The 72089-nt window shown below is 43.2% G+C and overlaps 7 long non-coding RNA genes across 7 annotated transcripts; 3 read left to right on the plus strand and 4 right to left on the minus strand.

The window, feature by feature from the left end:
* Window positions 1-432: 432 nt before the first annotated feature.
* Window positions 433-25654, plus strand: LOC310694421. The gene is made up of 3 exons (XR_014519685.1): window positions 433-579; window positions 13188-13367; window positions 25239-25654. It is a non-coding gene; the product is annotated as an uncharacterized lncRNA (long non-coding RNA).
* LOC310694340 lies at window positions 7159-10347 on the minus strand. Its single transcript, XR_014519600.1, has 2 exons — window positions 9915-10347; window positions 7159-7767 (listed from the first exon to the last, which is right to left on the minus strand). It is a non-coding gene; the product is annotated as an uncharacterized lncRNA (long non-coding RNA).
* Window positions 16527-18849, minus strand: LOC310694372. Its single transcript, XR_014519632.1, has 2 exons — window positions 18805-18849; window positions 16527-17652 (listed from the first exon to the last, which is right to left on the minus strand). It is a non-coding gene; the product is annotated as an uncharacterized lncRNA (long non-coding RNA).
* LOC310694365 lies at window positions 20773-22850 on the plus strand. The gene is made up of 2 exons (XR_014519625.1): window positions 20773-20817; window positions 21770-22850. It is a non-coding gene; the product is annotated as an uncharacterized lncRNA (long non-coding RNA).
* Window positions 25655-25665: 11 nt separating the features above from the next.
* On the plus strand, window positions 25666-28135 carry LOC310694357. Its single transcript, XR_014519617.1, has 2 exons — window positions 25666-25804; window positions 27150-28135. It is a non-coding gene; the product is annotated as an uncharacterized lncRNA (long non-coding RNA).
* Window positions 28136-40706: 12571 nt separating this feature from the next.
* Window positions 40707-42643, minus strand: LOC310694350. Its single transcript, XR_014519610.1, has 2 exons — window positions 42402-42643; window positions 40707-41409 (listed from the first exon to the last, which is right to left on the minus strand). It is a non-coding gene; the product is annotated as an uncharacterized lncRNA (long non-coding RNA).
* Window positions 42644-48029: 5386 nt separating this feature from the next.
* LOC310694341 lies at window positions 48030-49959 on the minus strand. Its single transcript, XR_014519601.1, has 2 exons — window positions 49699-49959; window positions 48030-48624 (listed from the first exon to the last, which is right to left on the minus strand). It is a non-coding gene; the product is annotated as an uncharacterized lncRNA (long non-coding RNA).
* Window positions 49960-72089: the final 22130 nt, after the last annotated feature.

Below are 72089 nucleotides of genomic sequence, written 5' to 3' on the forward strand. Positions count from 1 at the left end.
GCAAAATGGAGCAAGCAAGTCCAATTGTTTTGTTTTGTTTGACAAAGTTCCCTTGAAAGTCCTTGGATTCTTACCCCAAACATGAATCTCCATCATGTAGTTTTGCTGCAGTCAAAACAAAACACACTGGAATATTACACAGGGAAAGAGAAAGGAAGGCTAATGGGGAATGCATCCCTGGGGATGAAGGAAGAAAGCCCACTTCTTCCGAAGCCTGGTGTGTTCAAGGTTTACTCTCAGCAATCTTTAGATCTGGGACAGGATGTGCCAGAGCAAGGGAGCAGGGAACAGCCTTTGCTAAGGCTGCTGCTAAGGCGGAAGGCAAGTGGGGGCAGCCCAGCCCAGCCTATGATGCTGATTGTTGATTGCAGTATAATAGTTACTTATTAAATTATATTGCGTGCATGTGGTTGCACCAGCCTAGCTGGCACCACTGTCGATAGGAGGCTGCTGTTTGGAAGGTATGAATACAGCTCTCTGCTTTCCTGCCTCCATACTTCTCCAACTGCACACAAAAAATGTTTATCAGTTTCTGCACTATAGAATGCTTTGACGGATCTCCAGTGAGTGCCAGTGGTGGTGAGTTGGTTAGATTGCTGGATTGTGACCTTGGGAGAGTAGAGTTTGAATCCCCACTTAACCATGAAGGTTAATGGGTGACCTTGGGCCAGTCCCTGTCTTTCACCCTAACTTAGCTCATGGGGTTGTTGTGGGGATTAAATGAGGACAGGGAGAACTTGCAGGCCACCTTGAGCTCTATGAAGAAGAAAAAGGGATCTCAATGCAATAAAAAAAAACATAGAATCAATTTATATCTCACGCAACAGGGGTAACTGTTGGAAGAACATCAAAGGTATTGCCCTCCCACTTTTACAATTGGACTAGCACAGCACTTTATCATTATCATTAACATTTATGTAAAGGTAAAGGACTCCTGGACAGTTAAGTCCAGCCAAAGGCAACTATGGGGCTGTGGTACTCATCTCAATTTCAGGCCAAGGGAGCCAGAGTTTGTCCACAGACAGCTTTCTGGGTCATGTGGCCAGCATGACTAAACCACTTCTGGAGCAACGGAAACCATGACAGAAACCAGAGCGCACAGAAACACTGTTTAACTTCCCGCCGCAGCAGTACCTATTTATCTACTTGCACTGGTGTGCTTTTGAACTGCTAGGTTGGCAGGAGCTGGGACAGAGCAACGGGAGCTCACCCTGTCACAGGGATTCGAACCGCTGACCTTCTGACTGGCAAGTCCAGGAGGCTCAGTGGTTTAGACCACAGTGCCACCCGCTTCCCACATTTATGTACTGCCCTTCATCACAAGATCTCATGGTGGTTCAGAGAATATAATACAGGATAAAAGCACAGGTAGATAATTAAAACAAAAACAACAACGCAATAATCCTCCCTTCCAACAGACACATTTAAAAGGCTGTAGAATATCAGGCAGCCAAAGGTCTGGTTGAAGAGGAACATTTGTGCCTGGCTCCTAAACATATATAATAAAGGCACCAGGTGAATATTCCTGGGGAGAGCATTCCACAAATTGGGAGCCACTAGAGAGAAGACTCATTCTTGTGTTGCCACCCTTTGGACCTTATGTGGAGGAGGCACACAAAGAAGGACCTGAGATGATGAATGCAAAGTCCAGGATGGTTTATATGGGAAGACATAGTCCTTCAGATATTGCTAAGAGCAACTACCTTAAAATTCTGTGCCTGTGAAAGTATGTGGAATGTCCAGGTAATTCCAAAGGAAGATCCTTGAAGAATTTTGATGAGAAAGCGTGGAGATTTGCAAGAGGGTCTCTCCACATGAATAGGGCCGCATTCACACTACACATCATAAAGCGGTGTAATACCATTTTAAACTATGATTCTCATCATCTCTGACCGCTGGTCTTGCTAGCTAGGGAGGATGGGAGTTGTAGTCCAAAAACAGCGGGAGACCCAAGTTGGGAAAACACTGGTTAAGGGAGCTGAGAGTTGTAAGGAGACCCCCTTTCCCCCTCTCAGAGCTACAATTCCCATAGCGGCTTAACAATCCGTCATTCTGGGAATTCCTCTAACAGCAACCTCCTGGTTAGCTGCAGGGTGACAACGTGCCCTGTGTTATACAGAACAACTGTTAAGCAAGAGGCTCTGGTCTGTGTGGTGCTGGTGCACCCCTTACCTTTTATAAAAATCCTATTTGAACTTTCATAAAATTCAGTTTTCAAAACCCTTAGCCTCACTCTCGGATGGTTTCATGGATGGATCTAGGAGAGGGTGGGTAGCTGCCAGGGTGTCACAGGATGAATAAGCCCACCAGGGTGCCACAGAATAGGACTGAAGGGTGGATCAAAATGCCCATGCACAGCTTTTCTTTTCTTTTTTAGAAATAATTTTTACTTGGTTTTACAAGTATAGAATTACCACAAAACAAAATACACATCCATATTTAGAGATTTCTCTGAATCTCTGGACTTCCCACCTTCCCCTCCATGGGTCCTATTGTCAACCTTTTCCAACTGCATATGATTCAGTAATCCATATCTTATATCTCTCCATTTTATCCATTATATTTGCCACATTACAGGTGTTAATTGCAATCCTACCAAAGTTTTCATCTCCTTTCAGTGGTTTCCCAAGTACCATATTTTTCCGTCTATATGACGCCCCCATGTCTAAGAAACCCCCCCCCCTATTTGGTGGGACTAAATTTTAAGAAAATGAGGGGAGATGGCCCAAAGTTGTTGAGCCCCCCGCCAGCTATAGGCAGGAAACACTCCCTAGATTGTTTAACGCTCACTGCGGCATCGGGGGAAGATGCTCTCCTGCCACCCAGATGGCTGGCGGGTGCGCCACTTCTCCCCCCCCCTCCCCATGCCACTATCTTTGTATTGGACGACCTCAGTTTTTTGACATGATTTTTGAGTCAAAAAACCTCGTCTAATACATGGAAAAATACGGTAAATGATAAATTCCCCCAATCTTTATTAAAGTTTTGGTATTCTTGGTTCTTGAGCTTGCCGGTTAGTTCTGCCATTTCAGCATACAGTGGTACCTCAGGTTAAGACTAATTCGTTCCGGAGGTCCGTTCTTAACCTGAAACTGTTCTTAACCTGAAGCACCACTTTAGCTAATGGGGCCTCCCACTGCTGCCACACGATTTCTGTTCTCATCCTGAAGCAAAGTTCTTAACCTGAGGTACTATTTCTGGGTTAGCGGAGTCTGTAACCTGAAGCATCTGTAACCTGAAGCGTCTATAATCCGAGGTACCACTGTACTCCAACAGCTTAGTTTGCCATTCCTCTCTGGTAGGGACTTTGTCTTCTTTCCCTCTCTTGGGCTAGTTTCATCCGTACAGCCCTAATGCAAACTTGTGTCCTTTGCCTTTGGTTTTGCCCTCTCTATTGTTGGGAATTCAAAAGTGTTTACCCTAACCAGCAGCAGTGGTGAGTGGCACCCACTGGGACTGGCGAGGTGGAATGCATGGAACCCAAACAGTAGGTGGCGCCAGAGCCAATGGCAGCCAGGTCCCAACTGCTTGTAACATCGTCTCCGTCTTCTTCCCTGCTGAGTTCTACAAGGGACAAGATGGAGGGCTTATCCACACTAGTTGACCCTAGGTGGCCCTCAGAGTCCCTTGCAACTCCACAATTCTGTGATTCCGTTCTATGATTCTTTCCAGGCATGGTTCGTGATTTAAAGCTCAGTGTCTGAGTGCCTTTCCCTGCTTTCTCCATGAAAACCAGCTCTTTAAAGCTCAACCTGAGCAAATGGCAAACTGTGGAAAAACTGAATTGATGTTGAGCTCTAAAGAATGGGTTTTTGTAGGGAAAGCCTGGGGATTGGGCAGGGATGGATTTATGTATGATGAGGCCCTAGGCTACTAAAGGTAATGGGGCCCTTTATATGTCCACCTGTCCTTTGTCAACAACAAATTGTCGTTGCTGTATGTGTTGAATATATTATATATGGTAATTTATGGACCTAAGAGGTATCTAAAGTAATTGTTGAACTGAAATACAGTTAAGAAGTGTATTAATAGTGAAATACAAGTAAGAAGAAGTATATTATTAGTGAAATAATTATTAAGCTCTAACATGAGTCTGACCAAACTGCGGGAGGCAGTGGAAGACAGGAGTGCCTGGCGTGCTCTGGTCCAGGGGGTCACGGAGAGTCGGACACGACTAAACAACAACAAACTTTAAATGATTTTTTTATTCATAACAAACTTAATAATGCAAACACATTGGCATTTGGCAATAACAAAGGTTCCTTTAGAAACACTTTTTTTCCTTTATTTTTTTGGGGGGCCCCCAAGAGAGTGGGGCCCTAAGCCAAGCTTCCTCAAACTCAGCCCTCCAGATGTTTTTGGCCTACAACTCCCATGATCCCTAGCTAGCAGGACCAGTGGTCAGGGATGATGGGAACTGTAGTCTCAAAACATCTGGAGGGCCGAGGTTGAGGAAGCCCGCCTAAGCTATAGCTTGTTTAGCTTATACATAAATCCAACACTGAGATGGGGGGGGGGGAGCTCAGACACAAAGAGTTGAGGTGTGGCCCTGTGCCTGTAAATAATCACAGAACTGAATCATAGAATTGTGGAATTGGAAGGGACACTCAGAGTCATCTAGTCCCACCCCCCCTGCAAAAGGAGTGCTGGGTGGGGCAAGAAAGGTTAGTGTTGCTAAACCCTAAGACTAAGGAGGAGGAAGCTGGCAGACATTGCCACTCTGTGGACTGGTTTTAAGAAGGCAGACAGAGGTTTGTGGAATTCTGCCTCATTCATCCTGATGAGCCAGTCTCCACTGCAAAGTAGTAGTACCATCTTGAGTCTCCAGATCCAGCCCCCTTTCTGATTTCCAGTTAATCATAGAATTGTGGAGTTGGAAGGGACCCCAAGGGACATCTAGTCAACTAAAGCATCTGTGGCATTTGCCCTCCTATGTGTGTGACATCATACTGGGTTCATAGGGAAAGGGTTAACTAATTGTAATATGACGAACCAATGGGAACACAGGGGGCAGAGTTAACTGTGTATAAGTTTAAGCACAGAGGTTTTTAGTGAGTTAAAGTTGTTGAGAAGACAGTCTCAGTTAGGAGAGACAGAGAAGATAAGTCTGCAGGTTGGGCTAGTCTGGTGTGAAAGAGGGAGATAATTTGTTAAGAGGAGTCAGTCAAACAGTTGAGATAATCAGTCAGAAGGTATTAGGAAGGTATAGGCCGGTAAAGAAACTAAAGTTAAGATACTGACAGGAATATTATCTGAGAAACCATAAACTCGTTAATGTTTGTAAAATAAACTTGGGGTTTATTTGTTTACTTTTAACAGCTGACTGGACTCAGTGTTTTACCAGAGAGTAACTGGTTGGTGGCAGCGGGGAAGTGAGCACAGTGGTGGCACAGGGATCAATAGACCGTTAATCATCCGGAGACCCTGTGTGATCACCACAGCATCCGTGACAGATGGCCAGCCAACCTCTACTTTGAAACCTCCAAGGAAGAAGAGTCCACAACCTCCTGAAGGGAACCATTCCACTGTCAAATGGCTTTTACTGTCAGAAACTTCTTCCTGATGTTTACATGGACTCTCCTTTCTTGTAACATGGAGCCATTGGTTTGAGTCCTACCCTTCAGAGCAGGAGAAAACAAGCTACATGTTCCATCTTGAGATATTTGAAGGTGGCTATCATATCTCCTCTCAGCCTTGTCTTTTTCAGGCTAAACATACCCAGCTTCTTCAGCCATTCCTCACAAGGCCTGGCTTCCAAGCCCTTGATCATCTAGGCTGCCCTCCTCTGCACACAGTTGCAATGATAGAGAAGCCAGTGAATTAATTGCCCAGAAAATCCCTGCATTTCAGGACTAGATTCAGGCTGTGTATCTTTGATAAGAGCCTGTTGATGAAATAAGGAGTTGGCTGGGTGAAATTTCTGTGAATCCTGGAAGGATTTTTATTTTTATGCAGATAGGTCGGGCTACTCTAGTAAACTGGGCATGTGTTTGTGTCTCTGCACCTTTGCTTGTGTAATATGATTTGCTCCCTTTTCTTGACAATAGTTATCACCTGATTTGGGTTTAATGGCAGCTGATGTACTGGCAGAGTTTCGCCTCAAGGGAGATGGAGTGTTGATGTTACAGCCCTATTCTTTTATGAGCTGAAAATGAAAGGATGGCTAGATGGGAGGAGGATTCTTAGACTACCTCCCTCCTGATATGTTCCTCATCAACAATTTTTAAGCTCAAGTGGCAGGAACTTAGAAACATCAGAAGAGCCCTGCTGGATCAGGTTAGTGGACAGTCTCTGGACCAACATCATGTTCCCACAGTGGCCAACCAGGTGCCTCCATGGAAACCCCATCAGCAGGAGCTGAGCACAACACAATGCTCTCCACCCGTGGTTACCAACAGCTGGTATACAGATGTTAACAGCCTCTGACAACAGAGTTACAACAAACAAATCAGAGCTAGTAATATTGTGTTTTCAGGTTGTAAACCACTTTGTGATATGTTATGGACAACTGTGGTTTGTAAATATTTAAATCTATAAAATAAAATATATAGAACCGTACTGGAAATGCTTGTTGAAGGACACCATAAAATCTATTTTCAAAAGTGGTGTATCTATTCTGCTGTTCAACTTGATTATATATATATATATATATATATATATATATATATATATATACCACAGAGCCTAGGGCTTGCCGATCGGAAGGTCGGCGGTTCAAATCCCCACGACAGGGTGAGCTTCCGTTGTTTGGTCCCTGTTCCTGCCAACCTAGCAGTTCGAAAGCACATCAGCACATCAAAGTGCAAGTAGATAAATAGGTACCACTCCGGCGGGAAGGTAAATGGTGTTTCTGTGCGCTGCTCTGGTTCACCAGAAGCGGCTTAGCCATGCTGGCCACATGACCCAGAAGCTGTATGCTGGCTCCCTCAGCCAATAGTGAGGTGAGATAAGCGAGCTTTTGCTTCCTTAAAAATGAGCTGATTGGCTTGATGACTCTATGAAATCCACTTATCATAGAGAATGAGGGACCCAAGGTATCATGAACCCAGATGTGGCTGTAGCTGTGTTGAAACTAAGTTGGTACAGAGCCTGGACAGGAAGCAACAAAGGAAGCCCACACTTCTGTTCAACCATAGAAGGAAGAGAGGAGATAAGTGATTTTGGATGCAATTCAAATTTTAATATGAAAGCAAATAGGAACAACCCGGTGAGAAGTGCAAATACGATGTGAAACGAAGTACTGGATGCACACAATTCTCAACCTGTTGCTAAGATCAAGTTATCAGCAGACAGTAAGAGCAGTATACAAGGATTTTAAATACAACTGCAATAGGCAAAACAGATATAGACATAAGGAAAACATCCATGCATTGTGGATGTTCAACATTTCAGGTGGGAGTTGTGGAAGCCGATCTAGCTCTTCTTGTTTTCTCCATCGTTCTTCCTTGGATCTTTCACTTTGGTCTTGATTTAAAGCCAGCAGTTACCAGTGCTACATGTGTTGCTTGGCAGGGCCTGGGTATAGAACGCGGATGTGTTGGAACCACCACTGGCATACAGAGAAGATCTGCCGCCGCCATATCCGTAAGCACATGGGTTGTACTGCTCGATGCGAAAAGCCTGGTCAGGGCAACAGAGAGCAGGCCCTGGGATGGTCAGGACAAAAGGTGGTGGCCGGATGGTCACTGTTGATGGGGGGCACTGGGCATAGCATTGATTATTCCATCCACCACGGCCAGCAGACATCTTTGAGGTTCAGAGGTGGACCTGAAAGAACATGGAGTCAGCATCATGCAGAGTTCCCAATGGAGAGCACAAGTTTGATATTAACAATAGTTAAGAGCTCAATAAAACGCCAAAAGGCCATCTAGTTCCATACAATGGGATATATATATCCATGGAGTCAATAGAGGGATTTGTTTTTCATTCTCCCCCTTCCATAGTAAATAATAAAAAAAAATTGCTGCCATTCAATGAAGCTGCATTGCAGAAGATTCAGCACAGAGAAAAAGGAAGTTCTCTGTCACACAGCATATTGTTAGGGATTGATCACCAACTTTACAGGCGGTTTATATTCAGGAACATACAAAACTGCCCTATACCAAGTCAGACCGATGTTCCACCCAGCTTGGCTTTGTGCTTATTGATTGCCAGTGGCTCTCCAGGAGTTCAGACGGGGTCTTTCCTACTCAGAGATGCCAGGGACTGAAACAGAGACCTTCTGCAAGCATGGCAGATGGTCTTCCACTAAGCTATAGCCTTTCCCCCCAATCAACTATCAAAGCCTATAAAGCTATCAAAGCCTACAATGGTTGTTTACTAACTCATTTTCTCTATGCTAAAGTCTCAAATACTGTGGTGTTTCCTCATAGGGTAGTGATTCCATGGAGCTGAAGAGTTTAGGGAGTCTTGCTATTGCTGGGTGAGACCATCAGAATAAGAACATGAGAACATAAGAACAAAAGAACATAAGAAGAGTCTGCTGTATCAGGATAATGTCCCATCTGGTCCATCATCCTGTTCTCACAGAGGCCACCCAGATGCCCCCATGGGAAGCCCTCAAGCAGCAACTGAGCACAAACCACTCTTGCCTTCTGTGGTTTCCAGCAACAGATATTCAGAAGCATTACTCCCCCGGACATTTGAAACAGAACATGGCCATGGTGGCTTGTAGTCACTGACAGCCTTATCTGCCATGAATTTTAAAGCCATCCAGATGGGTGGCCAACATTGCTTCTTGTGGGTTAGAATACCATAACCACCTCTAGTTAAAATGGATATCAGCTGATTTTGAAAAGTCATCAACCTGAGACCTTGAAGAACACTGGGCTAAAGGAAGAGCTTCCCCAAGAGATAGCTGTCCAGCTTATGGGAGAGGGGGGAATGCAATGCTAGGGTTACTCAGAGTAGACCCATTGAAGTTAACAAACGTGACAAAGTTAGATTCGTTAATTTTCATGGGTATGTAATAAGCTGGTCTTCATTGAATAAAACCCTCTAACTCTAATGAGGGAGAAACTCTAGGTTCCATTACTGGTACAAGCAGAAGGGTAGTGGAAGGGTTCTTCCACTCTAGAGGTCTTCAAGCATACACTGGGAAGTAATATATTCTGGATTATCAAACTCTGGATTTTCCTCATTGAGCAGAAAGTTGGTCTTGAAAATCTACATGGCTTCCTCCAACTCTACAATTTAGATGAGCCAGTCTTCTGGCTCAATATAAGCAATTCCTATAACCAAATGAGAAAGCACAGAAGGTCCCAGGTCTAAATAGTGGTGGTATCAGTTTAAAGGACCTATCATAGAAAGAATAGGAAATACTGACACCAGGAAACCTGACACATTTTAGGATAGATAGTCCAAGGGCCTGGTAGTTTCCTCTTGGTGGGACTCACAGCTTCATGGTAGAGCTATGTAGAAGGCAACAACTGCTACCACCACTGCTACTGTTACTGCAAAGCTTGTGAGTTCCAGCAAAAAGGAAGTTATAGTCCATTTGGACCATCTATCCCAATGATAAACTTCAATCAAGTATCTCATCTAAGAATGTAAATCAGTGGTGAGGCGTCTGTGGTCCTCTAGAAGTTTCTGGATTGCTGCTCCCATCATCCTTGACCATTATACCTGTTGATGATGTTGGAGTGCTGGAGTCCATAGGTTCCTCACCTTTACTGTAAACCCCAGAGAAGTTTTCCTCACCAAAGTGCTCCAGCCCAGCATAATGCAGCGACACACACACACACAATTCAAGTGCACTTGCTTGAAAACCTCACATAGCAGTGCAATCTACCCTTGAAAATTAGCAACAACTGACATTCACCTCCATAACCTTTGTAAACCTAGAAAATGTGCATCCTAGAAAATTTGTACATTCAGAAAATGTGCCCGCTTTCTCAGAACCCAAGTGGACTTACCTAGTTCTCTAAGAAGCAGGAATGCAGAGAAGTGTTTGGAAGCAGCCTAGAGGATGGGCTTTTTATACTGTATCTCTGGTAGCCTGGAACATACTTAAGACTCCCCCTTTTTAAGGGGTGTATGATGACAAGTTCATAAATTGTCATAGGGAACTCCCCAGATTCCTGTAAAGAGTTGACACCCTTTCCTTAATAATCAGAATACTCACCTCACTGAATACTCACCTCACTGTTGTCATAGGGTTCTCCCAAACTAAGTATCAAAACATTACAAATCTTTCAACATACCGATTGCTGCAGGGAGAGTGTGCCAAATCAGCTTTTCCTCTTCACAAATTTGCTCTCCTAACTGGTACATCACAATAAACAAGTTGTTCTGGGACATAGCTAATGTTACTTGCAATCAGGATGGAGTCACTGCTGGTGCCCTCAAACTGGTAAGGTGCCCACTAAGTTAACCCACCATAAAAGACCCCTGAGACTTTGGGAGTCTGGAAAAAGTGTCAAATAAGGCAACACTGGGATGCGGGTGGCGCTGTGGGTAAAACCTCAGCACCTAGGACTTGCCGATTGTCAGGTCGGCGGTTCGAATCCCCGCGGCCTGCCAACCTAGCAGTTCGAAAGCACCCCCAGGTGCAAGTAGATAAATAGGGACCGCTTACCAGCAGGAAGGTAAACGGCGTTTCTGTGTGCTGCTGGCTTGCCAGAGCAGCTTTGTCATGCTGGCCACATGACCCAGAAGTGTCTCTAGACAGCACTGGCCCCTGGCCTCTTAAGTGAGATGGGCGCAGAACCCTAGAGTCGGACACGACTGGCCCGTACGGGCAGGGGTACCTTTACCTTTACTTTAAGGCAACACTAACGCAGCTTCCTATATTCCAATGTTCCTAATTAAATATTATCTCACCCCCTTATAGACGTAACTGGTCACTCTACTTTGCCAGGAATGGTATCTTGTAGATACCAACTCATCAGGAGGTCTATTTCATGCAATGTTGGGATCAGGCCCTTGGACGCATCGCAATAAGTGATGTCTCTTATTGTCTTATTGGTGCCTGTTAATGCAAAATCTGTCTCCCAACTTCTCTACACTTCAAATGTCTGGTACAATGGCTTATTTCCTAAGTTAGATGGGATCCAGGCAAAGCTTTCTTCTGGTCCTTACTACAGGTCCCAAATTGTGCCCCAAATCCAATCTTATTTCTGGAAACAGGTGAATGCCCACTTTCCACCAAAGCTTGTTGGGCTGCCTTGAAATACTGGCTTAAGATCTCAGTATTTGGCCTGGGAAAGGGATTACTTGTACAGTGGTACCTCGGGTTACATACGCTTCAGGTTACATACGCTTCCGCTAACCCAGAAATATTACCTCGGGTTAAGAACTTTGCTTCAGGATGAGAACAGAAATTGTGTGGTGGCAGCGTGGCAGCAGCAGGAGGCCCCATTAGCTAAAGTGGTGCTTCAGGTTAAGAACAGTTTCAGGTTAAGAACGGATCTCTGGAACGAATTAAGTACTTAACCCAAGGTACCACTGTACATCTAACCAACGAGGAGTTTATCAATTCATGGCTGAAAACTATGGCAAGGAACACTACCTCGGTTGGACTGTCACCATCCCTTTTGTATCAACTGGGCTACGATACCGCCCTTGTATCCCTGAGGCAAAGGCTTTGGGACATCTCACATAGCGACCTGTGATCCAGATCCAGATCCAATGTAATCTATCGCCCGATTGCAGCTGGAATCCAATACGGGCACGACTTTCAGTTAGCTTCATATCTTAGGAATTTGTCCATACCCACCTACTGACATTTATTTACCAAAGCTAGATTAAATGTATTTCCATCAGAACTTCTAAATGGTAGACTGAGAGGCATCCCCTATCAGAATAGGCTTTGTTTGTGTTCTCAGGACGTCGATTGCATGAGCCATATCCTACTGCATTGTGGGCAGTATGAGCAAGCAAGGTATCAACTGATCAAAGCCTTACTAGCAAATCTGAAGCTTTCCATATTAAATACCTTCCGGAGGATAGGTCAAATGGTGGCAAGAAACTGTGGCAAAGTTTCTTACGGAGGTCGCAAGAAACAAAGACCATCACGCTCTAGACATAACAAAATGACTACCTCGGTCTCTTTCGCCTGTTGTTTGGTTGTCTTAACTGTATCTTGTTTTGAAACTGTTTTGTGGGTCTATGGACGGCGCTCTCTCTCTCTCTCTCTCTCTCTCTCTCTCTCTCTCTATATATATATATATATATTGGTGCCTGCTGAAGACCTTCCTTTCCCAACAACCTTTTTATGGATTAAAACAAAGCTCTGATCTGATTCTATAATAAATTTGAAAATGCTTTTAGTAAAACATTTTTATTATCAATTCCTTTGGGATGTTTCTAGCAAGTGATTCAGAAATGATTTTTTCTTTGTATTGATTTCCCTTTCTCAGCTCATTTTAAATGATGCTTTATTGAGCTTATTGCCATTTTGTATGGTGTATTTTTATGGAAACTGTGATCTATAAGGGTTGTATCCCATGCTGCTCTTCCTCAGAGTAGACCCAGTGAAATTGATGGACATAACTAGCTTAGGTCGATGGAATTTAGCTTCTGAGAACCCTGAAATTTAGGGCCTAGATATTAGATCAAGTTGGGGAACCTCTGCCCTCCAGGTGTTACAGCTTCCATCAGCACCAGAAAGCATCACCTAATGGCCAGGAATATAGGACTTGCAGTTCAGCTATATTTGAAGGCCCAAGGGTTCCTCACACCTGTATTAGATAATAGAACATGCAGAGGTGATGCTCTGGGAGGTGCTCCTGGAGGGGTTTATGGTCCATGTTTTCCTCCAGAAGACAAGCAAACACAACCCAGAACTGATTCTGCCCTAGCACCAGGGGAGATATGTACCTTCAGGGGAACTGGAAGTTTGTACCGGGCCATTTAAGGGAAACAGCGGTGAAAAGGTAGGCCAGGAACTGCAGGCTATACTTTGGGTGATTGTTAGTAGACCAATGAATGACTGTGATTCCAAACAGTTTAATAAAAGCCAGATAAATTTGCAAGTGTATGTGTTTGTGGTAAATGCTAGGAGAAACTGCCTAATTGTTGAGATATGTTTGATGGTGGAGCAATCAGCCTCTGGGCAGCCTTTGGTTAGGGATGCTGTACTTGCCAGATCCCTGCATTGAACGAGGTGGTGGTGGACTGGATACTCTTGAGAGTCTCTCTAAAGCACTATAATTGTAAAAGTTAGTTTTCTAGTTTTCCTTTTCTAGACATCAGTACTACGAACCTGGGAACACTGAAGTTTAGTTAAAAGAAGAAGAAGAAAGGCTGTGAGAAAAGACTTCAGATACTGGCCTTGATGTTGCATGATGCATCTTCAGAATGAGTTACTTCACAGGGCTCTGCCTCCCAGCTGAGTGTTTTCCATGTGGCAAGAACTTCAAATTACAGTAAGTAATTGCCTGTTCTGTTTATGAGTTTCTTGCAAACCTCAGAGCAATAGAGCATCCAAGTTACACCCTACAGGTTCTTTTCCTCATAGCACGCCAAAGCCACATTCTTATATGAGATGTAATCTCACATTTCCTGGAATTTGCTCCATTGGGATCAGGAGAATCATTATCAAAATGATCACTGCATTGCTGTCTTTAAACCACCCAAAAACCAGGACTGATGGCTACAAGCTTGCCACATCTGGGTGTTTCCAATGAAACATGCTAATTCTGGTGAGCCATGGTAAACAAGAAAGGCAGAAGGTGCTACTTCAGAGGTAGCCAACAATGTCTTTCTTCTGAGAACCACATTTCCTTAAGGATGATCTGATAGTTTTCTCGTGGCTACCCTGAAATTCTAATTGAATACAGAGCCATAATGTTTTAATACTTGAAGAAATGAAAACCTCAAAGGTATTTATGTATGTGACTACAGCAACAATGATTCTGTACACTCAGTACTTAGCCAGCACTTAGCTGACACTCATGATGCACAGAGCCACAAAGACCATCTATGGCCAATAAATCATTGCATATGCTCCCTATGCTCAACAGACGGTAAAGGGACCCCTGACCATTAGGTCCAGTCACGACCGACTCTGGGGTTGCAGCGCTCATCTCGCTTTATTGGCCGAGGGAGCTGGTGTACAGCTTCTGGGTCATGTGGCCAGCATGACTAAGCCACTTCTGGCAAACCAGAGCAGAGCATGGAAACGCCATTTACCTTCACGCCGGAGCAGTGCCTATTTATCTACTTGCACTTTGACGTGCTTTTGAACTGCTAGGTTGGCAGGAGCAGGGACCGAGGAATGGGAGCTCACCCCATTGCAGGGATTCGAACCGCTGACCTTCTGATCGGCAAGTCCTAGGCTCTGTGGCAACCCACATCCCACAACAGACGGTACCACACTTCTAAAAGATAAAGAAGCTATTGCGCTGCGCTGGAAAGAACATTAACAGCATCTCCTTAACTGCAACTCCCCCACAGCTGCTGAGGTCGTCTCACAAATTCTGCAAAACCAAGTTAGAAATGAGCTTGCAGTATCTCCAAATCTGGGAGAGTTGTGTATAGCTATTAACCAAATGAAAAACAACAAAGCCAGTGGACCTGATGGGATACCTGCTGAAGTCTTAAAAGTGGGCAGAATTGAACTTACACAGCAACTTCACAAGTTCATTGAAAAAATCTGGGAGAGAGAGGAGATCCCAGGAGACTTTAGGGATGCCAAAATTATCAATTTTTTTAAAGGTGATAAAACAGATTGCAGAAACTATTGAGGCATCTCTTTATTAGCTACTACCTGCAAAATTATGGCAAGGATCTTAGCAAACCAGCTCCTAACAATATCTGAGGCTAATCTTCCTGAATCCCAAAATTGTTTGAGACCTTCTAGGGCAGTGGACATGATTTCACCTCCCAAAAGCTTCAAGAAAAATGCAGAGAGCAAAACCAACTCCTGTATATCGTGTTTATTGACCTGACTAAGGCCTTTGACACTGTAAATGGTAATGCCCTGTGGACTGTCCTTCCGAAAATTGACTGCAGCTCCTCCATGATAATATGACAGCAACAATCACAGATAACAATGGCTCTCAAAGTGAACCATTCACAGTGGGATCAGATGTTAAAGAGTGTTATGTTATGTTATCGCCCCAACTCTATTATTTTCATTGTCATGATTCTACATATTGTCGAAGACAAACTCCCCATCAGAGTAGAAATCATATATTTATTTCCTTGACATCTGATGGGAAGGCGTTCTATAAGGAGGGCGCCACTACCGAGAAGGCCCTCTGCCTAGTTTCCTTTAACTTAGCTTCTTGCAGTGAGGGAACCACCAGAAGGCCCTCAGAGCTGGACTTCAGTGTCTGGGCTGAACAATGGAGGTGAAGACGTTCCTTCAGGTGTACTGGGCTGAGGCCATTTAGGGCTTAAAAGGTCAGCACCAACACTTTGAATTGTTCTCAGAAACGTACTGGGACCCAATGTAGGTCTTTCAAGATAGGTATTATGTGGTTTTGCTGGCCGCTCCGAATCCCCAGTCTCGCTGCTGCATTCTGGATGATTTTTAAAATTAAGAAGGGGTCAAGGAATGGTTTTCATAACTTAGATGGACACATGACACCCTACGTTTAATAACACATTATGAATGTTAATGCGCTGCAGAGCAACCAGCAACCAGCAGTAGGGAAACAACATTTTGATGGAGGAAGCAAAGGGAAGAAACACTTTTAATTTACAAGTATGCCCTGTGACATTTTAGAACAATATATCTAATATCGTTCTAAGAATGTTAAACTGGTCAGTCTAGATCGAGCCATGGTCTTAATGGTTTGACATTCACTGTGGTGCACATGCCCGACCTTCAGGGTAAGTTGACAAGGGAATGCTCATACCCAAAATGCTTTGGGAATTTTATCCCAAGGACCTCTAATGTTGCTTTCCTCCCCAGATTAGAGGCCAGATAAAACCCATGAACAAAAAGCCACTTCAAGCAATGGCTCCCCACAGCTTGAAGTAGGTGAAAAAGAGGAACCTCATGCCAGTTACAGGGTTTCTTCCAAATTCCACTTTTGGGGTGTTGAATTGTGACAAATCTACCCTGAACCTAGAGTGGGAGCAAAATTATTCCGACCGTGCTTTCAAACTTTATATTCTTTGTGAACTAACTTCCACTAATGTATTTGATAGTTTTGAAACTTTGTAATACTGTGTTTTTAAGTGTCATACCACCTTCTGATATCTTATATTAAGGTGCAATTTGTAAACATTTAAATCAAGAAAGTGAGATATAGGGAATTATGCTGGGAATGGCATAAAATCTATAAAATGAAGTGATCTGCATTGATGTTATATGTTCTGGTGTTTGAGTCGATCTAGTTTAGGTTCTTTGTTTTTGTTCTCTAAAAAAAGTGAACTGATTTAATCAAAGGTACCTTGAAGGCCATTTCTACTTTCGAATGAGGACCCCAAGGTATCACAAGGGTAGGTGCAGCTGCAACTGTGCTGAAGCTAAGTTGGTCAAGATCAGCTCAGTGCCTCGACAGGAGGTAATGAGAGAACCTTACCTAATTCCACACTTCAATTCAATCATAGAAAAATGAGAGAGGAGATCATTTTTTTTTTTTTGGATGCAAATAGAAGTTTAATATGAACCCAGAGAGGTATGAATAGCCCAAAGAGAAGTGCAAACAGAATGCAGAAAGAAATACATTATGTTTCATAATATTTTGTTTCCATAAATTACAAGGCTGATAGAACATGGTGGAATAAGACTGCAAACCAGATGGCACACAATGCATGTTCAAAAATGGGATAATTGACAAGCAGGGTTCCTTTTTGCTTTTCTTCTTTGCTTTTTTGAAAGGGAGGGATCTTCTTCATACAATTCACCAGGGAATTGAAAAAAGGATCCCGGGGAAGGTGTCATATATATAACCCACTCTGGCTGTCATTCCCAATTCAGAGTAAAAATTCAGAATGGATAATACTCCCTCAGGCCCCATCCCATAATATTGCTTCCTCAGAATGACTTGAATGTGCAATTCCTTGTAGAAATGGCTTGGTGCACCCACAGTTTGAATTCTGGTGCTCAGATCAAGTGACCTGTAGATGGTGAAGCATTATACAAGGATTTTAAATTCAACCACCTTAGGCAAAACAGATATAATGCGGAGAATTAGATTGTAGGCATAATCAGTATGCGATAAGCATAAGGAAAGCTTGCATGCATCTTATTTCAAGAAGGGCTCCGATGCCACAGGTCACGCCTTGTGCCAGTTGTGATGTTGAATATTTCAGGAGGGAGTGGTGGGAACTGGTCCACCTCTCCTGTTTTTCTCTTGCTTTATTTTGGTTGCCGTCCTTCTTCCGTACATATCCTTCTTTGGCCTTGATTTAGAACTTGCAGGTACTGTAGCTGCTATTGTGGCATGAGCTGCTTGCATTGTGGCTGGAGCTAGTGTGGCTGCTATTGTGGCATGAGCTGCTTGGCAGGGCATGGCAGCCACCACTGGCATGCCGAGAAGATCTGCCCAGAGGTTGTGCCAGAGGTTTAACACATGGGTTGTGCTGATCAATGACAAGAGGCTGCTCGGGGCAGTAGAGCTCTGGCCCTGGGATGGTCAGGACAAAAGCTGGCGGCTGGATGGTCACTGTTGAAGGAGGACATTGAGCATAGCAAGAATCGCGCCAGATACCAGAACGACGACCAGCAGACATCTTTGAGGTTTAGAGGTGGATCTGAAAGAAGATAAGTCAGCATTATGTAGAGCTTGAGGTGCTGGTTAAGAACCTAAGGAGAGCCCTGCTGGATCAGACCAAAGGGCCATCTAGGGTAGAGGTTTAACAGTTGAAGGTTTTATTCCTTCACAATTCTAGAACGTGGGTCCATCCAGTGAAGCTTTCTAGTTGCCTGCCTCAATCTATTTAAGTCCCATAGCACCATGATAAAGCAGACATGTTATGAACACTAGGCCTCAGGTGCAAATAGGAGCAAGTTCTGCTTTAAGGACCTAAGGCAGAAAGGCTGGGAAGGAATCATAGAATCATAGAGTTGGAAGAGACCACAAGGGCCATCGAGTCCAACCCCCTGCCAAGCAGGAAACACCATCAGAGCACTTCTGACGTATGGTTGTCAAGCTTCTGCTTAAAGACCTCCAAAGAAGGAGACTCCACCACACTCCTTGGCAGCAAATTCCACTGTCGAACAGCTATTACTGTCAGGAAGTTCTTCCACCTAACACCAGGAAATATGATGCATAAGCATCCATACGCCAATGGCCTGACAACTTCTTATACATGGTAGCCTCAGCTTCCTTATGGAGCTACACATGTAGAAGGCAACAGTTGCCATCCACACCTCTGCTCCAAAGGTTTTGAGTTCCACTGAAACGGAAGTTAACTACCTTTGGGCTTTCGACCCCAATGTCAATCTCCAACAGAGTCTCATCTATGCCTGCACTACAGGACTACCTATCCCACTATCAAACTTCACCGAAGTATCTCATTGATTCCCAGGGCTTCTTTTCACCTGGAACTCAGTTCCAGCACCTCTCACGTGGGCACCATTGTCGTTACAAGACAACAAGCGAGGTGTTCATGGTGAGTTCTGGCACCTCTTTTCTTAGAAAAATAGCACTGGCCATGCCCATAAATCAGTGGTGAGGAATCTGTGGAGCTCCAGAGGTTGCTGAATGGCGGCTCCTAACCAAGTATAATGCATCCACATCCAAAGAAAGAGAAGCAATGCAAGTAAGTTAGCTTGAAAACCTCACAAAAGGAGCAAATCCCTCAGCCAACTTATCTATCCTGCAGATGGACTCCTGTGTAACTTCTGCCTATCTAGAAGATCCAGAAGCTGTGCCCGTTGTCCCAGAACCCAAATAGACTTACCTAGTTCTCTGAGAATCAGAAACGAAGTGTTTGGAAGAAGCCTAGTGCATGGGCTTTTTATACTGCTTGGTGGCAGGAAGTTTATTTAAGACTTCCCTGTTTTTCTTTTGGGGGTGTAATGGATATAATGAAGAGCTGACATATTGCTATAGGGAACACCACAGATTTTTTAATAGAGGTGACACCCTTTCCTTGATAATCTAATATTCATTTATGGTCACCGTGTTGGTATGTTATGTTTCACCCAAACTCAGTATTAAAGCACCACACATATTTTAACATAGGCAAATGTGCCAAAATCAGCACTTGATCTTCACAAAGTTGTTATTGAAACTGGCACATCATGATCAGCACGTGGTTCCAGGACATAGCCAGTGTTTGTGGCAATCAGGATAGAAACATTGCTCATACCCTGATACCACTAAGTGTCTACTAAGGTCTCTCTTTGCTAAAAATGTTGAGAATTCAAAAGATTCAGAAGGTAAAATTCCCCGTCCCTTTCTCCCTGGTTTCTGACCCCAAATGGCAAAAAACAAACAAACAAGTTAGGAGGTGTGCAAACTCTGACTGAATCAACCAAGAATGTAATGAGGTTTGAGCATCAGTTTTCTGTTTGGAGATCTGAATTTGTGGATAACAAGCATTCCCGTAACAGGACCTGCATGTATATGCCATGGGGGTGAATTCTATATGGCATGTCATTTTAGGGGGTGAAACAATTTTTTTGCAATTTTTTAAAGTGAGGGGGTCTGAAAAATATGTTGTCTGGGGGATGTCAGGAATTCAAATCTGCTATTATGTTTGTGAATGGACAACATTTAGCTTGGTAAGTCTATGTCTGATGAAGAAGTACATGAACTCCTTTTAGAAAACCGAATAATTTGAAGTTTACCTTCTGAAAATGTCAAGTAATGCTAAACAAGTAAATAATAATAATAACATATAACTGCAAGTGCTTGGCAATCATTTTTTATGATCTCTATGAAATCTTACGGGACGCAGGTGGTGCTGTGGTGTAAACCACTGAGCCTCTTGGGCTTGCCTATCAGAAGGTTGGTGGTTCGAATCCCCGCGACAGGGTGAGTTCCCGTTACTTGGTCCCAGCTCCTGCCACCCTAGACGTTCAAAAGCACGGCAAGTGCAAGTAGACCGCTCCGCTGAGAAGGTAAATGGCTATTCCGTGTGCTGCTCTGGTTTCACAAGCAGTGGCTTAGTAATGCTGGCCACATGACCCGGAAGCTGTCTGTGGACAAAGGCCGGCTCCCTCGGCTAGTAAAGTGAGATGAGAGCCGCAACACCAAAGTCATTCACGACTGGACTTAACTGTCAAGGGTCCCTTTACCATTTTTTATGAAATCTTACACACTTTTAAATTACAAAACAGAATTAAATCATATTGATTCGACCAAAATATCTTTGAATTCTCAATTTTTTTAGCACCCCTTATCTTTGGAATTTGAAAGTTGAAAAATTCAAGATGTGCTAATAGCATAGCTTCCCCATATTATGTCCTTCCCCTTGTCTATCCTGATTCTTCCAGGTCCCCATCTTCTCAGAGGTCTTCCACAAAGAGAGACCTTAGTAGACACTTAGTGGTATCAGGGGACCAGCAATGTCTCTATCCTGATTGCCACAAACACTGGCTATGTCCTGGAACCACGTGCTGATCATGACGTGCCAGTTTCAATAACAACTTTGTGAAGATCAAGTGCTGATTTTGGCATATTTGCCTATGTTAAAATATGTTTGATGCTTTAATAGTGAGTTTGGGTGAAACATAACATGCCAACGCGGTGACCATAAATGAATATTAGATTATCAAGGAAAGGGTGTCACCTCTATTAAAAAATCTGTGGTGTTCCCTATAGCAATATGTCAGCTCTTCATTATATCCATTACACCCCCAAAAGAAAAACAGGGAAGTCTTAAATAAACTTCCTGCCACCAAGCAGAATAAAAACCCATGCACTAGGCTTCTTCCAAACACTTCGTTTCTGATTCTCAGAGAACTAGGTAAGTCTATTTGGGTTCTGGGACAACGGGCACAGCTTCTGGATCTTCTAGATATGCAGAAGTTACACAGGAGTCCATCTGCAGGATAGATAAGTTGACTCAGGGATTTGCTCCTTTGTGTGAGGTTTTCAAGCTAACATACTTGCATTGCTTCTCTTTCTTTGGATGTGGATGCATTATACTTGGTTAGCAGCTGCCATTCAGCAATCTCTGCAGCTCCATAGATTCCTCACCACTGATTTATGGGCACGACCAGTGCTATTTTTCTAGAAAAAGAGGTGCCGGAACTCACCATGAACACCTCGCTTGTTCTCTTATAATGACAATGGTGCCCACCTGAGAGGTGCTGGAACTGAGTTCCTGGTGAAAAGAAGCCCTGGGAATCAATGAGATACTTTGCTGAAGTTTGATAGTGGGATAGGTAGTCCTGGAGTGCAGGCATAGATGAGACTCTGTTGGAGATTGACATTGGGGTCGAAAGCCCAAAGGTAGTTAGCTCTCTTTTCAGTGGAACTCAAAACCTTTGGGCTGGAGCTGTGGATGGCAACTGTTGCCTTCTACATATGTAGCTCCATCAGGAAGCTGAGGCTACCATGTATAAGAAGTTGTCAGGCCATTGGATTATGGATGCTAATGAATCAGATTTCCTGGTGTTAGGTGGACATCTTCCCCAGTCTTTCTGCCTTAGGTCCTTAGGTTCTTATTTGGAGCAGAGGCCTCGTGTTCATAACATGTGTGCTTTATCACGGGGTTATGGGACTTAAATAGATTGAGTCAGGCAACTAGAAAGCTTCACTGCATGGACCCATGTTTTGGAATTATGAAGGAATAAAACCTTCAATTGATAAACCTCTACCCTAGATGGCCCTTTGGTCTAATCCAGCCGGGCTCCCCTTAGGTTCTTAACCAGCACCTCAAGCTTGATGTAATGCTGACTCTTATCTTCTTTCAGATCCACCTCTAAACCTCAAATATGTCTGCTGGTCGTCGTTCTGGTATCTGGCGCGATTCTTGCCATGCTCAATGTCCTCCTTCAACAGTGACCATCCAGCCGCCAGCTTTTGTCCTGACCATCCCAGGGCCAGAGCTCTACTGCCCCGAGGAGCCTCTTGTCATTGATCAGCACAACCCATGTGTTAAATACCCTCTGGGCAAATCTTCTCGGCATGCCAGTGGTGGCTGTCATGCCCTGCCAAGCTGTCATGCCCTGCCAAGCAGCTCAGGCACCCACAGTAGCAGCCACACTACCTGCAAGTTCTAAATCAAGGCCAAAGAAGGATATGGATGGAAGAAGGACTGCAACCAAAATAAAGCAAGAGGAAAACAGGAGAGGTGGACCAGTTCCACTACTCCCTCCTGAAGTATTGAACATCCCAATTGGCACAAAGCCTGACCTGTGGCATATGAGCCGTTCTTGAAATAAGATGCATGCAAGCTTTCCTTATGCTTATCGCATACTGATTATGCCTACATTCTAATTCTCCGCATTATATCTGTTTTGCCTGAGGTGGTTGAATTTAAAATCCTTGTAGAATGCTTCACCATCTGCAGGCCAGTTGATCTGAGCACCAGAATTAGAACTGTGGGTGCACCAAGCCATTTCTACAAGGAATTGCACATTCAAGTCATTCTGAGGAAGCAGTATTATGGGATGGGGACTGTGGGAGTATTATCCATTCTGAATTTTTACTCTGAATTGGGATTGATAGCCAGAGTGGGTTATATATATGACACCTTCCCCGGGATCCTTTTCTCAATTCCCTGGTGAATTGTATGAAGAAGATCCCTCCCTTTCAAAAAAGCAAAGAAGAAAAGCAAAAAGGAACCCTGCTTGTCAATTATCCCATTTCTGAACATACATTTGGTACCATCTGGTTTGCAGTCTTATTCCACCATGTTCTATCAGCCTTGTAATTTATGGAAACAAAATATTATGAAGCATAATGTATTTCTTTCTGCATTCTGTTTGCACTTCTCTTTGGGCTATGCATACCTCTTTGGGTTCATATTAAACTTCTATTTGCATCCAAAAACATTGATCTCCTCTCTCTTTTTTCTATGATTGTATTGAAGTGTGGAATTAGGTAAGGTTCTCTCATTACCTCCTGTCGAGGCACTGAGCTGATCTTGACCAACTTAGCTTCACCACAGTTGCAGTAGCATCTACCCTCATGATACCTTGGGGTCCTCATTCGAAATGAGAAATGGCTTTCAAAGTACCTTTGACTCAATTGGTTCACTTTTTTTGAAGAACAAAAACAAAGAACCTAAACTAAATCGACTCAAACACCAGAACATATAACATCAATGCAGATCACTTCACTTTATAGATTTTATGCTGTCATTCAACAACCATTCCCATCATAATTCCCTATATCTCACTTTCTTGATTTAAATGTTTACAAATTGCACCTTCATATAAGATATCACAAGGTGGTACAACACTTAAAAACACAATATTACAGAGAAAAGTTTCAAAACTATCAAATACATTGGTGGAAGTTAGTTCACAAAGAATATAAAGTTTGAAAGCAGTGTCTGAATAATTTTGCTCCCACTCTAGGGTCGGAATAGATTTGCCACAATTCTAGGGTCAGAGTAGATTTGCTTGGCAGGGGGTTGGACTCGATGGCCCTTGTGGTCTCTTCCAACTCTATGATTCTATGATTCTAACACCCCAAAATTGGAATTTGGAAGAAAACCCAGAACTGGCATGAGGTTCCTCTTTTTCACCTAATTCAAACTGTAGGGAGCCATCGCTTGAAGTGGCTTTTTGTTCCTGGGTTTAATCTGGCCTCTAGTCTGGGGAGGAAAGCAACATTAGAGGTCCTTGGGGTAAAATTCCCAAAGCATTTTGGGTATGAGCATTCCCTTGTCAACTTACCCTGAAGGTCGGGCATGTGCACCACGGTGAATATCAAACCATTAAGGCCATGGCTTGACCTACACTGACCAGGTTTACATTCTTAGAACGATTTTTGATATACTGTTCTAAAATGTCACAGGGCATACTTGTAAATTAAAAGTGTTTCTTCCCTTTTTTTCCTCCATCAAAATGTTGTTTCCCTACTGCTGGTTGCTCTGCAGCGCATTAACATTCATAATGTGTTACTAAAAGTAGGATGTAATGTGTCCAACTAAGTTATGAAAACCATTCCTTAACCCTTTCTTAATGTTAAAAATCATCCAGAATGTGGCAGCTAGACTGGGGACTGGGAGCGGCTGCCGAGACCACATAATACTGGTCTTGAAATTCCTACATTGGGTCCCAGTACATTTCTGAGGACAATTCAAAGTGTTGGTGCTGACCTTTTAAGCCCTAAATGGCCTCAGCTCAGTGCTGGGAGCCAGTGTAGGTCTTTCAGGACCAGTGGTATGTGGTCTCGGCGACCGCTCCCAGTCACCATTCTGGCTGCCACATTCTGGATTAGTTATAGTTTCCAGGTCACCTCCACCTTCTCCCCATGGAGAGTGCATTGCAGTAGTCAAAGCAGGAGATAACCAGAGCATGCACCACTTTGGTGAGATGGTCCATGGGTAGGTAGGGTCTCAGCCTGCGTACCAGATGGAGCTGGTAGACAGCTGCCCTGGGCACAGAATTGACCTTCGCCTCCATGGACAGCTGTGATTCCATAATTATTCCCAGGCTGTGCACCTGTTCTTTTGGGGGCCAGTTACCGCATTCAGGACCCAGAATCCTCCACACCCATCTGCCCCCTTTCTCCCCCAAACAGTACTTCTGTCATGTCAGGATTCAACCTCAATCCGTTAGCTGCCATCCATCCTCCAACCACCTCCAGGCTTTTACACAGGGCTTTCACCGCCTTCACTGGTTACGATTTGAAAGAGAGGTAGAGCTGGATATTATCCACATCCTGATGAACACCCAGCCCAAACCCCCTGATGATTTCTCCCAGAGGCTTCATATAGATGTTAAAAAGCATGGGGGAGAGGACAGATCCCCGAGACACCCCACCAGTGAGATTCCAGGGGTCTGAACACTCATTCCCCAACACCACTTTCTGGACACGGCCCGGGAGGAAGGAGCAGAACCACTGTATATTAGTGCCACCAGCTCCCAGCCCCTCTATCTGGTCCAGAAGGATGTTGTGGTCAACGATATCAAAGGCTGCTGAGAGATCCAGCAGAACTAGGAAACAGATGAGGTTGGAATCATTTCCCATCCTGCTTTAAGTCATTACATCAGGCATTACTCTTCCTGCTTACTAACACAGGACTGAAGGAGTCTGCCCATCTAGCTGGCTTTCCCCAGCCACTCTGGGTGCCTTCCAACAGAATATTAAAAATACAATAAAACATCAGACATTGAAAACTTCCCTAAACAGGGCTCTCTTCAGATGTCTTCTAAATGTTGGATAGTTATTTATTTCCTTAATTTCTGATGGGAGGGCATTCCACAGGGCGGACACCACTACTGAGAAGGTAGCCTTGGCCCAGTATTCCTGAAGGAACGTCTCCACCCCCATCATTCAGCCTAGATACTGAAGATCAGCGCTAAGGGCCTTCTGGCAGTTCCCTCACTGCGAGAAGTGAAGCTACAAGGAACCAGGTAGAGGACTTTCTCAGTAGTGGTGCCCACCCTGTGGAAAACAATAAAACATCAAATGTAAACAAGTTCCCGAAACTTTCTAATATTGTTCCAGATCCTTGCAGAAGCTAGTATGGTGAAGGATGTGGAACACTTGCATACTGAGCTTGAAGGAAACATATGACGACAGTGATGTGATTATCTACCAATATTTGTTTATCAAGGAAAGGTTGTCTGCTGCTTACAGTAAACCAGGGTGTTCCCTATGGCAATTTACCAGCTCATCTTCATACCCTCTGACAAAATAAATAAATAATAGGAAGTCTTGAATATGCTTCCTACAACGAAATCTACTTCCTGCTACAAAACAGTATAAAAAGGCCATCATCTAGGGTTCTTCCAAACACTTCTTCTCATTTCTGCTGCTTAGAGAACTAGGTAAGTCCATTTTGGATTCTGGAACAGTGGGGACATCTTCTGGATCTCATTGGTGTACCAAGGTTATGTGGGCGTTCTGCTAGTAGTTGCTGGTTTTAAAGGATAAGTGGGTTTGGGGACTTGCACCATTGTGTGAGGCTTTCAAGCAGATAATCTTGGAATGCATATCATTGCTTTGCGTGTTGCTGCATTCTGATGGGTTGGGCCACACTGATGGGCAACAACTCTCTGGGGTTACAACACAGGTGAGGAACCTGCAAGCCTTCCAGATCTGGTTGGACTCCAACTCTCCAACATCAGCCACAGCAAATACAGACGATGATAAAGGATGGTGGAGGGCCATAGGTCCTTAGGTTGATTGACAGCTGATGCCCTTTTAAATGTGTTGTGGGAGGGGGGATTGTTGGTTTGTTCTTGTTCTTATTTTTATTATGTATTTTGCGGGGGGGTTGTATTGCAATTTTATGTTTGAACTGCCCTGAAATCTACAGGTAAAGGGTGGTATACAAAATTATCATGATAAATCATAAAATAAATAAATTAGGTACAGTCATACCTCATGTTACGTCCGCTTCAGGTTGCGTGTTTTTGTCTTGCGTCCTATGGCAACCCGGAAGTACCAGAATGGGTTACTTCCGGGTTTCGCCACTCGCGCATGTGCAGAAGCGGCAATTTGAGTTGTGGGCTTTTCACGTTACAGACGGGCCTCCGGAATGGATCCCGTCCATAACATAAGGTACCACTGTACTTGATTGAAGCTTGACATTGGCTTAGAGAATCCAATGTTATGTAGTTTCCTTTCCAGTAGACCTCAAACCTTTGTGGTAGAGTGGGGGCGGCAGTTGTCTCCTTCTGCATAGCTCTGCTAGGAAACTGACGCTTGTACAAAGAGGAAATTTGTAAGTTGTTGAACTATGTACCTTAACATGTCAGGTTTGCTAGCGTCAGGCAAAGGTATTTCCCATACTTTCCATCTTGGGCCCTTTACAGAGACGTTGCCAGTGTTTGGAGCAGGGGCTTCCTGCTCACAACACAGGTTCTTTATTATTTGGCAATGGGTCTTACATTGATTGAGCAAGACAACTGGCCCAACTAGAATTGGAGAGTTCATCTACTCTGAATCTTCTACTAATCAGATTCATTGTGTGGTCTCAGATTGTAGTATTATGGCAGAGGGGGGAGGGAGGGAAGGAAGGAAGGAAGGAAGGAAGGAAGGAAGGAAGGAAGGAAGGAAGGAAGGAAAATAAAGAAAACAGTTTTCATAACCAGTTCATAACCAGTGTATGTCTCAAACAATTTATCTTTATTGGAAACTCTGCATAATGCTGACTCTATCTTCCTTCAGACCCACCTCTAAACCTCAAAGATGTCTGCTGGCCGTCGTTCTGGTATGTGGCAGGATCCTTGCTATGCCCAGTGTCCTCCTTCAACAGTGACCATCCAGCCACCACCTTTTGTCCTGACCATCCCAGGGCCAGCTCTCTGTTGCCCTGACCAGCCTTTCTGCATTGAACAGCACAACCCATGTGCTTATGGATATGGCGGCGGTAGATCTTCTAGGTATTCCAGTGGTGGCTCCAACATGTCCGAATTCTACTCTCATGCCATGCCAAGCAACTCATGCAGCTATGATAGTTGCAAGTTCTAAATCAAGTCCAAAGAAGGATATGTATGGAAGAAGGGTGGTACAAACAAAAATAAAGTAAGAGAAGGAAAGAAGAGCTGGACCGGTTCTCACCACTCCCACCTGAAATATTGAACACCCAGCATCAGAATTGGCACAAGCCATGACCTGTGGCACCTGAAATAAGATGCATGCAAGCTTTCCTTATGCTTATCACATACTGATTATGCCTACATTCTAATTCTCAGCATCCTATCTGTTTTGCCTATTGAGAATTTAAAATCCTTGTAGAATGCTTCACCATCTGCAGGCCACTTGATCTGAGCACCAGATTTAGAACTGTGGGTGGACCCAGCCATTTCTACAAGGAAGTGCACATTCAAGTCATTCTGAGGAAGCAATATTATAGGATGGGGACAGATTGAAAGTTATCCATGCATTCCCTCAATGCATGGAAGTAAGAAGATCTTTCTCCGCTAAAAAAAGATAAAGAATGTCCCCGTTTCTGTGAATGCTCCCATTTTTGAATATGCATTGTTTAGCATTTGGTTTGTGGTTTTCTTCCACCATGTTCTACCACCCTTGTGCTTCATGGAAGCAAGCTATTTTGGAACATGGTGTCTTTCATTCTGCATTCTAGTTGTACTTTTGATTTCACTATTTGTACCTCTTTGCTTTCATATAAAAATTTCAGTTGCATCCCAAAACACTTATCTCCTCTCTTTCTTTTATGGCTGAATTGAAGTGTGGCACTGGGTGGGGTTATCTCATTCTTCCCTTCCAGGCACTGAGGTGATCTTGAGTAGCTTAGCTTCAGCACAGTTACATCAGCATCTACCTTCATGATAGCTTGGGGCCTTCATTCTAAATGAGAAATGGCTTTCAAAGTACCTTTGAATCAATCAGTTCGCTTTTTCAAGAACGGAAACAAAGAAACTAAATAAATAGAGTCAAACAACAAAGCAGATGACATTAATGCAAACTACTTTAGTTGGTAGATTTTATGCAGTCCTTTAAGATTTATAGCACAGTCGGACATATTTATTTAATTAATTTGTTTAAATAGTAGCGAATTGTGCTTTTGTATAAATATAACACGTCAGGTTGGTTTGCAACATAAAAACACAATATGACGGTAAAAACATTGAAAAAGTCAGTAGAAATTGGTTGGCAAAGGACCTCAAGTTAGAAAGGCCCATCTGAGTACTACAGCTGTTCCAAACGTTTTCGCAGAAGCTAGATGAAATTGTGAGTGTGTTTGTTTATGGTGAATGTTAGAAGAACATGTCTAATTGTTAAGAGCTGGAACATTCCCGCTATCACCGTTGTTGTTTATTCTGGTCCTAGAAGTATTTGCAAGAAATATAAGAGTAGATAAAGAGATCACAGGGATAAAAACTGGAAAAAGTGAATTTAAATTGAAAGCATATGGTGATGATTTAGTAATTACGGTGGAGGATCCAAAAAATTCTCTTCCTAGAGTGATAGAAAAGATTCAAATATTTGGAAAAGTGGCAGGATTTAAATTAAATAGAAAGAAAACTAAGTTATTAGTAAAAAAACTGAAGGAAAAAGAGATAAAAGTTCTAAGTTCATAAAAAGGTAAAATACTTAGGGAGATGGTTAACAGCAAAAAATATAAATGTCTACAAAGACAATTATGAAAAAGTGTGGTCTGAGATAAAAAGGAATTTAGAAATATGGAGTATAATGAACCTTTCCCTACTAGGAAAAATAGCAGCGATAAAAATGAATTTATTGCCAAAAATGCTCTTTTTCAGACAGTCCCAGTAATGGTGAAAGATGATTGCCTCAAAAAATGGCAGAAGGATAAGTTTTTCGGGGGGGGGGGCAAAAGACCAAGGATTAAACACAAGATACTTACAGGTATAAAAGAGAGAGGCAGTTTTGCCCTCCCAGACCTCAAATTGTATTATGAGGCTGCATGTTTGATGTGGATTGGGGACTGGATAAAACTGGAAAAGGAAAAAAGCATTAGATTTGGAAGGTCATGATAACAGATTTGGATGGCATGCATACTTATGGTACAGGAAAGGGAAAGTGCACAAAGGATTTTACAATCATATAATCAGGAGATCACTAATGAGGGTGTGGGAGAGATATAAATATCTAATAGAAGAAAAAACACCCTGGTGGTTATCAGCAATTGAAGATTGAAGCTTCGTTACTCAAACCGCTTGGCAAAAAGGGGAAGTGGCCTACATATAGAGAATTGCTGAAGGATCAGGAAGGGAAATGGAAATTAAAAGATTACGAGGAAATTAAAGATCATTTTCAGAGTTGGTTGCACTGTAGACAACCACATGAGATGTACAAGGAAGATAATAAAAAAGGATTTAGCTATACAACTTCCAAATTTCCAAAGGAAGTTATAGAAGAATAACGGAAGTTGTAAAAAAACAACCAGAAGCATTTTTGTTAGGGATCGTAGGACAAGATCTGCCAAGAAAAACAAAGAATATATTTATGTATGCTACAACAGCGGCAAGATTCTTGATAGCACAAGGATGGAAGAATGAGGAAATCCCAACAAAAGAACAGTGGCAAAAGAAATTGATGGACTATGCAGAGTTGGCTAAATTGACATACAAACTGCGGGACAAGGACAACTGTGACTTTAAGGAAGAATGGGAGCTTTTTACAAGTTATCTAAAAAGACAACAAAATGAACTGGACTCCTTGGCAAATTTTGAATAAACATTCACAACTTTATTGGTTGATAACATGGTAGACAGATAATGTAAGGATATGTATATAGCATGCAGAGAATAATATGTGTAGAGAAATCAGGGAGACGAGCTGAGGGAAGTCCCTGGTGGGAGGGGGAGGGAGGGATGGAAGGGGGGTAGGAAAATATGGGGAAATAATGTACTGGTATGTGATGATATGGTTGATAATTTGTTGAAATTGCTTAATACAAATATTTAATAATAAAAAGAGAGCCGGAACATTCAGCCTCTTGGCAGCCATCTTTCAAGAATGTTGTAGTTGCAGAACTCCTGCACTGAACAGGTGGGTGGTGGATTGGATTACCTTGCTGGCCCATCTTTACTCTAGACTAGAGTGCCACAAGGCAGTTTTTCTGTTCTCCTTTTCTAGTCATCAGGACTAAGCAACAGGCAATACTGAAGTTTTGCTAAAACAGGAAGAGCTATGTAGAATGACTTCAGACGCTGGAATCAGGCATCGCATGATGCAGCCTTAGAAGGAGCGACTTCACAGGAACCTGCCTCCCAGCCGAGGTGTTTTCCATGTGGGAAACACCTCAAATTACAGCGATTAATTGCCCATTCTTGTAACACGCACAAGTTTCTCACAAACCTCAGGGTAGTAAGTCACACAAGTTACACCCTACAGCTTCCTTTCCTGATGAAACAATAAACCACATTCGCATATATGACATATAATCTTGTATTTCCTTGGCTCAATTGGCACCAGAAAGGTCATTATCAAAATGATCGCTACATCCTTCATTTCCCTCAAAGATCATCTCATACAGGGTCCTCATGCTTTTGGTGGGTAGAGCCAGAGACAAGAAAAAGTGTCAGAAAGAAAGAAAGAAAGAAAGAAAGAAAGAAAGAAAGAAAGAAAGAAAGAAAGAGTAATTTGTGGGCTATCAGCCTCATAAAACCCCTCCCTCTCCTCCTACCCTCCATATTTGCTATGGAGTCCCCCCCCCCAACTCTCTGAAGCAAATTTTAATGTCTTGAGAGGGTGGGAAGCCATGATATAGAAAGAAGAGGGATGTATAAAACTAAGTCCTACTTAGTATTGTTATTTGTTCATGGGAACAAATTTAGGTAAAGGTAAAGGGACCCCTGAACATTAAGGTCCAGTCACGGCTGACTCTGGGGTTGTGGTGCTCATCTCGCTTTATTAGCCAAGGGAGCCAGCATACAGCTTCCGGGTCATGTGAACCAGAGCAGCGCACGGAAACGCCGTTTACCTTCCCGACAGAGCGGTATCTATTTATCTACTTGCACTTTGACGTGCTTTCGAACTACTAGGTTGGCACGAGCAGGGACTGAGCAACGGGAGTTCACCCCATTGCAGGGATTTGAACCGCAGATCTTCTGATCGGCAAGTCCTAGGCTCTGTGGTTTAACCCACAGCGCCACCCGTGTCACAGAAACAAATTCATATACCATTAAATTATATTAGTCTCTAAATGGTTTACAAAGATACAATACAACAAAATCAGTTCAAGCTATAAAATCAAGCATTAATTAAAACTGCTGCTGGATTTATTTATTTATTTTTAAAGTCTTAGTTCAGATATTCAGTAGAAAGAGGGCTTGTCTGAAAGAAAGTCCCAATTAGTCATGGCTATGGCGTGCCTGGCGTGCTCTGGTCCATGGGGTCACGAAGAGTCGGACACGACTAAACGACTAAACAAAAACAAAAAAACAAAAGAATTCAAATGGGTCTACTCTGAGGAGGACTTAGCTGTACACCCTCCCCTCAATATATTTCCTGATTTATTTATTTTTACACAGCTTTCTTTTAAACAATACTGGAAACTTTTCATGATATCTCATATAAATCTGACTTGGCACTCCCCTTACATTCTCCAATGGGCTTTTAACAAACATGCTACTGTGAATGGAAGGCGCATTTCAAAACAGATGTCAAACATGACTTGCAATCGCTCACTGTGGAATGTATTTCTTTTTATCTGTTCCGCTGCCAGTGGGGGATGCCAAAGTCAGTCATCCATAATTGCTGTCAAGTTTTGGCTTGACTTCTGTTGAAGTAATTTCATTGGAGACTTCCCACCCAGTCACAGCAAAAACAGCTTCAGCTAGATGAGAAATGCCGACAAGTCATTATGAGGGTGGTTTTTGCTGAGGCTTCCTTCCTGAAGTGTTTTCCCCTTGCCTGTCTGCCTCATTCCATTTGTCCCATGTGGCTTACCTATTTCCATATTCTCCTCACAGAGCTACAATTCTAAGAGTTGACTGGGAAGAAGGGTTGATTGCTAAACCTCTCTGGAAATTGCAGCTGTGTTAGGGAAATAGTTGGTCTCCTAACCGGTCTCAGAACCCTTAACAAACTACTTTCCTCATGATTATTTGGGGGAAGCCACAACTGTTTAAAGTGGAATCACAACTGCATGCAAAAGATGTGTCTTTTAGGAGGAACCTGCACTTATCTACACAATAATGCTGATGAATTTTCATGAGAAATTTTCATCTAGTTATAGACATTGCAAATATCTGGGGAAATGTGGAGAACTGAATTGATGATAGGGAAAAATGAGAAACCGGGAGAATGTGAACCTGACAGATTTGTCCCACCCAACTGAAGTAGCCATATTGAAATTAATAGGCCTCATTTAGGTATGGCCATTCATTTCTATTTGCCTGCTCTGAGTAGGACGTACAGTCATACCTCGGGTTACAGATGCTTCAGGTTGCGTTTTTTCGAGTTACGGACGCGCCAAAACAGGAAGTACCGGAACGGGTTACTTCCGGGTTTGGGAGGTTGCGCATGTGCAGAAGCGCTAAATCGTGCTTTGCACATGCACATAAGCACTGAATCGCAATCCGTGCGTGCGCACACAAGGCGCTGCGGGTTGTGAACGCTGTGGGTTGCGAATGTGCTTCCTGCACGGATCACATTCACAACCTGAGCATCCACTGTATTTTGGATACAACACAATGCATTATGTGGCCCGAGATCTTACTGACTTTCATTGCCCCAGGCTCCCAGAATCAATCCCCATATCTGTAGAATGGGATGCAGAAGATCTTGGGTTCAATCCCTGGCATCTCCAGATATGTCTGAGAACATATGTCTGAATGAACCTTCATTCAGAACCATGCAGATTGGAATATAATAATAATAATAATAATAATAATAATAATAATAATAATAATAATTTTCTTTTCTCAAAACAAGTATCCAATATCATTGCTAAACATACATTTTCCAATTTCCCTCCTCCCTGTTGACTTCCCTCTGGTTTATTACATATTGTGTTATCACATTGTTGTACTTCTTTTTCTCTGTAAATAAAATTGTGTTTATTTAAATCCTGCCAGCGAGACCATTTCTTTCAGTTGTTTCTGCAAATATATTGTAAAGGGTTCCCATTCTTTTTCAAAGTCACTATTGTCCTTTTCATGCAGTTTGTCCATTAACTTGGCTAGCTCTGCATAGTTCATCAACTTTTCTTGCCATTGTGCTTTTGATGATACTTCTCAGGTCTTCCAATTTTGAGTTATTAATCACTCATAATAGCTCAGATTGGAATCCTACAGCCATATTTCACCGCATCCATTCTGGCTTTAAAATTAGCCTTGAGCACCCTTTCACTCTGTGCTGCTCTTGGTTGAGTCGCTGGCTTGATTTTTTAATTGAATGATTTAATTATCTCAATTGCTGATGGCTTTAAATCAGTGTCTCACAACCTGAGGGTTGCGATCCACAAATGGGTCACAGGCCTGTGCAAAGGGATCACTGGCTTTATAAGTAAACCTAAAATTGTTATTGCTTTTAATCATGCTGGCATGATGAAATCACCTAACAGGTTTTTGTTTCATTGGCGTGCTATAATGCTGTGCTGGCACTTCTAACTGAATGCCGGAAAAGCTCAAGTCTTATATGTCAACACTTGGGAGCAGTTCTCTGGGTGCTGGTGGCAGAGAAGACCTAAGGTTCAAAATTCACGTGACAATAATTTGATGGGTCAACATACCAAGTAACTATGGACCTAGCGTTCGCCATACCAAAAAGGTTGGGAGCCACTGGTTTAAATTCTATTCCACACAAACACCTCAATTGTATTTACAGTGGTACCTCAGGTTAAGTACTTAATACTTTCCGGAGCTCCGTACTTAACCTGAAGCACCACTTTAGCTAATGGGGCCTCCTGCTGCTGCCGCGCCACCGGAGCCCAATTTCTGTTCTCATCCTGAAGCAAAGTTCTTAACCTGAAGCACTATTTCTGGGTTAGCGGAGTCTTTAACCTGAAGCGTAGGTAACCTGAAGTGTATGTAACCTGAGGTACCACTGTATTGTCTTTTATTGGAATGTGGTAGCCTGGGACTTTTAGGGTTGTGTCCAAAGGTAGTCCTACTCAGAGTAGCCTCTGTAAAATTTATGGACACCAGTGATTTAGGCCACCTCCACATCATACATTTAAAGCAGTGTGATTCCATTTTAAGCAGTCATGGTTTCCTCCAAAGGATTCTGGGAGCTGTAGTTTGTTAATGGTGCTAAGAGGGGTTGGGAGATTCCCTATTCCACTCAGAGTTGCATAGTATTGTGTTTTGTTTTGTAAGTTGCCTTGGGAGAACCTGTGCCCTGGAAAGGTGACATAGAGATATTCAAAATAAAGAAATAAAGGAAATCCCTGAATGCTGCCTGGAGAAATTGCTGCCTCATCTACATCCCTCCCAGAAAACCTAGCCCCAAACATTCTCTATGGTCATGTCCTAACAAGCTGACAACATGGCGTTACCACATTGACAACACCCCAAATTACCGTAATTAATTAGCTGCTTCTCCATAAGTATTAAATAGGCCTTCACCTGTCTCCAGAGCATATTATTATGCGCACATCGTTATAGCTGCAGATTTTTATCACCAGAGAGAGGCCGAATGGCTGAATCACAGAAATCTGGGCTTATGTTATGCCACTCCTTCCAAAGGCTGAGGAGAGAAGCTTGCCTTTTGGGAAAGCGACTGCAAATAAAAGAATATCTTTCTAGATCTCATGGTGGCTGGAAGTCACCTTGTCTAGGAACATATATATGGGGCAGGCAAATGGGATACGATCTTTGGAAGGGAATATGAAACAGGAAGACTTTCTTTTTTAATGTTTAATGGAGAGAGGGCACAAAATGTTTAAATTTTTTAAATGTTCAGTAGTGGGAGCAAAGAAGCTAGTGTAGTGTAGCATTTAGAGTGTCAGACCTTGACCTGGGAAAGACCAGGGTTCAATTCTCTACTTGACCATGAAGCCCAATGGGTGACCTTGGGTCAGCTAGTGCCTGCCTACCTCACAGGCTTGTTGTGGGGATCAGATGGGGAGGGGTAGAATCAAATACACCACGTTGACCTCCTTGGAGAAAAACTTGAAATAGAGATGCAATAAATAACACAAGAGATTTTACTTTCTTGGGCTCCATGATCACTGCAGATGGTGACAGCAGCCATGACATTAAAAGACGCCTGCTTCTTGGGAGAAAAGCACTGACAAACCTAGAAAGCATCTTAAAAAGCAGAGACATCACCTTGCCAACAAAGGTCCGTATAGTTAAAGCTATGGTTTTCCCAGTAGTGATGTATGGAAGTGAGAGCTGGACCATAAAGAAGGCTGATTGTCGAAGAATTGATGCTTTTGAATTATGGTGTTGGAGGAGACTCTTGAGAGTCCCGTGGACTGCAAGAAGATCAAACCTCTCCATTCTTAAGGAAATCAGCCCTGAGTGCTCACTGGAAGGACAGATCCTGAAGCTGAGGCTCCAATATTTTGGCCACCTCATGAGAAGAGAAGACTCCCTGGAAAAGACCCTGATGTTGGGAAAGATGGAGGGCACAAGGAGAAGGGGACGACAGAGGACAAGATGGCTGGACAGTGTTCTTGAAGCTACCAGCATGAGTTTGACCAAATTGTGGGAGGCAGTGGAAGACAGGAGTGCTTGGCATGCTCTGGTCCATGGGGTCACGAAGAGTCGGACACGACTAAATGACTAAACAACAACAATGTAGTTCATGAAAATGAAACGTGATCCTAGATGTTTAAATCTTGCATTGCATTGTTCATAAACAACCAGAATGCACAGGAAGGGCATCTGGAGCAGTGATAGCACTGTAGGGGTTGGATCAGTGCTAGTTGCACTCAGAGTAGACCCATTGTCATTAATAGCTATGACTAACTTAGGTCCATTCATTTCAGTGGGCCTATTGTGAGTATAATGTAGTTGGATACAGCCCATTATTTGAGTATACATAATGTTCCAGATCATTGCTAATCATTGTAATTATCTCACGGTATGTCCTTAAAAATTCTTGTTTTTCAAATATCCACAAAAGCACATAATGTTCAGTGATTCTCAGGAAGTTTGGCTTCTTTTGCAGCCTGGTGCTTTCCAGATGTTTTGAACGACAAACTCCAGCCATCAATGAAAGTGCCACGTTGGCAGAGGCTGCCCTAGAAGAACATGTTTGCATGCCAGAGCTGTTTCACAATTATAGCAAGGAAGCACCAGGAAGTAAGGAAGCTAATTAGGGATGGGCTGAGCAGCTAATTCCATCCCATCCCATTCTTGCTGGTCCTCAGTCATTCATCTGTTCCTCTCTGACCTTCTTGCATCCCACTCTGTCCTGTTAAAAGCATTTTAAGCACATTTGGTGCCCCCTCTCCATTTTTTAATACAAAAGGATGGGGTGGTTTTGATATTATTATTTTTTGAAACTCCTCATAAAAAAGGTGTACAGCATGTGCCTGAAATGGACATATTTCATAAATTTATTGTGTATAAACTTGTTAGGGTTTTATTGTTGTTTAAAAAATAGTTTGTCTATATGACAGTGTTTACATGACAGTCACCAAATAACTAATTAAGGGAAAAGACAATAGAAATTACAGATATGTGTGAACAAAAGGATTGCATTAGACAGCAAGAGCAAAATGGAAAGGAAAAACCAAAATAATTTTGCATTTTTATGTTGTGAACTACCCTGTGATCTTCACATGAAGGGTGGTATACAAAATTATTATTATTATTTAATCATCATCATCATTAATAGTTTGTTTGACTATTTTTTGTGTTGTATTCTATGTATTCCTGAAACTTGGATCTCTGATGCGGACTTCAGATCTACGCGGACTTCAGATCATCTCTTATCTCAGAGAGGGAAGGGGAAACTTTTCATTTTCATTTATTACCTTTATATAGTTTTGGAATGCACTGATCAAATAAAAATAAAAGAAAGGTATATAAAATAAACATGTGTATTTATATACACACTCATGTGATTTTTTTGCACACATTACTTGGATGGAAACCTCATTGCAAAATTGTTGGGTTTGGGTCTGTGCAAATTAGGTAAGTTTCCCTTTAAATGCAAACTGGATTGAATTTCTCCCCCATCCTTTTTGCTTAGGTTGAAGCATTCTGGCATAATGTGCTACAACTGCTGAAGAATGTGGCAAGAAATCACCACAAAGCACCACATGAGGAGAGACAATTACAGGGTTCCATCCCAGACCAATATCTTGACCAAGATTTGCATGGCGCGGAAGCGTGTCATTCACTCTGTTGTGATGTTTCCTCCTACCAGGATTTCACTGCAACGCTGTGGAATTGGACTGTATGGAATTTGCTGCCATGCTGCCCCAGTTACGTAGAATTGCAGATGGCTAGAATGATCTGCATTGGGTCTGCCCCCCATCTGTTCCTTGCAAGCTGTGCAGGGATATTCTGAAAGAGTTTAAGAGGTGCATGAGGTGAGGTGATACAGTACCATCAGTGGAGGTTGGTAACCATCGCGAGCAGTAGGATGAAAGGCAGGGAGGTTGACAGTAGGTGGAGCCAGAGCTGAGGGTGGCTGGAGCAAAAGAATTATAGTTTCGTCCACATCCTCCTCCTCTTCGTTGAGTTTGACAAGGGGCAACACAAAGACTAAGGAGAAGAAGAGTTTGGATTTGATATCCTGCTTTATCACTACCCTAAGGAGTCTCAAAGTGGCTAACATTCTCCTTTCCCTTCCTCCCCCACAACAAACACTCTGTAAGGTGAGTAAGGCTGAGAGACTTCAGAGAAGTGTGACTAGCCCAAGGTCACCCAGCAGCTGCATGTGGAGGAGCAGAGACGCGAACCTAATTCACCAGATTACGAGACTATCGCTCTTAACCACTCCACCACACTGGTTCCCAGGAGGAGGAATCTGATTGGTTACCCCCTGACTGGTTGTACTGAAGAAGGCAGGGCAGTTGAGAGGTGGCTACAGGCTGAGTGAGAGTTCTATTTCAGGTAATGTGTACAGTCCTTTCATTGGGTAAGATTTGCAGAGACACCACACACACCAAAATAACGTTTGAGGGTCTTATCAAGCTACTTTTGATTCTTCAGTTGTTACAGCCTGCTGACAGGAATTGGCTTTGAGTTTTGCCTTGACAACCTACAGTTGTGAAAGGCATTGAAATTTTGGTGTGTCAACATCAAGCGACTACTTACAACTTTCTGTAGGCCATGGGACTCTTTGTCATGCTTTGATGCAATGCAATAACCTGCTATGACTTTTGAGTGGGTTTAAAAAAAATGAGTTTCACTATCCATTATGTCGTAGATGAGGCGAAAAATATGGCTTAGATAACCCCAAATTTCCCCTAGGGCAACCCTCCTGTGCTATATATTCATTTTTCTCTAATATCTCAAGTTGACCCACTAAGACGGTGCCTTCATGTCTCATGTGGGTGTAGGGTATGCTGTGAAGGGACGCAAGGTCATCACCTTCCTGAAACTAAGCAGGTCTGGGTCTGGTCAGTGCAGGGATGGGCAACCATTCTCTCTCAACCAAGCCAACCTCACTGGATTGTTGTGAAAATAAAATGAAGAGGGATAGAACTGTGCATGCCACCTCAAGCTCCTTGAAGGAAAGGTGAGCTATACATGAAACTCACTTCATATCAAATCAGGGATGGGGAACCAATGGCCCTCCAGATATTACTGAATGGCAACTCTTATCATCTCTGACCATTGAGCATGCTAGCTGGGGCTGATGGGAAGTGGAGTCCAACACCCTCTGAAAGAAAATTGGCTCCACGTCTATGTTTTACATCCCCATAAAGGCACATCCCCATAATAAGTGATCCCTGATAGGTTGGGATATGCCTTGTACTTTGGTTTTCAGGATGAAAGAAAGGTGGGATATAAATGTGATGGAATAAATAAATGCATCAAGCTACTATAAACACTCTGCGTTAGACCTATTGGCTGTCACTGACAGGAGATGTAGTCCAGACAATTTAGAGGGCACTAGTTTAGGGCTCCATTGATTTTCCGATATCATTCCAATAACAGCCTTATTATAACAATGCCAATTTTATCCAATTAATACAGGCTTCCTCAAACTCGGCCCTCCAGATGTTTTTGGCCTACAACTCCCATGATCCCTAGCTAGCAGGACCAGTGGTCAGGAATGATGGGAATTGTAGTCTCAAGACATTTGGAGGGCCGAGTTTGAGGAAGCCTGAATTAATACAATTATTAAAAATTAAAAATATATATATACTGAATTATACAGTTTAGTTAAAGTGGCCTCCTCACGTGCTAGATTTGATGGCTTCCTCTTTGGTTTTTTATTTTATTTTCTGCATTCCAAAGTCTCAGAGAAGAAAGCTTTAAGGGACTCTTACTTGGCCTTTATAGAAACATCAGCCTAAATTTTCTACCTCCAACTTCTTTCAAAATTTAAAAAGAGTACAATGCCCTACTAGCTATGAAAAAAAGGCAGTTTGAACAAAACTCCCTGTTACTGAACGCTTCACTAAATAATGACGTCAAACTCTTCTGGCATTATCTGTATTCTGTCAAAGGTTATGGCCAAATAACCAGAAAAAGAAGTGTTTAGAGAGCCATTCAGGTGTCATCTTGTTTTGCCAATGATGGCTCATAACACCACTTTTTCTTTTTTCTTTTTGAGTAATACCATAAAATTATATATCAATGGAGAGATAATTTAATGAAGAATATAATGCAATAACTTTTATGAAGGATTATTTATTACAACATAAATAAGGAGGACATTTGTCAGTGTGTGATGTGATTGCTATCAAGCTGGTTGGGTTTTTTGTTTTGCTTTCATTTAGTGAGCTTGTAAAGCGTAATAAAATTAAAGAAATTGTGCAAAGAGGTGACTGGCCACCCAGAAAGGGATGTAAAATAGTACTATTAAGTGAACAAGGCTACAGTTATGAAGAAATTAGAAGATAATTTTATGGTATTATTCCTAAAAAAAAAAAAAGTCATGTTATAAGCCATCAAACCTCAAAAATACACTTTCACCAAAAGGTTTCCACAATTTTGGACACTAGTGTAGTAGGTCTGAGAGGTCAGCACACATAAGAAGCCACAGCTTCCAGATTCTTTCTGGGATGTCATTGCTATCAAAGTGGTATGACAGTGCTTTCAATGTGTGCTGAGGTTGTGACCAGAATCCAATGTGTACTATAAAAGCCTTTCCTCCACCTGCACCCATCACTATGGTTGTTTTGCTAGCTGTGAATCGAAAGGAGCCGAGATGTTGTTGACATGCAATATTAATAATATTTTATTATGAACAAAGACAAGAAGGAGCACATTCTACAAAGGCACATTTGCGAAACAAAGTGCATTCCTGATGACAAACAGTTTTCCACATGGAACCCTCTGACAGCAAAATTAAAGGCTGTTAGCAAATGGCAGATCCCAGATAGCAAATAAGGATCAAATATTAGGTGAATATATTACATACTTCATGCAAAATGACCTGAGTACTGTTGACTTGTCAGCATACACATAGAAGTAGACAGAAGTGCAACATCAGATAGGCATGTTGAGTGTCCTCATTTTAGGCCTTAAGATATATATATGGCTACTGTGGAAGATCAACCAATTGGTAAACAATGACATTTCTGGATCACTGGAACATATTCTTGCTTTGTTCTCATTCTCCCCGAGTGTGTTAATACCGATAGCTGCTGTAGCTGTAGGTGCTGCTTGGCAGGGCCCGAGAGGAGAAGTTGGAGAAGTCGCTAGCATACAGAGCACTGGCACCACCATAGCCACCTCGGGCACAGGGGTTGTACTGCTCAATGGCTAGAGGCTGGTCTGGGCAGTAGATGGCAGGCCCTGGGATGGTCAGGACGAAAGGTGGTGGCTGGATGGTCACTGTAGATGCAGGACACTGGGCATAGCACTGGTCGTATCTACCACCACTGGCCATTTTTGCAGGATTGGAGGGTAATCTGAAACAACAGAATTGGATCTAGAATGAAAGCAATGTATTAAGCCCTTTGCAGATTTCAGTTTCCTGTGGGCCAGATAAGGAGGCTTCGCTGATTGCATCCAAGCTGTGAGTCAACAGTTCCCCACCCATACTATAAGAGCTAGAATAGGAGTAGAAAATGAGGTGTCCTCCAGCTGTTGCTGAAACACAACTCCCACCATCTTTGACTATTGCTCATGGTGGCTGGGGTGGATAGGAACTGGAGTCCAGCTACAACTAGATAGTCATATGGTAGAAAACACATGGTAGAAAACTGAGATAGTAGACTAGAGTCACCACTTCAGCTGGAGATATTATTAGTGCATCATGGGTAATGTTTGTAGAGCTTCTTTCTCCCTGTAGTGCTGGTCTTTTTCATATTGGGTGTTGTATAGGGGAACACTGAAAAAAATACAATTCCGTACTTGCACCCTGAAATGGTACTGTCCATCATTTGACTTTGTTGTCCTTACCTCATTCTGAAACCATAGCTCAAAACCCTCTAAAGTGACTTGTGAATGAAATGGAAACAATGAAAGGCTGCTTCATTGTCCTATGTTTTCAAACTCCTACTTGCCCACCTCATTCCACAGCCATAGAGATGGTTCCTTCCAGATGTTTTGGACTCCAGTTCCAACTAGCCCTAGCCACTATAGCTAATGGAGAGGGAATATGGCAGTTGAGCCTGCAACATCTGGAGGGAATATCGGTAAGAAAACCTAAGGGAAATAGGATTTCATTTTTCAGCTCAGCGCTCTCTTACAATCATGTTATCTGCATCTCCACTAACGCTTTACTAAGAAACAAAGGAATCACAAAGACCTCATGCTCAACGTTCAGCTTCTTTGTATTTTTAACCATGCATGGATGCAAAACAAAGAAGTCCCTCTCCAATCATATGAAATGCCTCCATTCTTAAGATTCATAGTGCTCCTCTACAATGCCCTCCCATAGAAAGCCCCTAGTACTCACCAGTTCGCACAGGGACAAGCAGAGGATTGATCTGATAGATCACCTAAAGGATGAGCTTTATATACTGTTGGCTCCATAGCCTGAAGGAGCTGAGACACACCCATAGAGAGTTTCCTAATCCATTGTCATATGGAAGATGCCTCAACTGATTGTAGATAGTTACCCCTCCCTGTTGGTGATTACAAGTCGGCGAGTAAGGCGAGAAAAGAAGACCCTCCCAGGTAGTGACAGATTCTACTTGGGTCAACGTGGTGTGGCTGCTATATACGTTACACCCTATAGATTGTTTAAATATTATGTCTCTATAGGGATAAATCAATGAACAATGTTTCCAGTTGACACACCAATGAAACACTTGGTGTTGGGTCATCGCGACAGCATGACATTCCGGTGCATAGTGGAATGAATGAATTGCCTCTTGCTCAGTCCTTTGCAGAGGAGACCAATGAAAATAAATCAAATCAAATTATGCTAGGCATGACATGGTTATTGATTTCAGGGTGGAGCTGTGAGTTAAACCACAGAGCCTAGGGCTTGCCGATCGGAAGGTCGGCGGTTTGAATCCCCGCGACGGGGTGAGCTCCCGTTGCTCGGTCCCTGCTCCTGCCAACCTAGCAGTTCGAAAGCACGTCAAAGTGCAAGTAGATAAATAGGTACCGCTCCGGCGGGAAGGTAGACGGCGTTTCCATGCGCTGCTCTGGTTCGCCAGAAGCGGCTTCGTCATGCTGGCCACATGACCCGGAAGCTCTATGTCAGCTCCCTCAGCCAATAAACCGAGATGAGCGCCACAACCCCAGAGTCGGCCACGACTGGACCTTATGGTCAGGGGTCCCTTTACCTTTACACCTACTCTGAGGATGTTTTCGGAGACAACCATAATATCATTTATGTCTCACCTTTTTCTCCAAGGTGCTTAAAGTGGCATATATGGTTCTCTGCCTCCTCATTTAACCCCCACAACAACCCTGGGAGGTAGGTGAGGCTGAAATGCTCAAGGAGTGTTTCATGGCTGAGTGACAATTTAAACATGGGTCTCATAGGTCCTTGTCAGACACTCTTAACCACTGTACTGCACTGATGCTCGATCTTTCTGTTTGTTTATTAACCCCCAAATACTGCAACAACATAGTGAGTCTTCAAGGCCTGTTTGAAATTAACAAGCAAGGGGCCTCCTCTAATCACAGCTGAGATGGACCTCCATAGGTTCTCTTGTGAGGTGCCCCCACAAATAAGACCCTATTCCATGTAACTGCCTATCTGATTTAATTTACAGGTGGACATCCAAACAGTAGCTCTAAAGTAGATCTTATGGCAAACTTTTCTGAACTTGGTGCATACTTTATGCCAACTGTATAATTTTATTTTATTTGCCCCCAAGACATTGGTACATATGGAGAATGGATGAGTGGAGGTGGGAAGAGAAGTGATTTTTTGACACAGCATTAATTTTCATGGGCAGTGACGAAAAATCAAAGACAACAAATTCCTTTTCCAGTGCAGGTGGAATTATTAGCATATCAGTGAATAGTTTTGGGTGGACTCAACACAATCATACCCTTTTGGAATCATACCCTTTTTGACAGTCACAAAGGGAAATTGAGGGCAACTGAGGGCAATGGAAATGGTGGTTATTTTTCAAGCAGTGTTGATAAATATTTGGAAATGGAGATGTAAGCTCTGCTGAAAATGTTGACACAAAACTGTGAATAGTGTTGGCTTGGTTCTATGTGATTAATGACTTTTATTTTTTTTTAAAAAAAGTTCAGACAAAATGTGCACATAATATATTGTGATCTTGTTTATATTTAACCTTGGCAGAAGAAGATTAAAAAGAATGCAGAAATCTTTTTCTTCAGATAGATCAAAAGACTGCAGTCCATTAGATCATTGTTGTTACCCCTCACCCCTCAAAACACTCAGATCCATATTGAAATGAAAGCTGGGGGGTGATATTTGGAGAAATTAGCCCTTTACCATACCCTTCCAAAATGTAGCAGAACAAGTTCCCATGATTATTGGCAGCTTTCCTAAGCAAGTTAGTTAAGTATCACTTTAGAAAGGATTAAGGGTGCCAGATTATCTTCAAAAGGGAGGAAGATGGATTCAGTTTATGGGTGATGCCCTAAACATGAAAAGGAAAGAATTAGGACAATTGGGTTAGGTCATATTTGTGTGAGGTGGGGGGTTAGAGCTTTTTCTTCAGCCCATATGCAGGGATGAAGAAAGTGTTAGGTTATAGTTCCATTCCACCTTAAAAGGGTACAGGCATGACTCTTGTGTGTCACATGCCTGTTTACTTCCAGCACAGATCTGCTGGGAACTTCCGTTTGTATATAGCTTTTGTGTTACTGCTGTTTTGCTGGAGACGAAGGGAAGCAGACATGTTTTCCTCTGTTCCTGAACTATGCTGAATAAAATGCTGTACATTATGCTTACACATTTCTCTGTCTGCCTATTCTGCTGTGAGAAGATTTACACACTCTGCTGATAGATCGTGCCCGGGTCTCTAAATGTATCTGAGGCTCATGTCACTGATTGATGCTGTTTCCAAGGGAGACCAGTGATCATCCAGCTGCCGGCCGGTGGCTGGAACCAGCTGGGGGCCTGCCTGATGCCCCCATCTCCCCAGCAGTATCCCAACAGAAAGACCCTATGAACAGTTAGGACACTTCAACAGGGTACTTCAGTCAATAGCAGCAAGAACATGAGGAACCTTAGCATGGAGCTTCTGTGCGGGACATGTCAATAGGAACTGGAGACAATGGCAGCCTTAAAAGTCCTGTCCAACCTCACACCTCTGAAGGCCGTTTTTCCTCTAAAACTCACCTTTTGCCATACCCTCTAACATTCCTCAGGTGAAAAGAGGGATACTTCTCACTGCAATGCACTCCATGTGGGGCTACCTTTGAAGGTGACCCGGAAACAACAACTAATCCAGAATGCAGCAGCTAGACTGGTGACCACATAACACCAGTCTTGAAGATCTACATTGGTTCCCAATACATTTCCGAGTACAATTCAAAGTTTTGGTGCTGATCTTTAAAGCCCTAGAAGGCCTCGGTCCAGTATACCTGAAGGAGCGTCTCCACCCCCATCGTTCTGCCTGGATACTGAGGTCCAGCACTGAGGGCCTTCTGGCAGTTCCCTCGCTGCAAGAAGCCAAGTTACAGGGAACCAGGCAGAGGGCCTTCTTGGTAGTGGCCCTCACCCTGTGGAATGCCCTCCCATCAGATGTCAAAGAGAAAAACAACTACCACACTTTTCGGAGACATCTGAAGGCAGCCCTGTTTAGGGAAGATTTTAATGTTTAACAGACTATTGTATTTTAATATTTTGTTGGAAGCTGCCCAGAGTGGCTGAGGAAACCCAGCCAGATGGGCAGGGTATAAATTTATTATTATTATTGTTATTGTTATTGTTATTACTTCCCCCTGCAACTGACCCTCCTCGACCCCCACATTTCTGTCCCCTGCACCACACATCATTTCCTATCAGAAGAAGGGCAAGTGCCACCATCGCTACACCAATGGGAACCCTCCACAGTCCTGGGAAAACCCATTAATCCTGATTACATATCATTCTTTGGTAGATTTATAAAAAAGAAAAAATACACACTAATAATTTTTTTTTTTAGAAATGGACATATGTGGGTGCACAAAGCATTATTATTATTATTATTATTATTATTATTATTATTATTATTATTATAAAAAACAAAGATTCCTTGCTCCATTCTCCCTTTCTTCCTATCCAGGGTGGCCCTGCCCTCTGCCTGCCCCTCAGAACTGCTGCATCATGCAAGCCTGGGCCTCAGTGGCGGTAGCCTGTCCTCCTCCTTACTTGCTCTCCAGCAGCAGCTGCAAGCTGCCCAAGGAGGAAAGTCAACAGCGGTGGCCACAGAGAAGCCACAGGGTGCTCCCTTGCAACGGCCACTACTACCGTCGCTCAAGACAAGCACCAGCTTATCCTCCTCCCTGAACTCAGCGGCTGCGGTACCGGCGGGGGAAATAGGGACATTCCGGGATCAAATCAGAAGCTTTTGTAATTCCAGGACTGTCCCTGGAAAATTGGGACACTTGGAGGGTATGCTTTTACTAGAATTTACAGCGTGGGGTTAGCTAGTCAGAAGTCTGGGGATACGTAGGAACTGTTTTGCAGCATCTCAAAGCGGGGTTGGTCATGGTTATTGTATTATGGTCTTTCTTGGTGGTCATCATGGCCATTTGGCTGACCATGTTTAGTGTGGTTAAGAATGAAGCAGAGGTTACCTTCTGAGGATTCTTTATAGTGTTTGTCCAACCAACGTCTCACAACCATTTGATACAAGGCACTACAGAAGGGAAGCTACCCTTAGGAATGTGGGAAGCAAGCTTAAATCCTTGTACTGAGTCACAGCATAGGTCCATTTGGCACGGAATCTATACTGACTGCCAGTGGCTCTCCAGGGCTTCAGACAGGATCCTTTCTCAGACCTACTTGGCCACCTTCAGCATGCTAAGCAAGCGCATCACAACTGAGCTGTGGACATTCTCAAATAAGAACATAGGACGCTGTCTACACAGTTGAAGGCTGCAGCTTCAAAGGACCTTTCAAGAAGGAAATGCAGGGAAAGACGTGTGCTTGAGACCTTGGAGGTCCTCTCATTGTCAGAGTAGAACATGGCACAGATCTAGTAGCCCTCCCTGCATTGCAGGACTACAACTCCCCTCATCCTTGACCATTGTCCTTGCTGGCTGGTTAAAGGGACTTGGAATCAAAGAACATTGATGAATTACAACTCACTGTCTGGGATTCTTCGTGGTGTGCAATATGTCTCTATGCATGGAGAGATGCATCTCTGCCCCATGTTTCAAGGGAAGGATATAGATCAGTGGTAGAGAATTACAAATTGCCACAGAGTTCAATTCAGGGGATCCCCAGTTACGACTGGGATAGATCCTGGAGACCCCAAACTGTCGGAGTAGAACAAAGTCAAGGAACCAGTGGACCTACAGATATTGCTGTAATACATCTCTTCTCATCCCCACCATTGATCTGTATTGGCTGAAGATGATGGGATCTGAAATGAAAATACGTTGTTGAACTACAGCTCCCATCATTCCTGACTATTGGTCATGCTGGCTGGGGCTGATGGGAGTTGTAGTCCAACAACATCTAGAGGGATGCTCAGGTTCCACATCTGTAGTATGTAGACTCAACTCTTCATTCAAGGTTGGGGAAAACCAGTTGCTCTCCTGATGTTGCTATACTACAACTCCTCTGAACCCTGACTATTGGCCATTCTGATTTTGACTGGTGGGACTTGGAGTTCAAGAACACTGATGAACTAGAATTCATGATCAAGGATTCATCATGGAGAGCATTGTGTCCCTATGTATAGAGAAATCTATTTCTTTTCCATGTTTCACAGGCAGGACATAGTTCGTTAGTAGAGCACCTGCTTTGCAAGCGAAAGATCACAACTCTCAATTCAAGGCATCTCTGAGTGGAACTGGGAAAGTGGTATAAGGGTGCTTTCAGTGTATGGTGTGGCTGTGATGAGCGTCATTGCAACATAAAACCTTTTCTGCTGTTCACACCTACTACAACAACAACTTTACCAGGTATGAATTGAAACGAGCCAGTAAGTTGTTAAGATGCAATATTAATAATATTTTAATATGAACAAAGACAAGAAACAGCACATTCCACAAAGGCACATTTGCAAAACAAACGGCATTCCTGTACACAAACAGCTTTCCCCATGAAAATCTCCCAAGGTGAAATTGAAGTCTGATAGCAAATGTTGTATCCCAGCAGGACTAGCTTAGCCCCCCTTTTCTAACTGCAAATAACAATTAGACACAGCGGAAGCTCAATTGTTTCGTAAACAATGACATTTCTGGATCTCTATTACGTCTTCTGGTTTGTTCTCATTCTCCCACAGTTTTAATACCGATAGCTGGTGTAGCTGTAGTTGCTGCTTGGCAGGGCCCGAGCGTAGAAGTTGGAGAAGTCGTTGGCATACAGAGCGCTGGCACCACCATAGCCACCTCCATATCCACCTCGGGCACAGGGGTTGTACTGCTCAATGGCTAGAGGCTGGTCTGGGCAGTAGAGTGCAGGCCCTGGGATGTTCAGGACGAAAGGTGGTGGCTGGATGGTCACTGTAGATGCAGGACACTGGGCATAGCACTGGTTGTATCCACCACCACTGGCCATTTTTGTCGGATTGGAGGGTAATCTGAAACCATAGGATTGGAACTAGAATTAAATCAACGTTTTAAGTATCTGCTTATTCCAATATTTTGTAAGCAAGATTTTTGAAGTCCCGGTATATTGTACCCTGGCAGTTCTGCAGCTCAAATATACAAGGGCTAGAAGAGAGGTAGCCAATGTCATGCCTTCTAGATGTTGTTGCATCACAACTCCCATCATCCTCAACTAATGGTCCTACTAGGTGTGACTGATGAGAATGGAGTCCAACTACATCAGGAGGATCACAAGGTGAAGACAATATTGTGCTACTGTAGATTGACCAATGGTGCAACTCAGTAGATGTTCATCTATATGTTTATTTGTGTGAGCATCTCTAGTATTTACTTTTTGATGCAGTTTCAACCATCTGGTAGAGCTACACATGCTGGAAAGATGGAATGGTAGAAGAGATTTACCACTTCACATGGAGGTACTAATTTTTACAGGAAATCTCCCTGCATACAGAACATTAGTGTATCAAGCAAAAAGTCTATAGATCTTCTTTCTTCCTGTGGTGTAGGTATTGTGCAGGCAGGCTTTTACACACACACACCATGAGCACCATCAAAAAAATGATCTCATACTTGCAACCTGAAATGATGCATTTTTTCACCTTCCTATGTCCCCACCTCATTCTACAGCCATAGACATAGATCCTTCCAGATGTTCTGGACTCCAATTCCAATCTGCCATAGTCGCCATAGCCAATGCACAAGGAAGATGGCAGTTGGGTCCACAACATTTGGAGGGAACATCTGGAAGAAACCCTTTGAGAATTTGAGGAGAGTTTTTTATCTCATCAATATCTTACTGTACCTTCACTGTAGCTTCTTCTCCACTAGGATTTCTTTTGAGTAAAGGAATCACAGAAGCCACTGGTTCACATTTGGCTTTCTTGCTTCCTTAACCATGCATTCCTTAACTATGCATTCTACACTACCGTGGGGTAGTTGCATAGGAAAACCGCAACAGTACCACAAGCAAATGAGATCCCCCCAGTCTCAAGGTTCACAGAGTGCTTCTCTATGACAACCTCCCAATGAAAACCCCTGGAACTCACCAGTTCTTGAAGGGAGAAATGTCTCAGAAGAGGATCAGTGTGAAAGACTCCCCAAAGGAGGAGCCTTTTATACTCTAGCTCTATAGCCTGGAGGAGATGAGACACCAATTTCCTAACCTATTGTCATATCAGGGACACCTCAATTATTGTAAACAGTTGCATTCCCTGTTGGTGATTACTAGCCAGCTAGCAATCGAGTTTGATGACCCTCCCACGTAGTGAGAATTAGTTTCTCTCTCACTTAGCACAATATGCTTTGTATATATGTTACACCCCATGGATCCTTTTGATCTTACTGTTCTGATGGGATAGATAAAAAAATAAGACATCCAGTTAACATTCCAGCAAAAGCCATAGAGTTGGATCATTGGCAGTCTGGGATTCTGCTGCCTACTGAAATGTATACGTCACCTCACCTCTCAAAGATCCTACTCATTGGAATGAATATGCATTGCAATCGTGACCAATCTGATTGAACTGATAGGTGGGCATCTCAAGAAGGCCATCAAAGCAGAACTTAATGTACAAAAACAAATCTCTATGAAATACGTGGAGAAGATGGTCCACACATTATCCCAACTGTGTTCCACTGACTTCATTTGGTACAACATGACAGCATCTTTGTTCACAAGGAGCTGTTGGCTCTTCAGCCAGACTCAAAATTGTCAAACACGGGATGGATGGTTTGAGAGAGTATAAGGCATTGCCTTGTCTGAGCATTTAAGCCATGAAAGGAAGCTTCTGTGAGGAGTTATGAAATAAGACCATTTTGATGTTGCATGTTCTCTGTTCATATGCTTTAAAAATAAACATGACACGTTGCACAAAGAAACATACCTCTAGGTGATGGGGATATCTGATTGATATGTGACTCTTATATTCAAAATGTCATTTCATGGAATCTATTTTTATTGCCCTCAGCTCTCAACTGGGGGCAGCCAATCCAGCAGGCCAGTGGGAGAGACAGGAAGCAGAAGGCTCATTCCATCAGTTTTTCCTTGAGGCCCAGCTTATTCAGGCACATCCTGTCCCTCAACTGTGCCAGATGATCAATACAGAAACAACCATTAATAAAATGGTGCCTGATTTTGATTTTGCTCTTCCCTCCCTCCCTCTGCCTTTTCCCTTGTGTGTCTTCTTCTTCTTCTTCTTCTTCTTCTTCTTCTTCTTCTTCTTCTTCTTCTTCTTCCTCCTCCTCCTCCTCCTCCTCCTCCTCTTCTTCTTTTAGATTGTAAGTCAGGTAGGGACCATCTTGTTTTGATTACATAGATCAATCTGGAAGCTTTTTTGGCTGAAGAGCCAGGTAAAGGTAAAGGGACCCCTGGCCATTAGGTCTAGTCGTGGCCGACTCTGGGGTTGTGGCGCTCATCTCGCTTTATTGGCCGAGGGAGCCGGCGTACAGCTTCCAGGTCATGTGGCCAGCATGACTAAGCCACTTCTGGCGAACCAGAGCAGCACACGGAAACACCGTTTACCTATTTATCTACTTACACTTTGACGTGCTTTCAAACTGCTAGGTTGGCAGGAGCAGGGACCGAGCAATGGGAGCTCACCCCATCACGAGGATTCGAACTGCCGACCTTCTAATCGGCAAGCCCTAGGCTCTGTGGTTTAACCCACAGCACCACCCGCGTCCCTTGAAGAGCCAGGTACTAATGCTCAAAATCAGGGTTTCCCAAACTTGGTTTTCCAGCTGTTTTTACACTACAACTCCCATCATTCCTGCTCTACATGAATGAATGAAAATGATGCAAAGGTTTATTGAACCTTCTGTTAATTTTATTCCCACTGCAATGACAACTCCACCCCAATATTATTCTTTGTTGCTTTATAGTATTTTTCTTTTTTAAACTCAACATTTTGTTCTTTTTTTAAAAAAACACATACCAAATTTTGTAATAATGAGAGTGTCTCACTGTGATTCTATTTAACTGATGAGAAATGGTTGGCAGAGATAAAACAATACAGGAAATCTGGGGCACAGCATAAATCTTTATCAGCAGTGGTTCCAAACCAGCAGTGGTTGAAAACAAAAACCTTTTCCGTGAAGCTGAAAACATTTGCAGCTAACTGGATAGTTTTGGTTGGGCTCAATGCAAGAGTTTTCTGGGGAGAGAGATTCAGAGAGTAAGTTTGATTTCCATTTGAATCCAAGGCTGCAGGCATGGGAGAAACAAGACGCTTTGGGGGTGTCAATGCTGTGAACCCCTCCATCATAGGCCCAGGTTGTATATATATGTAAATAAACCATGTATCATAAAGACATCACAGTCTCCGCTGTGCCTCATTTCCAAAAGGAAACAGAAACCCTGAGTAAGCACCTGCAACCCCTGGAGTTTCTCACCACTTGAAGATTGAGATGTAGTGCAACCATCTGCTCAGCTCCACAGCCTGGAGGAAATGAGAAACAAGAACTAAGAATTTCCCAATCTGTTGTCTAATGGGAGACACCTTAGTTTGGTGTAAACAGTCACCTTCCCAGTTGCTGATTACTTATCAACTAGTAAGGGAGATGGGAATGACCCTCCCAGGTTGTGAGAATTAGTTTCTTCCCAGCTCAACACCATATGGTTTGTATATATGTTACACCCTATGAATCCTTTAGATTTTACAACTCTAGTTGATATTTTTCTTAGGTGTCCAGTTAGTAGTAGTAGTAGTAGTAGTAGTAGTAGTAATAATAATAATAATAATAATAATAATAATAATAATAATAATTTATTTATACCTCACACATCTGGCTGGGTTTCCCCAGCCACTCTGGGCAGCTTCCAACAGAATATTAAAATACAATAGTTTATTAAACATTAAAAGCTTTCCTAAACAGGGCTGCCTTCAGATGTCTTCTAAAAGTCTGGTAGTTGTTTTTCTCTTTGACATCTGGTGGGAGAGTGTTCCACAGGGCGGGTGCCACTACTGAGAAGGCCCTCTGCCTGGTTCCCTGTAACTTGGCTCCAGTAAGCCTTGGTGTGGGGTCACTGGCAATGTGGATTTCTGTTGCAGAGTGGAATGTATACAGTGGTACCTCAGGTTACAGACACTTCAGGTTACAAACTCCACTAACCCAAAAATAGTACCTTGGGTTAAGAACTTTACTTCAGGATGAGAACAGAAATGGTGCGGCGGCAGCTGCAGGCCCCATTAGCTAAAGTGGTACCTCAGGTTAAGAACAGCTTCAGGTTAAGAATGGACCTCCAGAACAAATTAAGTTCTTAACCCAAGTTGCCCAGGGTCCAGGCAGAGTGTGGTATTTCCTGCTTCCAGATTTCTTTAGACTTCAGTCGGAGAGTCACCCAACTAAGCCATGACTTCTCTCTTGGAATTTGTCCATTATGATAGCAATGACCATTGTTAATAATCCACACCTTTTAAAAAGATAACAACACTACCTACAAATTCCCAACAAAGTGGATATACAGTTCTGTCTGCAATTAGCAGCAAACACAGAAACAGTCCATGGGTTGTCCCTCGATATCTGAAACTGCCCCCTTCCTGCTTCTCACCAAAGACCTCAAAAGAAGAAGGTGGAGTTCAGGGGTCAGTCACAAAGCAGAAAATAGTGCAACTAAGTGGCTTGGCCCTGTTGCCAAATGCCAATCACAAGAATTATACTGGAGTGACTGTTCTAGTGGGGAAGGACATATAAGGTATTGAGTATGGCTGAGTAAGTGCTGTGCATGCAGGTACTTGAGTATTCAGGCTTTACCAGAGGTTTTATACTACACACTATCCAGTTATAAATTGCAATGTTGAAGGAACTTTCAGGAATGAAATGCTGGAAAAGACATTTGTCAGACCCTGGAGACTCCCTTGTTTTCTGCGTAAAATAGGGACACAGAACCAGTGGTCCTCTGGATGTTGCTATACTGCAACTCCTCTCATCCCTGACCATTGTCCATGTTGGGTTTGGCTAGTGGGACTTGGAGTTCAAGAACAATGATGAACTACAGCTCAATGTCATAGATTCATCATGGAGTATACTCTATGCATGGATAACTGAATTTCCAATCCAACTGAAGGACATGGCACAGTAGTAGAGCATATGCTTTGCAAGGAAATGATCACAAGGTTCAGTTCAGGTTATTTTCAGGTAAGTCCTGCAAAGTCTTATCTGAAACCCTGAAGAGCTCTTTCAGTCATCCTTCAAGTCATTGTCGACAATACTAAGACTGGGTTGGTTTAAGACAGCATTCTTTCATTTCTTGGGTGGGGGGATCATTCAGTGGTACAGCATATGTTCTACATGTGAAAGGTTCAACGTTCCAAACCCAACATAGCTAGGTAGGGCTAAGAGGGACTCTTGTCCAAAACCTTGGAGAGCCATTGCCAATCAGTGTGGAACTAGATGGACCAGTGTATTGACTATGGTTAAGGCAGTTTCTATGTAATGGTAGAGAAAGTTCTATACATACAGAACATCCCTGGCTCTGTCTCTGGTATCTCCAGGGATAGCATGTTATGGGAAAGTCCTCTCTCTCCTCCGGAGACCCTCCAGAAGTAATACAGTTAAGTGCTGAAAATCCTATGCTAGGTGTAGTAGGTATGAGTTACTCGTGCGTAAACTGGTGCCTCTCTAGGCTAATTTGCCTTGTTAAACCTTTCTGACGGGGCAGCCCCTTCTCATAGTGGCTGCCTCAATCGCTGGCAGAATCCGTCAGTGGGCGTTTCTTGAACCTCTTCCAGCATAAAAGTTGTTTGATGCCCAGTCTCCGCCTTCTCTCACTGCGCGGGAGTCTCCTGCACAGGGAGGGCGTGGGCAGCGGAGGACCTGGGCTCTCCTCACTGATGTCCAGTGAAGAATCCTGGAGCCCTCTCTCCGATTCCCCCATCAGCCCCCCTCTATCCCTGGTGTTGCGCTGAATTGCTTCCCCCTCTACTGGGCTGTTTCTACCCCTGCTGCTGGGTCCTTCTCCCGCATCATCAGAGAGCCTCCCCTTCGCCTCTCGCTCTGATGTCAGTTCCCTGACACTAGGTGTATCAGTGCAGCTTACTGTGTTCCCCTCCCCACTTCGACAGTGATGGATGATCATTGAAAAGCACTTTTTTAAAAGTATCAGGATCGTAGGTCTGTAAGGTCAGTACCCTTAACTAACTTGAATTCCTGGGATTCTTTTGGGAAGCCACAAGTGTGTTACTACTGGTGGGGCTACCTTTGAAGGTGACTCGCAAACTACAATTAATCCAGAATGTGGCAGCTAGACTGGTGACAGGAAACGACTGCCAAGACCGCATAACACCAGTCCTGAAAGACATTGACTCCCAGTACGTTTCCGAGCACAATTCAAAGTGTTGGTGCTGACCTTTAAAGCCCTAAACAGCCTCGGCCCAGTAGACCTGAAGGAGCGTCTCCACCCCCATCGTTCAGCCCAGACACTGAGATCCAGCACCGAGGGCCTTCTGGTGGTTCCCTCACTGCGAGAAGCGAAGTTACAGGGAACCAGGCAGAGGGCCTTCTCTGTAGTGGCACCTGCCCCGTGGAACACCCTCCCACCAGATGTCAAAGGAAAAAACAACTACCAGACTTTTAGATGACATCTGAAGGCAGCCCTGTTTAGGGAAGCTTTTAATATCTGAAGAACTATTGTATTTTAATATTGTGTTGGAAGCCACCCAGAGTGGCTGGGGAAACCCAGCCAGATGGGCGGGGTATGAATAAATAAATAAATAAGACAGATGAGGGTGCCACCAATGTATGGTGTGGATGTGACTAGATTTGTTGCAGTATAAAAGCCCTTCCTCAACACGTACTCATCACAATGGTAAATTTACTAGTAGTGAATTGAAAGGACTCAAGACGTTGTTGAGATGCCATATTAATAACATTTTAATATGAGCAAAGGCAAGAAGTAACACATTCAAATCTTAAGGGGAGATTTGAAATTCAGGTGGCATTCCTGAACACAAACAGCTTTCCCCATGGAAATCTCCCAAAATGAAGCTTAAAGTCCAATAGCAAACGGCATATCCCAACTGGACTAACTCAGCCCCATTTTCTAACTGCAAATAACCATTAGGCATTGGGCGAATACATGGAAAACGATGTAAGCACTGTTGACTTGTTAACATACATGGAGAAGTAGGCATGAACATGAAACAAAAGTGCAGCGTCAGAAAGCTTTGGGATGTGACTGAAGTGCAGAGGGTTTTGAGCGTCCTCACTTGAAACCTTAAGCCACTTGGCTACTATGGATGCTCAACCATTCAGCGAACGTTGACTGTTATGGATCAGTTGTTTGTCTTCTTGCTTCATCCTCATCTTCCCACGGTTATTAACACCGATAGCAGCTGTAGCTGTAGTTGCTGCTTGGCAGGGCCCGAGAGTAGAGGTGGCAGAGGTTGGAGCCACCAGTAGCATACAGAGAGTGGTTGCCACCGCCGTAGCCGCCACCGGCACCAACACAGGGGTTGGACTGCTCAATGGCCAGAGGCTGGTCTGGGCAGTAGAGAGCAGGCCCTGGGATGTTCAGGATGAAAGGTGGTGGCTGGATGGTCACTGTTGATGCAGGACACTGGGCATAGCACTCATTATGTCCAGCAGCATTCCTATGGGCCATCTTTGCAGGACTGGAGGGTAATCTGAAAGCATAAGATTGGAACTATAATCAAACCATTGTCTTAAGTATTTGAAAATTTCATTGTCCCATGGACTGGATAGGGAAGCTCCAATGTCTGCATGTGGTGTGCAGGCTGTCACTTGCCACCTCAACTATACTGTATAAAGACTAGAATAAGGTAAAGGTAAAGGTAAAGGGACCACTGACCATTAGGTCCAGTCGTGGCCGACTCTGGGGTTGTGGCGCTCATCTCGCTTTATTGGCTGAGGGAGCCGGTGTACAGCTTCCGGGTCATATGGCCAGCATGACTAAGCCGCTTCTGGCGATCAGAGCAGCGCACGGAAATGCTGTTTACCTTCCCGCCGGAGCGGTACCTATTTATCTACTTGCACTTTGACATGCTAGGTTGGCAGGAGCTGGGACCGAGCAATGGGAGCTCACCCCATCGTGGTGATTCGAACCGCCGACCTTCTGATCGGCAAGTCCTAGGCTCTGTGGTTGAACCCACAGTGCCGGGTAGCCAATTTGGGGCCTTCCAGATGCTGCTGAATCACAACTCCCATCATCCCTGACTATTAGTCATGCCTTCAGGGACTGATGGGAATGGAGTCGAACTACACCTGGAGGATCATACCATCCCCATCCCTGGTGAAGAAAATGCTGGGATAGATGGAGTAAGGAGGTGACCTAGTACTGTATATGGTAAGACCATATGTTTCAGAGTGATAGCATCTCAAGCGATTACTCTTTCATTTAGTAGCAAGCATATAATATAACTACACATAGCAGAAAGCTGAGATGGTAGGATGCACTCCTCACTTCTATTGGAGGTACCATTTTTTGTGGGAAAACTCTAAGCAAGCAGACATCAAGGGGAAAGTTGCCCTTCTTTCTCCCTTTGGTTCTAATATTCCACCTGCAAGAGGTTGCTGTTGTTGTTTTACACACAGGGGCATTTAATAATTGCATGCCCTACTTGCACCCAGGAACGGTACTGTCAATTATTTCACCTTCCTATGTCCTCACCTCATCCTACAGCCATAGACATGGTTCCTTCCAGATGTTTTGGGCTCTGATTCCAATCAGTCCCAGTTGCCATAGCAAATGGACAGAGAAATAACAGTTGGGTCCATAACATATGGAGGGAAGAAAACTTTTGAGAAATTGTAGGCACTTTTCACTTTGGCTGTATCTTACATTCACCTTAGCTGCATCTTGACTAGTACTTCTCCTGTGTAAAGGAATAAACCTCAGCTTTGGGTTACTTTTTTTGTATCTGGAACAATCCATTCTACAGCTCCCATAATCCCAGAACAGCAGCAAAACCAAAAAGTCCACCCTTAAGTCAATAAGATATCATCATTCTTAAGATTCATAGAGTTTTTCTCTATGATGCCCTTCCATATAAACCCCCTGGAACTTACCAGTTCTTGAAGGGAGAAGTTTTAGCAGACGGTTGATCTGAAAAACTCCCCAAAGGATGAGCTTTTTATATGCTCAGCTCCATAGCCTGGAGCAGTGGAGACACACTGACTGTGAATTTCTTAATTTGTTTTCTTATGGGAAACATTAATTTATTTTAAACAGCCACCCTCCCTGTTAGTGATTAGCAGTCGTAAGCAAGGGAATGACCTTCCCTGGCAGTGAGAATTAGTTTTCCCCCAGCTCAACACAATGTGGTTTGTGTATATATAAATATATATGATCACCCTATGGCTCCTTTAAATTTCATGACACTAATTGGATAAATAAATAAAACCTAGATGTCTGGTTAATATTCCAATGAAAGTTTTTGTGTTGGGTCACTGACAGTCTGGTATTCCGCTGCGTAGTGGTACATATACAACACCTCCAATTAAGTCTTAGAGTAGACCCATTGAAATAAATATAGCGTAGTCAGTGAGGGTAATCAAGGCCAATCTGACAGAATTTGTAGGTGTGTGTCTCAAGAGGACCTTCAAAATACCATAGACGATGTTTTTTGACTCAAAAATCATGTCAAAAAACTGGGGTCATCCTATACACAGATAGTGGCATGAGGGGAGTGGCTGCTCACTTTGCCAACCCCCAGCAATGGCCCTGCTGGGGTGATGGCATGCATGCCATTGCCCCTTAAAAAAGCTCAGAAACTTTGGGCAATCTCCCCTCATTTTCTTTAAATTTAGTCCCCCAAAATAGTCTTATACATGGGGGCGTCTCATACATGGAAAAGTACGGTAGTTCTTCCTGTACAAAATGGATATCCACAAAATGCATACAGAAGTTGTTTTGTACGTTAGCTTAACACCATTCCATTGACTTCTGATTTATTTGGTTGCGGGGGGGGAGGGGGTGGACACACGGTATGGGTAAGAAGGAGAGTGGTTCTCCAAGCAGCTAATTAACTGATGGAAAATGTTTGGGAAAAATAAAAACAAGAAATATTTGGCAGAGCATCAGGATTTACCGGCAGAGGTTTTTTGTTTTTGTTTTTTTTTAAAAAAAAGGATCATTGAAAACAAAGGCTGCTCCCATTACAGTTGGGAATATTCACAGCTGACTGAATCATTTTGAGTGGACGCAACACAACCTTTGGCTTTTTTCGTAGGGGTGCCATTTTCCAGACACATGCAGGATTTGGCTATTGGAAACAGCATCTGGGTGGAAATCGCTTATATGTCCGGGAAAATCCAGACATATGACAACCCTAGCTAAGCTGAAAATATTCACACAAAACTGTCAATACAGCTTGGTTCTATGTAACGCTGGTCTGCTGTGATTATACAGATTTTTTTATTTTAGCAAATGTTTTATCTAAATTGTGTGCAGGAAATATTTTGACCTAGCATATATTTGACTAGGGCAAAAGAAGACCCCCCACAAAAAGCTTTTCCCCCCCCCAGGATGATCAAGAGGTTGCAGTCTATTGGATGATAATTGTTGATTACTGTCCCCAATCATTCAAGCCCCTCACCATGATTTCTCTTAAAATGAAAGTTGGGGGAAATATTGTATTTGAAGGAATGATCCCTCCCACCCCACCAACCCCCTAAAAAAACCTGTTGCAGAACAAGCTTTAATGATTACTGGCAAGTTTGCTAAGCAAGCCAGATACAGTGGTACCTTAGCTTAAGAACTTAATTCGTTCTGGAGGTCCATTCTTAACCTGAAACTGTTCTTAACCTGAGGTACCACTTTAGCTAATGGGGCCTCCCGTTGCCGCCACACGATTTCTGTTCTCATCCTGAAGCAAAGTTCTTAACCCGAGGTACTATTTCTGGGTTAGCGGAGTCTGTAACCTGAAGCATCTGTAACCCGAGAGACCACTGTATATATAATTCAGAGAAGGATTAAGGATATTTGATTATATTTAAAAAGGAGGAGGATGAATTGGCTAAGAGGCCCTCAGTTAATGGATGATGACCAGAACGTACAGGAAAGAATTAGACAAATTAAGTCAGGTCAGGTCAGGTTGGGTGTGTGAAAAAGTGCCTTCCTCAAGGTTTGTCATGAATAGAACCTGGAAATGTATGCATGCAAGAAATATGTTCTGCTACTGCATTGACCAATATACCATCTACGTCATTGTTGTCTACTCTGACTAGTAGTGGGTCCAGGCAAAGGATGGTATTTCCATATCACCTGCTGCCAGATTCCTTTGGACTTCAAACTGGGAGTCAACCAATTAAGCCACGACTCCCCTCCTAGAATTCATCCCCAGATGTGACATTATGATAGCAAAGATCTCCGCCAATAATCCTCACAGTTCTAAAATATGACAACACTTCCTGCATCACAGTGACATTCCCAAAGACTATGGATATACAGCTCTATGTCTGCAATTTACAACAAACACAGAGGCAGTCCATGGGTTGTCCCTTCTTATCTTGTGGTTCTCTGTAACCTCCCCCTCTGTGCTTGATGTTCTCACCAAGACCTCACAAGGAGAATCATAGAATCATAGAATCATAGAATCATAGAATCATAGAATCATAGAATCATAGAATCATAGAATCATAGAATCATAGAATCATAGAATCATAGAGTTGGAAGAGACCACAAGGGCCATCGAGTCCAACCCCCTGCCAAGCAGGAAACACCATCAGAGCACTCCTGACATATGGTTGTCAAGCCTCTGCTTAAAGACCTCCAAAGTAGGAGACTCCACCACACTCCTTGGCAGCAAATTCCACTGTCGAACAGCTCTTACTGTCAGGAAGTTCTTCCTAATGTTTAGGTGGAATCTTCTTTCTTGTAGTTTGGATCCATTGCTCCGTGTCCACTTCTCTGGAGCAGCAGAAAACAACCTTTCTCCCTCCTCTATGTGACATCCTTTTATATATTTGAACATGGCTATCATATCACCCCTTAACCTTCTCTTCTCCAGGCTAAACATGCCCAGCTCCCTTAGCCGTTCCTCATTGAGAAGGTTGAGTTCAATCACGGAGCAGGAAATGGTGCAACTAAATGGTACAGCACCTTTGCCAAATGCCAAAAGCCAATCACAGGGATTAACTTGTGATTGCTCCATTTGTCCTGGTGGGAGAGGATACAGCTCATTGTGAGTGAGTATGCGCTGCTCATGTAGGAAGCTAAGGGTTTGATCTCGGTATCTCCAGAGGGATGTTATTAGAGGTTGTCAACTTCAACAATTCTGCAGTTGAAGGTTACACCTTAGAAGGATCTTTCAGGAAGGAAATGGTGGGGAAGACATTTGCCTGAGATCCTGGAGACCCTCTGATTGCCAAAGCAGGACATAATTGATGAAACAGTGGCCCTCTTGATGTTGCTGTACTATGACTCCCCTTATCCTTCACCATTGGCCTATATTGACTTGGGCTGATGGGATCTGGGTTCAATAACTTCATGGAACTACATATCCCTACATATACCATCCCTGACTATTGGCTATACTGGCTGGGGTTGATGGGAGTGCAACATCTCGAGGACTCCACAGGGTTCCCATCCGTTCCATATGGGCTCAAACCCTAATTCAAGTATGGGTGAACCTGTGGTCCTCCTGACGTTGCTAAACTACAGATTCCCATCATTTCTGACCATTGGCTATGCTGGCTGGGGTTGAAATCCAATAACACCTGGATTCCCCCCCCTCCCCGCTTCCATAGATGCTTTTACACACTTTTAGAGGACAAGTAGCTGTGACACTATACCAAAGACATTATGTCAGCAGTTCTGATGTGTTCACCATGTATGGACTCCACCTTGGATAATCTAATGAGAGCGAGGTTTAAAGGACCCAACCCAACACTTAAACATATGTCATAACCTTGCATTCATTATATGGCTCCATGAAGCTGATGACTAATTTGCTTATTGATGAACACGGAGTCCTAGTTCAGAATGCAAGAAAAGCCTTTTAGCTACCAAAATATCGAGAATACAAAGCTTCCTTAAGTGGAACATGGACTTATTTTGACCAGCTCATTTGACAGTCTTGTTCGACTTGACTCCATTCCACTTGTTCTGCATTCGTCATCATATCACCCTGGGATGAAATATCTAAGGAGACAGTTTTGCCACTTCAGTGCTGAGCATGGAGCATAAGTATAACGATGACTGGTAACACCAATGGATATATTCTGCCTCCTCCATTGGATCTGGCACTTTGGATAAACACTGATCCACCTTGAGATGATATGGGGCAGGCTCCTTCACTACATTCCTTCTGGCAGTTTCCTAAAAACATTTTTTGTTTGTTTAGGCAAGCATATCTGGTTACATAAGCTACTGTTTTGTTTTGTTAAAATCACCCTCTTTTTTACTTTTTTATCACTAAACAGTGAAAAGTACATTGTTGTAGTGGTGGGGTGTGTGACAGCACAACCTTCCAGCACTTCCTGCCCACCGTCTCAGATTACGAATGTCCTCATCCTTACACCAGTTAAACTTTGTGAGTGAGCTACTCCAGGTCCTGCTATATACCCACCTGACCACTGTGGTCTGCATGAGAAGACCTCTGCAGATATCATCTCATCAGGAGGTTCATTCCATACAATGTAGGGATTGAGCCTTTAGCATGGTGGCACTTTTCAATACATGAGATGTCTTGCTGGTGTCTAATGAAGACTTTCCAACAAGCCTTTGATGCAGACTTAAAAAACAAAAAAAGGAGGATGATTCTATATTGAATTTGAATTTGATATTATAACACACACACACACACACACACACACACACACACACACATTTGTTGTTGTGATGTTTCATTGGAAGCAGTTCATCAATGAAATTTACCCCAGCCAGTTTTTATTGATTTCTCTTTCAGCATCTCTATTGTCTTTTCAGCACCTACTGAAGACCTTCCTTTTTTCAATAAGCCTTTGAAATGAACATTTGTATCCCAGATTGCATCTGTATTGGATCTGAAATACTTCTTGGCTGTCCTCTATCCCCTGGTAACACCCAGGCATGACTACTGCAATGCATCATATGTGGAGAGAGTTTGGATTTGATATCCTGCTTTATCACTACCCTAAGGAGTCTCAAAGCGGCTAACATTCTCCTTTCCCTTCCTTCCCCACAACAAACACTCTGAGGTGAGTGAGGCTGAGAGACTTCAAGAAGTGTGACTGGCCCAAGGTCACCCAGCAGCTGCATGTGGAGGAGCAGAGACGTGAACCCGGTTCACCAGATTACGAGTCCACTGCTCTTAACCACTACACCACATTGGCTCTGGAGCTACATTTGAAGACTACTGAGAAATTTCAATTAGTTCAGATGATGGCTCATGACTTGCATACATCTCCCAAGTTCTACAGCAACCACACTTGGCTTCTTATCTGTTTCCTAAAAGGTAAAGGTAAAGGACCCCTGACAGTTAAGTTCAGCCATGAACGACTCTGGGGTTGCGGCGCTCATCTCGATTTACTGGCCGAGGGAGCCGGCGTTTGTCCGCAGACAGGTTTTCCGGGTCATGTGGCCAGCATGTCTAAGCCGCTTCTGGCAAAACCAGAGCAGCAAACGGAAATGCCATTTACCTTCCCGCCGGAGCGGTACCTATTTATCTACTTGCACTTTTTGGCATGCTTTCAAACTTCTAGGTTGGCAGGAGTTGGGACCGAGCAACGGGAGCTCACCCTGTTGCGGGGATTCGAACCACCGACCTTCTGATCGGCAAGCCCTAGGCTCTGTGGTTTAGACCAGTGTTCCCCAACCTTGGGCCTCCAGCTGTTTTTGTACTACAATTCCCATCATCCTTGACCACTGGTCTTGCTAGCGAGGGATGATGGGAGTTGTAGTCCAAAAACAGCTGGAGGCCCAAGGTTGGGGAACACTGGTTTAGACCACAGCGCCACCCGCATTTCCATACTGGTGTTTATTTGGTGATGTTCTGACTCTGTACAAGGAGGTTCTAAAGACACATCATAGCTCTTAGTGTCCATTGACAGCCCTGTTGTTTATGAATTTGTCTATAAGAATGCAAGGGTGGAGGGGGAAACTTGGTTCCGATCTGCCTGATGGGGATCCATTTAAGCACAGCTACTGCACCCACGGTGGCAAACCTTGGATGTTTTGAAAGGGTGTCGTTTCCTTTGAGCAATGGATGAGGGTGTTTTATAAACAGATGTGCCAATCACCATTGTAGGGTGCTGAGATTTTCATTGCATGGTTAGCATGCAATGATTGCACTTCATGTAAACACCTGAGCCTAGGAAATAGTAACCATCATATTCCAGACACTTGGAAGCACTTTCTAAAATTTAAGACAAACCATTATAATTAAAAATAAAAATAAAATCTTGTGTTGCTCTGCTTTAACAAACAGCAATCAAGGAGAGCTCTTCAGACCTCCAGAAGCTGCATTGTAGACAACCTCAAATTGCAAGGCTATCAGAGACCTACAAAGGCCTATTCAGAGGCCTGTAAAGCCTATCAAATGACACAAACAAGCACCAGAAAGAAAGTCTGCCATGAAGATGATTTTTTTTTTAAAAAAAAAAAGAATACACACCTCTCAATTATTTTAAAGTAAGGAAGTGGCAAACCCACTTCCTTCCTGTTGTGAGTGGACATGGAGGAAAGAGAATCCTTTGTATGTGCTGCACAAAAAGCCATTGAACCTATTTGTCTGTAAAATTTCACAGGCTTAATTCATCCCAGAGGGGCTCCTGGGCCGATAAATTTTATCCACTTTGTCCAACAATACCCATTTTTAGATTCCCCATTACACTGAATGGGGAAATGCAAAGCTTCGTTTTACATAGGGTGGCACAAAATCCGAATCACAGATGGAAGCAGAGAAAGCACAGAATGATGCAGCAACAGATTGGGATATAATAATAATAATAATAATAATAATAATAATAATAATAATAATAATAATAATAATAATAATAATAATACATGGATACAAGGCAAATCTTGAGGCCCATGCGCTGACTGTGCACACAGCAGGAAGATGACAAAGAGTAGAGCCAACTTAATTCCAGGTTTGCAGTTGCGGAAGCAGTGTGCAGCCTTTTTAAAACAAGGCAGAATGTGCCTTATGTTGAGTTTGTGAATAAGCCATACTCACAATCTGAGGAAGAACAAATTCCTGCCATTTCCAGTGTGCCCAGTGATGCAATTTTGTGCTGGCACCAGGACTAGGACATTCAGTGGAGTCACTGGTCCCAGGAAAGTGTATAAAAAGCTCCAACTTCAGGATGGTTGCTACCAGTTCCACTAATTCTTCTGCACCTTGCATCTGAAGCAACAAGGTAGGTTTCTCCAAACCATGTATTCTGTTAGCATCAGAATATTTCATTTGCTTCCATTTGGGGAAATGTCTCCCTGTTTCATTAATTCTTTTCCCTCTCGTTGCGTCTCTGCATTGGGTTAGCTAACTGTTGTATATGTTTGTTATCAAATTCCTTCTGCATCTTTTTTAAACTTTACAATATTCTGTCTTATCCTGTCATGTCCCTATTTTATTCTTGTCCAAGGTTAGCACAGTGATTTCACTCCCTCCCCAGTGATACCTGGTACTTGTTAGGACCAGTGGGGCAGAGAGCAGGGATCCCAACAGTAGGTAAAAGCTGAGCCAATGATAGGTGGATCCAGAGACCTTTTGCATTTAATGGACGATGTTAACTCAGCTCCATCCATCTCATGGAACTGCACTAAGTATAAGATTTCAATGTAACCCACATGTACCCTAGAAACATCTGAAACATTCGTGCTTATAATTAATCTGTTCTTTTCAGAAGGATCTCTCCACCATCCAAAATGTATTTCAGAAGTCGGCAGTGTTATTTCAGGTACCCTGTGTCAACAGTGATGATCCAAGCACCACGCTTCGTCATCACCATCCCAGGACCTTCCCTCTGCTGCCAGAATCAGCCACTGAAGATTGAACATCTCAATCCATGTGCCTTTGATGGGTTCAGTAGACGGTTGGGACCTTTGTCTGCTACTACAGGTTCCAGGTTTTCAAGCTTTAACTCCCAGGGTGCCCTGTCATGCCGTCCATTCAACTACAGGTGCTACTGAATCCAGATGAACATACATGGAATCAGGAACTGTTGAGAAGAACCAAGATTCATGAGTGGACCACCTTGAAAACTAGTAAAGACCTACTGCATGTTCTGAGTGTCACAAAGAGTCCTGTGAAGTTTAAAAGCGTGCATACAAATTTGGCATCAGATTAATGTGGTTTTCCAATACAGGGGTGGCTGACCCATGGTCCTTCAGATATTGGTGGCCTCCAAATCCCATGAGCCCCAGCCAGTATTGCCAAATGGCCTGGGACGATGGGAGGTGCAGTCCAGCAACATCCAAAGTGCCACAGGGTCCCCTGTCCCTCTACTAAATTCCACAAGTCGGCTTGCTTTATATATTCCGGTTTATAATGAGGCACAACTAACCAGCTTATTTTCATTTTATGTCCTCCCAATCTGTTACCAGAGCAAGTATGAAATTCATTTATTTCTAATGCACTTTTTTCTCTCTCCCATCCTTGCATTGAGAAGGGACTTGAGACACCCTCAAGGAACAAAATAAAATGGACACTGTAACATGCATTTCAAAGCGGTATTCAGGAAATTCACACTGCGGACTGAAACTCATAATTGCTGTTTATTTCTGATGTCTTTTAAATAAAACTTTTTTCTGCATCAAATCATCTTGATATATTGTTTTGCATTATTATTATTATTATTATTATTATTATTATTATTATTATTATTGCTGTCTCTTTGGTGTACAAATTCAATAGGAGACTCCAACCCTTTCATGAAGATGAGTGTTTGTGTGGAACCTGTTGTACATGCTGTTGTACTTCAACCCCCTACACCTCTGCCCACTGTCCATATTGGCTGGGCTGCTGGGAATTGGAGTCCAACATTATCTGGAAGGCAGAGTTCCTGTTCCTGAAGTTGAAGGAACTTGGTTCAACCCCTGGCACTTCCACCTTAAAGGATCATGGGCCCTCAACATGAAAACCTTGGTATATTCCAATCATATACCTACCAAATATCCCAGAAGTGACATCCCATTCTAATTTGAATTTTAAATTGTTGCAACTTTCATTGGGACCAGCGAGTGAAAGGTGGGTAATAGAATCATAGAATCATAGAGCTGTAGAGTCCATGACAGATGGCCATCCAACCTCTGCTTAAAAACCTCCAAGGAAGGAGAGTCCACCATCTCCAGAGGGAGTCTGTTCCACTCTGGTACAGCTCTTACCATTATAAAGTTATTCCTGTTGTTTGGTCAGAATCTCCTTTCTTGTAACTTGAAGCCAATGGTTTGGGTCCTATCCTTCTGAGCAGGAGAATGCAAGCTTGCTCCATCTTCCATGTGGTTGCCCTTGAGATGTTTTAAGATGACAATAAATTTCCTCTTAGTCTCTTCTTCACCAGGCTAAACAGACCCAACTTAACCATTCCTCGTAAAGCTTGGGTTCCAGACCCTTGTTCATTTTGGCTGTCCTTTTCTGCGCACATTCTAGCTTATCAATATCCTTCTCAAATTGTGGCACCCAGAACTGCACCCAGGACTCCAGTTGTGGTCTGACCAAGGCAAAATAAAGTGGTACTATTACTTCCCTTGACCATGACACTAGAGTTCTGTTGCTGCAGCCTAGAATAGCATTAGTTTTGTCTTGTTTTTTGTTTGTTTTTTCCTGCTGCTGCATCACACTGTTGACTCGTGTTAAGCTTGTGGTCTACTAAGACACCTAGATCCTTTTCACATGTATTACAGGCAAGCAGGTGTCCCCCACCATCTTAGATTGGTGCAGCTGGTTCTTCCTGCCTAAGTGCAGAAGCTTACGCTATTCAAACTCATTTTGTTAGTTTGGGCCCAGTTCTCCAATTTGTTAAAGTCACCTTGAATCCCGATTCTGTCTTCTGCATCATTAGCTACCCCTCCCAGTTTGGTGTCATCTGCAAATTTGATGGACATCCCCTCAATACCTTCATCCAAGTTGCTTATAAAGATGATGGTGATAATGATATCAGGAGATATCTGCACTAAAATGCCGACAGCATCTTGTGAGGTCTTTATTTTAAAGGAAGAAACAGAGATTAAGATTGGTAAAAATAAGAAATTGAGAGAAACCAAAATTGACAGGTTTGGCTATTCCAGTTTCAGGTGCTTTGTGTTTCCCTGGAAAAATGAGATAGGGTATATTTTATTTGAACTGATAAATATACGGAAAGAAGAAGAAGAAAACACCTTGCTTCTTCCATGGAAATAGAAAGGAAATTCCATTCTGAGCAAACATTTAGTTGATGAAAGATGGTGAGGCCGCATCCTTACACATTGCATACAGTCCTCCTAATTACACTATGATTTATCAATGCCTTGGCATGAGAATCAAAGCTCAGGTGACTGAAGTAGTTGTGCAATGCAAGGAAAATGAAAATCATAATGATCAGCTGTCAGGGACATGGAAACCCTGGTGTCACAAACCTTTGGACTCCACCCTTTGACATACCAGCTGTTTGTGGCGGTTTATGCTCAGTGTCATCTGTCTCTTTCCATAACCTGCTGAGGTGAGCTGATCTCTGGGTGTGCTAGGTGGGAAGGGCAGGGTAGAGAACCAGGTCTCAGGAGGACTTGATGGGAGAAGTAAGAGAACTGTGGGAGCCCTGACTCTGCAATAAGAAATCCACAACCAGAACAACAGCAGCTCTCCCCACTTGTGATTCCTAGCAACTGCTATCCAGAGGCATACTGCCTCCGATGATGGACAGAAAACACAAACATAATGCCTAGTAAATCAGAGAGAGCCTTCAGACCATTCTCTCAGACTGTTCACTAGGACCAGTTTAATCTCTTACAATATTGTTTTAGAGCAGAACTTTCGAAACTGAGTGTCACGACACATTAGTGTGTTGGCTGCAGTGTTTAGGTGTGTCACGCAAATACTCCCCACGCTCCTCCTGGGTCTGGAAAGGGATTAGTTTAGCCTCCAGTTTGCTAGTAAAACTGAATTACTGTGTCACGAAATAATGCATGTCTTTAAAGTGTGTCACTGTGGTAAGAATTCACTTCTGCACCACCTTGTTTGTTATTCAGGTGAAGAACAACCACCTTTTGACTAAACCAAAGAACCAAGGAAACTATTTTCAAGTCCAGCATCCAGATTTAGGGACCCAACATGAAAGGTTTGGAAAGCTCTGTTTTAGATTAATGAGGTTAAAGTTCTTCAAATTGTAAGCAAGCCCCCATAGAGGCAGGGACCTTTCTTGGACCAAAAAGCTCTTGAGTCTGAAGTAGTACATCTGGAGAAGAGAGGGAAGTTCAATTCAAAACAGAATGGGTTCTGAAACATTGATGTCCTTTGAAATCCCCATGTATCTGAATTTTGCAATTCGGTTCTCCAGCCAAGCAGTGTGTACAGAAAATGCACATACCAGGGAAAGGTGTGCATATTAGTGAAAGTGAAATGCAAAACTGCATTATACTAGGAAAATTGCATTGCAAAAATGTGTACACCAGGCAAAATTGCATATACAAATGCGGATAGTAGGAGAAAGTTATTTTTTTAAAAAGTCGCTGATATAAGAATGTAAGACGAGCCTTTCTGGGTCATCCCAATGGCCCATCTAGTTCATTGACTGGTTCCAAAGGGACCACCTAGTGGTTACAAGGTAGATTGCCTCCGCAGCTGGAGGTTCCATAAGAACGAAAGAAGACCCTGCTGGAGCAGGGAAAAGCCCATCTAATCCAGCATTCTGTTCTCACAGTGGCCAGCCAGATGCCTCTGGAAAACCTGCAAACAGGACCGGAGGGCAAGAGGACTCTCCCCTCCTGTGGTTTCCAGCAATTATTGTTCAGAAGCACTGCTGCCTCCAACTATGAATACCCTTCCCTTCCATGAATCTGTACAATCCTCTCTTAAAGCCATCTGAGTTGGTGGCTATGATTTCCTCCTCCAGGGAGGAAATCCCATCAGATGTCAAAGAGATAAACAACTACCTGACATTCAGAAGACATCTGAAGGCAGCCCTGTTCAGGGAAGTTTTTAATGTGTGAAATTTTAGTGTATTTTTGGTCTTTGTTGGAAGCCGCCCAGAGTGGCTGGGGAAACCCAGTGGATGGAGTACAATTCTTCCTCTTCTTCTTCTTCTTCTTCTTCTTCTTCTTCTTCTTCTTCTTCTTCTTCTTCTTCTTCCTCTTCTTCCTCTTCTTCCTCTTCTTCCTCTTCTTCCTCCTCCTCCTCTTCTTCTTCTTCTTCTTCTTCTTCTTCTTCTTTAGTTTAACTACGTGCTGAATGAAGAAGTACTTTCTTTTTCTTGGTCCTGATCCTTCCGACGTTCATGGTGAATTTTCATGAGGACTTAAGAAAATAATAACCCTATGCTTACATAGCGATGTGGAAAACTGAGCTTAGAAGAGAAAGCAAAAAGAGAGAAACTGAGAAAGGCACATCCCATCGCACCGGGTTTCCTGCTGACGGTGTGGCTTGGCGCAGTTTCAAACCATTGCCCGAAGTTTTCCCAAGGAATGATTATTCATTTTCCATCCACCCACCTCCTCTCTTTCCACATCCTCTCAAACATAAGAGAGATTAAAAAGAAACTAGCTGGGGGTGTGTGTGGCTTTTGAATTACAAAGCCAGAGGATGACTCAAAATTGTGCGGTCTGACCAGCTCTGGTAAACAGATTTCAGATGCTTCTCACCTCTTGCTGAGAAAGGGCTGGTTTCAAACGTGATTTGATAAAACCAATGCCATAAACATTGGGAGGGTTAAATAAGGAAGAAGATTCATTGATTTTTGTTTTGTTTTGTTTTGGTATTAGGTTGAGAGGCGTAGGCACACCGTCAGCTAATTACTCCTCTCCTATTAATTAAATGCTGCTGGTTATTACGTTCTTCCTGATAGGTTAGGAAGACATCTGTCTGCTATACTGGGAGAAAACTAGAGTGCCTATCTTAATTGCACAAGGGAGCTCTTGACAAACAGACACACCTGCAAACTGGAAACATGTCCCCTGTTTCATGGATCCCTGAACAAGAAATGAGTTATTTATTATTTTATTTTATTGCATTGCATTTATATCCCACCATTCCTCTAAGGAGCTCAGGGTAGAATACATCTTTATCCTCCCCAATTTTCTCCTCACAACAACCCTGTGAGGTAGATTAGGCTGAGAAGGATAGGGACTGGCCCAAGGTCACATTCAGTGAACTTCATGGCATAGCTGTCACGTTTTCCTTTTTTTTAAAGGGAAATTCCCTTATTCTGAATAGGATACCTCGCAAGAAAAGGGAAAAAGTTGACAGCTGTGCGCCAAGCGGGGATTTGAACCTTGGTCTCTCAGGTCTTACTCCGGCACTCTAACCACTGCACCACACTGGCTCTCGCAGTACACAGTGTCAAACTCTGGAATTTGGCATTATTCTTCCCTTCAAGTGGTGCGGTGAATCAGTGCATCTGGCTGTTAACCAGAAGGTTGGTGGTTTCAGCCCACAAAGAGATGATTGTGGGCAGGATCCCTGCCTTGCAGGGGGTTGGACCAGATCAGGCATAGGCAAACTCAGCCCTCCAGATGTTTTGGGACTACAACATTTAAAAAAAATTTCTTTTGAATTTTTTGTAAGTGGGGGTGGGATGGATGCTTATTGGGCCTGGGAATTTGTTTGATTTTATGCTTTTGTAATTTTTACTGTTTTTTGTTTGTATTGTTTTATTGGTGTGTTTTTTAAGGTGTTATTTTGTTCTTAAGGGGAGGGGTCAGGGCTGCCGGGGAGTGGGTCCCAGCCAACAAAATGGCTGGGGCATGTTCCACAGGGGGGGATGCACTGGGACAACCGATCTCAGTGATCACGGGTAGGAGGAGGAGTTACGCTAAGACCAGACCATGTCATTACAGAGGAGGCAGGTTTAGTCGTTGTCTGAGGACTATCCCTGCCTCCGGGTCTGGTCCTGACCGGATGGATACTAGAATCAGCTAGGGATACCCACATGACCTGAAGGTGCTGCTGTGCAATGCCAGGTCAATGATTCATAAGACCACTGCCATCCATGACTTGATCATGGATGGAGGACTTGACCTGGCATGTGTGACAGAGACTTGGTTGGATGAAGCAGATGGGCCTGTCCTTGCCGCTGCTTGTCCACCAGGTTTCTCTTACGCACAGCAACCCAGGTCATGTGGCCAGCAGGACTAAACCACTTCTGGTGCAATAGGACACTGTGATGGAAACCAAAGCGCATGGAAATGCTGTTTACCTTCCCGCAGCAACGGTGCCTATCTATCTACAGTGGTACCTTGGGTTAAGTACTTAATTTGTTCCGGAGGTCAGTTCTTAATCTGAAACTGTTCTTAACCTGAAGCACCACTTTAGCTAATGGAGCCTCCTGCTGCTGCCGTGCCTCCAGAGCACGATTTCTGTTCTCATCC

Source organism: Podarcis liolepis (assembly GCF_965112155.1).
Source record: "Podarcis liolepis genome assembly, chromosome: 15".
In the NCBI taxonomy this organism is placed as follows: domain Eukaryota; kingdom Metazoa; phylum Chordata; class Lepidosauria; order Squamata; family Lacertidae; genus Podarcis; species Podarcis liolepis.